The following is a 72,089-nucleotide window of genomic DNA, read 5'->3' on the forward strand; positions in this document are numbered from 1 at the left end:
GTTGCATCCTTGATCTTATCACTCTGACAGTCAAATACTGAATATTCCTTTGTTGATGTCATCCTTGCTTTTGATACATTCGTCAAACCATTTGTAACATTAACTATTTCACAATCAAAGTCAAATACCGAATAGTCCTTTGTTGATCTCATCCCTACTTTTGATATAATCGTAGAACCACTTGTCACAATGGCATTAGAGTGTCCAAAATGATCTTCAAACTCATCTATTCTTGAGAGAACATCACTCATTGATGCACTTTCTATGGATTTCATAACTCCATAGTTGGTGGTGATAGAGTGTCCAGAATGATCTTCAAACTCATCTATTCCTGAGAGAACATCACTCATTGATGCACTTTCTATGGATTTCATAACTCCATAGTCTTGAAACTCCTCTACTCCAAAGAGAACATCACTCATTATACTATCGTGCATGATTTCCATAATTCCATAGTTACTTGGTTTGACTCCAAGAACTTTATCAGTATCCATGAAGCCATCCATGCTTGAAAATATATCACTTTTGACATCTTTGCCCAAGTTCTCAATGTGCATGAACTCATCCACCCCGGATAAGGCATCACTTGTGAAATATTTTTCTTTCTTGGTACCAATGAACTCATCGACTTCTAATAAGACATCAGTGCTATAGTTGAGTGCATTGGAATCATCCATCTCTGAAGGAATAGAGCTTGGTACATTGGCATATTCTTTCAATTCTTTGATGTTGTAGTATACATTATGTTTATCATTAAAAACCACATGCCGAGTCTTTCCAATCTTTAAAAATTGCATGCTCCATCTTAAATCCTTACCTACCTCATAGTAGGGACCATCCAATGACATTGAGTTATCATCCATACCATCATCAGTAACTTTTTGAATTCTCATCTGGGCAAATGTCCAGTGTTCCACTTGTTCAAATCCCAAGACTTGACCTTCTGCTACATTCTTATTTGCAAATGATAACATTTGTAAAATATCTCCCACTCTAAAATCCAAAGATATGCACTTTGTATTCCTGATGACATGTGTTGGATAAATCTCATCTCTATCCCATGTAATAAATGATTTGTTGGAAGTATTATAGGGCATAACATCTCCAAGGATTTCCATATCCCCACACTTATGCTTTAGCTCAACATGTGCACTAAGAATCCTTGATACGATAACTGCCACCTTATCTTCGCCAAGTCTTCTAAAGTGACAAATAGAATTTGGATCACTTTCATGGATTGTAGCAAATGCAACTACTTCTCTTTTGCAACATAGAATCACCTCCATCCCCGGAATAAATTTTGTAGCCATCTCCTTTGTGAGTTTCCTTTGCAAACAAGCTTGCAAACAAGCTGTAACTACCATTATAAAGAACATTAGTCTCTTCTCAATAATCTACTTTATTAATGATTTAAAAAATCTAGATCTTGTTTAAAAATTTAATCAAACCCTAAACCCTAAATCCTAACCCCCAATCCCCAAACCCTAAACCCTAATTCGACCCTTGAAACCATAAACCCTAATTCCTAAACCCTAACCCCTAATTTCTAAACCCTAAATTCTACACCCTAATTCCTAAACCCTTAAAACCTAAGCCCTAGATCCTAAACCCTAATTCCTAAACCTAAATCCTAAACCCCTAAATCCTAATCCGTAAACCCTAGCCCCTAATCCCTAATCCCAAAATCCTAATCCCAAAACTCTAATTTCTAAACCCTAACCCTTAAACCCTAAACCCTAATACCTAAACCTAAACTCGTAAACCCTAATCCCTAAACCCTAACTCATAATCCCTAATCCCTAAACAATAAATATTAATCTTGACTCTCTAAACCCTCAACCCTAACAAAAAAAAACCCTAAACCCTAAACCCTAAACTCTAGCTCCCAAACCCTAAACCCTAAACCCTAACCACAAAACCCTAAACCCTAAACCCTAAATCCTAAACCCTAACACCCAAACCCTAAACCCTAAACCCTACCCCCTAAACCCTAAACCCAAACCACCAAACCCTAAACCCTAACCCCCAAACTCTGAACCCTAAACCCTAACCCTCAAACCCTGAACCCTAAACCCTAACTCCCAAACCTTAAACCCTAAACCCTAAACCCTACCCCCCAAACCCCAAACCCTAACTCACAAACCCTAAACCCTATCTCACAAACCCTAAACCCTAAACCCTAACTCACCAAACCCCAAACCTGAAACCCAAACCACCAAATCCTAAACCTTAAATCCTATGAGTGTTTTCAGTAATATCATTTATTTAAGTAATAGTTTTAATTAGAATTCATAAGTAGTAGTGGAATTGATAGTAGGAATGTGGGAATGGGAGTGGGAGTTGAGAGGGTGGTAGTGGGAGAAAGGGAGAGTGGGAGTGTGGAGAAAGGGAGTGTCGGAGGGTGGTAGTGGGAGAAAGGGAGAGTGGGAGAGGGAGTGGGAATGGGGGCGGTGGGGGTGGGGGTGGGAGGATGGGAGTAGGAGTGGGAGAGGGAGTGGGAATGGGGGAGGTGGGGGTGGGGGTTGGAGAATGGGAGTGGGAGTGGGAGAGGGAGTGGGAATGGGGGAGGTGGGGGTGGGGTGAGGGTGGGAGGATGGGAGTGGGAGTGGGAGGGGTGGGGAGTGGGAGTGGGAGTGGGAGGATGGGAGAGGGAGTGGGAATGGGGGGGGTGGTGGTGGGAGTGGGAGGGGTGGGGTGGGAGGATGGGAGTGGGAATGGGGGAGGTGGGGGTGGAAGTGGGAGGGGTGGGGTGGGAGGATGGGAGAGGGAGTGGGAATGGGGGAGGTGGGGGTGGGAGAATGGGCGTGGGAGTGGGAGAGGGAGTGGGAGGATGGGAGTGGGAGGGGTGGGGTGGGAGGATAGGGGTGGGAGAATGGGAGTGGGAGTGGGAATGGGAGTGGGAATGGGGGGGGGGGAGGGGTGGGGGTGGGAGGATGGGAGTGGGAGTGAGAGGTGGAGGTGGGAGGATGGGAGTGGGTGGGAGAATGGGAGTGGAAGTGGGAGAGGGAGTGGGAATGGGGGAGGTGGGGTGGGAGGATGGGGGTGGGAGTGGGAATGGGGTGGGAGGATGGGAGTGGGTGGGAGAGGGAGAGAAGATAAGGATAATGGAGAGGCCAATGGGAGAGGAGATAATGATATAGAAGGACCAATGAGAGAGAAGCACTTAAAACCCGAGTTTTTCTTATATATACTCTCCTTCTCTCATTGTTTCTCTCATTTCAACAAGGAAGAGCAAGAGGAGAAGCAAAAAGAGGAGGAAGAGCAAAAGCAAGCACAAGCATAGATCTCAGCTTTTTTCCAGGTACTTTTTTTAAAATTTGTATTCTTTGAAATTTTATTATAGAGAGAGAACTTAGAGAGAGAGAAAAGTGAAGGAAAGACTTTTAGAGAGAGATTATAAGAGAGAGAGTCTTGTTGCCTCGGCAGCAAAAGAGAGAGAGAGGGAGAAAGAGAGAGGGAGAGAGAGGAGAGACTTTTAGAGAGAGAGAGAAAGAGAGAGGAGAGACGTCTAGAGAGAGAGAGGGTGACAGGTAAAAGAGAGAGAGAGAGGGGAGGGCTGCACGAGAGGAGAGAGAGAGAGGGGGGCTACGAGAGGAGAGAGAGAGAGAGAGAGAGAGAGGGAGGGAGAGATTCGCGAGATAGAGAGAGGGAGAGAGAGACCGCGCAAGGGAGAGAGATGTGAGAGAGAGATAGAGGGAGAGAGAGCGATAGAGGGTTGCGGGAGATGGGAGAGACAAGAGGGAGAGAGAGGTGAGAGAGAGAAAGGGAGAGAGGGAAAGGAGAGAGAGCGCGAGAGAGGGAGGGGGAGAGAGAGAGAAAGGAGTGCCGAGAGGGAGAGAGAGAGAGAGAAAAGAGAGAGAGAGAGAAAGGAGTGCCGAGAGGGAGAGAGAGAGACCGCGAGAGAGAGAGGGGGGAGGCGCGAGAGAGAGAGGGGGGGAGAGAGAGAGGGGGGGAGGTGCAGCGCGAGGGGGGGAGAGAGAGAGTGGGGAGGGAGAGAGGGGCGCGCTGCCGCGGCAGCACGAGAGAGAAAGGGGGGAGAGAGAGAGTGGGGAGAGAGAGAGAGGGAGGGAGGCGCAGCACGAGGGGGGGAGGGAGAGAGAGGGAGGGAGAGAGGGGCGCACTGCCGCGGCAGCGCGCGAGAGAGTGAGGGGGGAGAGAGAGAGTGGGGAGAGAGAGAGAGGGGGGGAGGCGCAGCACGAGGGGGGGAGAGAGAGTGGGGAGGGAGAGAGGGACGCGCTGTCGCGCTACTGCGACAACGCGAGAGAGAGAGAGAGGGGGGGAGAGAGAGAGTGGGGAGAGAGAGAGAGGGGGGAGGCGCAGCGCGAGGGGGGGGAGGGAGAGAGTGGGAAGGGAAAGAGGGGCGCGCTATGGCGGCAGTGCGCAGAGAGAGAGGGGGGGAGAGAGAGAGTGGGGAGAGAGAGAGGGGGGAGGCGCAGCGTGAGGGGGGGGAGGGAGAGAGGGGCGCATTGCCACAACAGCACGCGAGAGAGAGGGGGGAAGAGAGAGGGGGGGAGGCGCAGCGCGAGGGGGGGAGAGAGAGTGTGGGGAGGGAGAGAGAGAGAGAGAGGGAGGGAGAGGGGCGCGTTGCCGCGGCAGCATGCGAGAGAGAGGGGGGAGAGAGAGAGTGGGGAGAGAGAGAGAGAGGGGGGAGGCGCAGCGCGAGGGAGGGGGAGAGAGAGAGGGGGAGGGAGAGAGGGATGCGCTGCCGCACTGCCACGACAATGCACGAGAGAGAGAGGGGGGGAGAGAGAGAGTGGGGAGAGAGAGAGAGGGGAGGGGAGGCGCAGCGTGAGGGGGGGAGGTAGAGAGTGGGGAGGGAGAGAGCGGCGCACTGCCGCGACAGCGCGCGAGAGAGAGAGGGGGGGAGAGAGAGTGGGGAGGGAGAGAGGGGTGCACTGCCGTGACAGCGCGTGACAGAGAGAGTGGGGGAGGCACAGCGCGAGGGGGGGAGAGAGAGGGGGCAGGGAGAGAGGGGCGCACTGCCGCAATAGCGAGCGAGAGAGAGAGAGGGGGGGGAGAGAGAGTGGGGCGAGAGAGAGAGGGGGAGGCGCAGCGCGAGGGGGGGGAGAGAGAGAGAGAGAGAGAGAGAGAGAGAGAGAGAGAGAGAGAGAGAGAGTGGGAGGAGTGGGAGAGAGAGGAGAGCGAGAGAGAGAGAGTGGGAGGGAGAGAGAGGGGCGTGGGCACCACGAGAGAGGGAGTGGGAGAGAGAGGAGAGAAAGAGTAGGAGAGCGAGAGAGAGTGGGAGGGAGAGAGAGGGGCGCGCTCTCGCGGCAGCGCGAGAGAGAGAGAGAGAGAGAGAGAGAGAGAGAGAGAGAGAGGGGAGTGGGAGAGAGAGTAGAGAAAGATAGAGTGGGAGAGAGTAGGAGAGCGAGAGAGTAGAGAGAGAGGTGCAGCGTGCAAGTGAGAGAGAGAGAGAGAGAGAAAAAGAGAGGGGAGAGAGAGAGAGAGAGAGAGAGAGAGGGGAAATGAAGAGAAGGGGAGAGAGTAAATAAAGATGAGAGGAAACGTAGACTAGAGGGGAGAGGAAATAAAAAGGAGAGGAAAGAGAGAGAGAGAAGAGAAAAAGAGAGGGAGAGGAGAGATGAGAGAGAGAGAGAAGCATACTAGAGTGAGAGAGAGAGAGAGAGAGAGAGAGACAAGAAGAAGAGAGAAGCGTACTAGCGTGAGACAGAGAGAGAAGAAGAAGAGTGGAGATGAGAGAGATTGACGAGAGATGGACGAGAGATGAAAATTTAGAGAGGGAGGGCGCAAGAGAAAGTACGATCAGAGATAGAAAATCTTACCAATGAGGAGGAGAAATGAGTGGGCGACGATCAAGGAGAGATAAAGGAGAGATGTTTTGATGGAAGAATTTGGGAGCTACGATCAATGAGGCATATTAGAGGAGATTGGTGTGTGATTTAGTTGAAACTTAAACAAACAAAACTATAAACCTTGGTGTTTGAAAAGAGAAACGTGTGGAAACTTGAATTTCAAATTTCTCGCCTTTTTTTAAACTATGAATCCTTGTGTTTGAAAAGATAAACGTGTGGAAACTTGAAAATTGTGATAAAAGACAACCTTGTGTTTGAAAAGACAAACATGTGGAAACTTGAAAAGTGTGAAAAGACAAACATGTGCGAAAAGGAAAACTTGTGGAAACTTGAATTTTAAATTTTCCTTTTAAAATGAGTTTTCACTTCCATTTTCAATTTACTAGTTTTTCATAAATTAGAAGAGCAATCAACTCCTCAAAATCAAGAAAATTCTCACGGACGGCAATGGATGTCCGAAATTGTTCGGCATGCTTGCATCCTGAATATGCACAATCATAGAATCTGAAATACTGATAGACAGCCAGTACATAACTTTTCTGACTCTCATGCCAGCCTTTAAATGCTTGCAACTCCTGTTGATTGGGAACATTAGGAATAATTGGTTCTTGTTTAGCTCTAGTAATGAACTCCCAATGCCTTTTCCCTTAAGGAAATTCGTCATTCTAAACTTCCATGCTTGGAAGTTGTTCTTGTCAAGATTTTCAGTGACAATTTGTGAAAGAGCATCAGACGCCATTACAGAACACTACAAAATATTCTATCACTGCAAAAAAACACAACTTCTGCCTCACAAGGGCAAATCTACAAAAATGACGAGAGTGGTATTTGACCACACAGTCACTTCCTAGTGACAATTATGCATCAACAGGCAATAAGAATGATTACGTCACTCCCAATATCTCTGCGCACAGGCATACTATGTAATTTCTACGATAACTTTTCACCGACTTGCGGAATAGTGGTCACACAACAAAAACAGGGCACTTTCTTGAGTGCTTGCGGAAAACTTCCGCCACCAAAAATGGCCTCGAATCTGCCCTCTCGCCACACCGTGAAGGGCGAAGAGCAATCAACTCCTCAAAATCAAGAAAATTCTCACGGATGGCGGCAATGGATGTCCGGAATTGTGCATAATCCTTTCCTAAACCATTCAAGGTCTCAGAAACTAAATCATCATCTTCCACTGGCGACCCAATAGAAGCAAGTGCATCTGCAATCTTATCACCTTCATGTGGTAGTCATTGATGCTCATATTTTCTCTCTACACATTATGCAACTCCTGCTTGAGTTGCATTTTCCTGGCTTTCGTATTTGTGCTATACATTTTTGTCAAAGTATCCCACGCCTCCTTTGGCATGCTTGCATTCTGAATATGCACAATCATAGAATCTGAAATACTGATAGACAGCGAGTACATAACTTTTTTGGCTCTCTCATGCCAGCCTTTAAATGCCTACAACCCCTGTTCATTGGGAACATTAGGAATAACTGGTTCTTGTTCAGCTCCAATAATGAACTCCCAATAGCCTTTTCCCTTTAAAAAATTCGTTATTCTAAACTTCCATCCTTGGAAGTTGTTCTTGTCAAGATTTTTAGTGACAATCTGTGAAAGAGCATCAGACGCCATTACAGAACACTGCAAAATATTATGTCACTGCAAAAAAACACAACTTCTACCTCACAAGGGAAAATCTGCAAAATTGACGAGTGGTATTTGACCACATTGTCACTTCCTAGTGATGACTATGCATCAACAAGAAATAATAATGATTCTGTCACTCCTAATATCTCTGCGCACAGGCATACGATGTAATTTCTGCGATAACTTTTCACCGACCTGCAAAACAGTGGTTGCACAGCAAAAATAGGGCACTTTCCTGAGTGCTTGCGAAAAACTTCCGCCACCAAAACAGGCCCCGAACCAATTTTCACTAGACTAATTATCATCACTTTAATGCCGACTGGCACAAGCTGCTACTCTTGTCGTTGCTGCTCTCCAACAAATCTCTTGCATGCAATTGATCAACGAGCCGACTACAATTTATGGATCCACATCTAGACCAACATGGATGGACATGCAATCATCTGAGGCACGCTATTGCGATCCTTTGAGCACCTACATTAAATACTTTACTACTTATTGTTGCTCGTGCGACCATTCAAGCACCTACATTTCACTTCCAAATTAGTGAAGCAATTCTCTACATTTTAAAATGCCTCGGAGGCCTAGTGAAGTATTTCATCTTGTTTATTAGCACTGCCCCTATAAGGGGTAGGGTATAGCAACGGCTTAGTTGCCCTTTTGAATTGAGGATACTGGCCATGTGGTAACCATGGCCAGCCATGCACTACGCTTCCTTCGTCTTGAGCCTTTTTCACTATGGCGATCGCATCCTCATCCCATAATCTCCTCCCCCATACATCGCCACCCTCGCCCTCCCCTTCCTCGGCCTCCTCTCCACCCTTCCGCCTTCCTCCTCTCCACCCCTCTCATGCTTACAGTAATTGGTCTCAGGCATGAGGACCACCGTACAATGCATGTTCTCTCAAAATTTAGAAAAAGTTCATCTCCCTACATCATGAAAGGACTTTAGTGGATCAACTTGGAAAAGTCACATACAAAAAAGCATTGCTATCACAATTGCAAACATAGCATAAATGGATTTGTACCTCATCATTCAGCTCAACCTTAGGTTAATGGTGGAAGCAACCATAATTTTGATTCTATGTCATTGATACCATTTTGTAGCCTCCTTGTAACACCTACACTATGCACAATCATAAACACCCATTCATAAAGCTACCCTTTATTGACTTCTTGAGATGGTGGGCTGCTGCTTAGCATGCATGGATTGATGGATTGTGATTGCACTCCAGCATAGAGAGATGATTGCGCTCCAGTTGCATAGAGATGATGACTATGATCATTCAAAGATGGCAAAACAGTGCATGAATTTGTGGCTTGGATTGTCGATTTTCATCTCGATCGTTGCTTGCACGGTCAAATGCACTATCAAATTATGGAAAAATACGGCAACATTTGTTTGAATGCTCTTGGGAGCTTATCTTTTCCCCATGATTCAATAAATCGTTGAGCTTATCTTGGAAGTGATAAGATTTTGTAGTTTTGAGTTCATCTTTAGCACATGATATATTGATAATTGAGCTTGTGGGTGGATGAAGACCTCACCCGGAATGTCTTTCTTTTTTTGTTTCTTTTCTAGGTTGACTCAAATTTTTGTCACAATTTCAGAAGACATGGTCATTGATCCATCGATGATTGCATACCCTTCCAAGAGATTTAATTGTAAAATATCTTCCCTAGAGAGATGCTCTCATCACATTAATCGATCCTCAAGGAAAGAAATGGAATTGCAAGTGGATATGTTATAGTAGTAGTGGCGACCGTTTTATACCTTTTGTTAGCTGGGGCTGGGGAATCTTTGCTCGAGAGCAGCAGTTGCACGTGCACTATGTGTGCATCTTTGAGTTGATAGATTCACAAGAATTATATCTCAATGTTCAGATCTTCAGGGCAAGAGAAGTGCGAATTCCTACAAAGTTTGTAGATGCGCATTTTGATCTTCTCAATAAAGCATTTTCTCAAGAGTCATGATACTAGCAATTCAAAGAAATCTTCTCAGAAGATGCAAGAAGGGCCAAGGTACAACGTTTATTACTCCTCCAAAAATTCATATTCTTCCTTACAGCTTCTTCATGTGGCCTTATGTCTTCTTAATGTTGTGCCTTTGACTTAGATAGACACATGATATTTGAGAGGGAAATAAATCGAGAATTCTCACATCGAAATAGTTTCGAATTAGGGCTGAGTGCTGTGATGATGATATCATTGAGAAGCCCTTATGCAATATATATGACGGTCGTATGCATAAAATTGGTAATTTAATAGATTACTTGTAGGTCACTTTAGCTTTTATAAAAGGAGCTTTAATAAAAGAGTTTCCTCGTGGTCATGAATATCTTTATAGAAACATTGATTTAGAAATACATATGTATGAGAGAGAGAGGTTGGGAATACTAGGGGTAGTAAAGGAGCGATCAAATTTGCCGGGCCAACAAATCGTGCCCTCTTGTTTATTTTTCTTTATTAACATTGCCGTGTTAGGGGCAAAGCTCTAGCTACTAGAAAGTTTCTTTTTTAAGACCCTTTGAAACTGGATCAACTAGAGTTCTATTCAGCCACTTGGGGCAGTGCTGCACGCGTGTGCCCCTCGTCTAATTATGAATTTAAATTGACCTAGTATGGAAGCCAAAAAGCAATTGTGAGCACGTGGAGGGACAAACGTGAAGTCCCGTGAATGAAATGGCTGAATCTGCAACGAGAAGGAATTATATAAATCACGTCCGCTCCACTTCATTTCTCATCTTTGCGGTGGGGGCGATGACGCAGTTTGTGAGAATTTACCAAGACGCGTCAATTGCTGGTTGAAAACTATTCCCAACCCCCCTCTTCGCGTCCTTCACGGGGACGTAGAGGATTTCTGGAAGGTCTGCCCTAGGCTCGGACCTTAGAATTCAAAAGGTCAAAGAGGATTGCGCGTGAATGTGTTAAGTCGTTGGGCATATCTCAAGGTGGCCGAACAAAGGGGGAAGAACTGTCCCTCCAGTCAGAGGAGGTCGCGAAGGGAAGAAAAGGGCGGGCTGCAGGGGATAAGGTAATTGACTTTCTTGTGGCTTGCTGGTGCTGCGAGGAAGCCTGGGGATCGAAGTCTCATCCTGCGGAGTCTATCTGAACATTATCTTCAGGTAATCGGTTCTTAATGTTACTCTGTGGGTTCTGTTTGGCATATAATATTGTTGGCATTTTTTTCTGTTTTATCTTATGTGGAAGCTCTTTTACCTATTGATTAGATACTAGCACGTTCTCTTCTGCAAGTCAGAGTCCTGAAATCTCCCTCTTCCACCTCCCGACCGGCCCAAGGCACCTTGCCAACCTGAGACTCACTGTTTTTGCCACAGGAAATTTAAGGCCAAGGAGGGCAAAGATAACTGTTATTTGGCTTGAGGACCGAGTTCAACTTAAGTGATGCCCTGAGTCTATTTCACATTGAGCCCAATTACGACAATTTACACTATTTCAGGCCATATATTGCCAGCCACAATTCGTTGCTCTATCATGGGTATTGGGACGTTATCAAGGTCAGACAGCAGAATGGACCTTCTCATGCTCCATTCCCCCTTACATAGTCCAATCTGCCCTTAATACGACATCCTTAATGTATATTGTAAGCCATTTAGAGGCCATAGAATTACCATTTAACTAGAGATCCAAAATTTCATATGTTTCTTTCTCATAGAGCTGCACGACATGTAGCCTCTAGAATCCATTCCAGGCCTCATTCAGCCATCTAGAGGCCATAAACTTACCCTCAATCAGAGATCCAAAACCCATTATGTTTGTTTCTCTTAGAGCTGCACATGTAGCCGCTAGAATGCATTCCACACCTCATTCAGCCCAGAATGCAATCCGTGGAAACTAAAATATGAAGGATTATGCGTGCACATGCTAAGATTAGCTTGAAAGCATTTGCTTGCACTTTGAGGTTGAGAGCCACAGATTGACTCAAGGCATGCACCAGTCAATGTAACATTGAAGCATCAACATAGCATCATAAAGACCAAAACCAAGTGTCACTTTGAGATTGCTTCTTTCTCTTAGAGCTACACATGTAGCCTCTAGAATCAATTCCAGGCCTCATTCAGGCCAGAATGCTCCAGCTGCAATGTGTGGGGACATAAATATGAGGGATTTTGCGTGTACTGCTAAGATTGAGCTTGAAAGCATTTGTTTGAACGTAGAGGTTAGAGCGACAAATGGACTCAAGGCATGCGCAGGTTGATGTAACATTGTCTGGAAGGGGGAAAAAGAGGATATGATACTGAAAGGTTAAGTGGGGAGATCAAGGTAATCTGCAGCCAGCTATCCTTTCTAAAGAAGCACCACATTTGCTTGCATCTCCATTATGTCCAGAAATTAAATATCTAGTGGTATAGCATCCATCATTGACATTCTATCCTTGCAAATCGATGGTTTCCTGTTGAAATGCTCAGATTGAGTTGTGGGCATTTGAAAGTTGTCGTCTTCTGCTAGGTGATTTCTTCTGGCTGCTGCTGCTCTTCTTCTTCTTTAAAAACTCGGGTCAGATTGACCCTTGATCAGATTACTTGTTTTAACTGACGTGTCACCTTGACCTTGGATAAAAGTAGCCCCACCCCTTGACCCTGAACCAGGGAGTGGGTTTCTGGCTTGCATCGTCTAGGAGCAGATGCAGGCACTACATTAATGGATCCCCTTCGTTTGACTTTGACGACCTCGTGATTGCTGAGGTCTGCTGGAGCTACAGATTGGTGAGGAGGATGGGGAAAAGTGAATTGTGCGAGGAGTGGGGGAAGGCTGAGCAGGTGGGACAGCCAAGCGGCTGAGAGCACGATTCGTGAGGTGGGAAGAGTCGGCTCAGGTGAGGCTGAGGGGGTGGTAAGGTGCCCAAATATTGGATAAGGTGTGAGTGGCTGTGAGGGGGAAGCGTTGTAATGGAGTGTGGTGAGTCGTGGTTGAAAGGACGCGGTGCGAATTGTGAAGGGATGGGAAAATGTGTTGAGGCTGCCTGGTGGATATGGTGAGTGGGAACATGGGGGTGTGTGAGAATTGTGAGGGAATGAAGGTGTGAGAAGGGAGATATGGGAATAAACATGCGCAAGGAAGGAGGGAGAATAAGTAGACATGGGAAGGAGAAGAGGATAGAGGAGGAATATAGGAGTGGGGGGAGGAGCAAGAGAAAGGATAGAGTAGAGGGGGGGGGGGGAGGAGAAAGAGAAGGATGCGCAGGGAGAATGAGAAGCTATGGACAGAGAAAGAGGGAGCAATGGAGGAGGAGAAGAATGAGAGGAGGAACTTGGAAAATATAGGGAAGGGAGAGAGCAGAATGTAGAAAGAAACAGGGACAAGCAAGGAGCAGATGAAGGAGCTGGGAGCAGGCCAAGATAGTGGCTCTGATATCACTGAAGTGAAGGTCGGGAGGCGAGATTAGTAGTTTGAGGAGGCCCACCTGACTGACTGCTGACGAGTCAGGCTCTCTGCCTTTGCCTATAAATAGGCTTTCCAGTGGGCGCCATTCTGCTGGTTCAGCCCATCTTCCCACTACTAGGGCTTATGGCTGGGTGCATACCAGCCCCAGTGCCTGCCATATACCAGGTCCTATTGCCAAGCCTGTGTGCTGGCTTGGGTAGGTCACGTGGCTTCCCTAAAAGAAACATAAGAAGGATGTGTGCATGCTACCCATGTTGCAGCCCCTCTTTCTCCCTCTTCACGTTCCAGTCTTGTGCTGACATGCCAACCTTTCACATGTGCTAACGTGGCAACATAGGTGGGGCATCAACCCTAGTCCAAGACCCACTTTCAACGACACACTATGGTCTAATGCCGACACTATCAAAGAGAAGCTCCATCAAGTCCACATTCTTCTCTGTCAAACAGAACAGTACCCACCGGGATGTGTTGCCAGTGTTTGCACCTGCGAAGCTTGACTCTGCTGATATTTCTGAGTATCAGCGTGGCCCAAGTTGAGTTTGGCTCTTTCAATGCTTGTAAAGCAGAAGATTTTCCCACATCTACATTCCCCAGACCTCCTAATTCTTTTGGCATCGTGCAGAAAATCCAATTTACCTTGGCAACCTTATGGTGGTCTGCACCCCACAGGAAAGATCTGAAAAGTCTATTGATTTGAACCAACTCTTTCCTGTAGTAGCCCAACAGGAGATAAAGTAGATAACCAAAGGATAGATGTAGTGGTTTAATACAAATTTCCTTCTGGCTAGCATCGGTTGGAGACCTTGCCATCTGTTTATCTTGTCTTTGAGTCGATCAATCACCCAATCCCATCTGTCCTTCATTGAGCATCCAAAGCCCATGGGGATGCCCAAGAGTCTGAAGACTTCTCCTTTTTTTATTTCTTTGCAGCCTTTACTGACCAAGAAGTGAGGTGGCGGGCTCCTCGTACCGAAAATGCCAGTTTTTTCATGGTTGATTCTAGACCCTGAGGCTAGACAGAAAACATTGAGGCATTCCAAAGTGTTTCTAACAGAGTGCTCATCATTACTAGGTGTTAGATTGGTGTCATTTGTAAATTTTTAACAAATGATTTGTCTACCCTCTTCTACTTGGATCCCTTTGATGTTACCCGTGACCAGCCCATCATTTACCAACCATGCCAAAGCATCTGCCGCTATAGCAAAGAGGAGCGGAGCTAGAGGGCAACCTTGTCTGATAGATCTCTTTAGAGAGAAGGAAGGAGAGACTTTACCATTGATCTCTATTTTCCCTCTGTCGTGACACAATAGGAGATCTACAACGAGGTAAAGACAGGACTCCCAAGTCCTTTAGTGATGACAGAATAAATTCCCATTCCATCCTATCGTAGGCTTTGTCAAAGTCCACTTTTAGGAAACAGATGTCCTGCTGAGTTTCTTTTGCAAGTTCGAGTCCTTCCCAAAGAGTCAGGATGGCTTCCAGAATATGTTTGCCCTATATGAATCCCTTTTGTTCCTCTCTGATCCACGCTTGCATCTTTGACTGAAGTCTAATGGCTTGTGCTTTAAAAAATTTGTAACTGCAATTAAGCATTGCCAGTGGTCTCTAGTTCTTGAGTTCATCCTTTGGACCCCATTTAGGTATTAATTTTATCATTCCTATGTTGATCCTTGGGTCCAAGAAACCATTTTCTTTAGATTCTTTCCAGAGCATTAGTAGAAAGGGCCCCACAGTATCCCAAAAAGTTTGATAAAACTCTACTGGTAATCCATCCTCACCTGGCGTCTTACCTTTTCCCATTTGGTCAACTGCCCCTTTTAGCTCTTCTAGGGAGAGGTCCCTGTCCAAAAAATTACTATCAAATTTGGAGACTTTTTTTTCCTTGACCTGTCTGCGTAGCTCTTGAGCTCTAACCTTCTCTATTGTGAGGATCTCTGTCTCTCCTAGTAAATTTTGGAAATGGTCATAAACTACTTCTATGTTTTCTTCATGATCTTGAACCAGTCTGCCTTCTACCTGTAATGCAGCTAAGGACTCTTTGGCATGTTTCTTTGTGAGGCTTTTGAACGTATCCTCGTTGAGATCTCCGCTTCTACTTTTAAATTATCCCTGGCTTTTCTAAACAATGTTTGACCCTGCTCAGAGAAGTCTCCCTCCAAAGAGTTGATCTGGTCTTTCAATTTTTGTCGTCTTGCCGCTTGCTTTTTATGCCCTGTGCTTTATTGCCTTCAAAAAGATCTTTGTTCTATTTGTAGCCCTAATCCAGTTTTCTGTTATTTCTGTTGTGTCCCCAAAAGCATTGTTCCAAAATTTTTTACTACCTTCTCCTTAACGTAAGGAAGCTGAAAAAAGAAGGGGTTGGCCTTGAACCAAGATCTAGTTATCTTCCATTCACCTTTATCCATCTCAACCCATATGGGTTTATGGTCTGAGAGTAGAAGCATGGCTAAAGCACTGCTTTTGAAGTAGAGTGTCTCATCCACAACCTTTCTAGAGCAGAAAGTTCTATCGAGGCGAGCTTTCCTGTGTAACACTCGCTTTCCTGTGTAACACTCGCTTTCCTGTGTAACACTCCTATTTGGTTATTTGTCCATGTGAAGGAAGTGTGTTCTGTGATATCAACAAGAGCTACTCGATCTTTAAGTCGGTTCCAAGGTACAAGTTCACACCCTCTGACAACATTGCCTAAACCACTCTATCTGTCTCTCCTACTTTCTACCATGTTAAAATCACCTAGTAGAACGGCATTATCCGGTAGAAGAGCTCTATCCCACAGTAAAGTTTTGTCTCTCGAGGTTAGGAGCGTAGATGGAAAACAGTTGACAGGAGAGATTTGGATGTGTGAAGGCAACACCTACTTCGTAGCCCCTGAAAGTTGTGTTAATGTTACTAACAGCTTGGGCTAAATGATTTACAATACCCAAAGCTGCGCCCCCTCTTCCTTCCTCATGGTTTGTTATGATCCACATTCTCTTGTCGTCTATCTGATTTAGCTGCCACCTTAACTTTGCACTCCTATTTTTGACTTCTTGAAGGGTTGAGAAGTCAGGCTTAAGACTATTAGTTCTCAGCCTTCTTTTTACTACCAGAGGCCTATGATCGTTTGAGAGCCCCTGAACATTTATGCTAAGAAAAGAAAAATTTTCTTATGTTTTGTTCATCATCATTGGGTAGAGTTTTTATTTCTCGATTTCTTGATATTCATTGGGCTGGCTTGAGGTGATAAGACAAATCCCTTTGACATCCTCCTTTTTTCTCTCTCAGCCAAGATCTTCTTTGAGGAGCTTTTTGAGTTCTGGAGTAGGTGTCTTTTTCTTGCTATATTGTTCGTCTCCCTTTAACCACTGTGAATTCTTGCTCATCCTGTGCGTGCTTTGCCTGCTCTAGTTGAGTTTCAAAGTTTTGTGTGTTGGCCACAAACTCCTCATCTCCTAAGCTTTTATTCGTGTTTTCCTCACCGGCCAAAGCTTCTTCTTCCACTATCTGTTTTCTTGAATCTCTCTGTCCTTCTGCTATCTTTTCTTCTTTCTCTTTTTGTTGATGGGTTTCTGCTAGGACCTCCGTTTCTACCTTATCCGATTATTGAGATACCTGATGTGACTCTATTGGTGTCTCCTTTCTGTGATTAGCTCTAGAAGGGCAGTCCTTAATGAAGTGTCCACCTAATCTACATAGAAAACAGGAATTGGGAATATTCTTGTAGAAAACTTTTTGGATTATCCCCATCTAAAACGCGAATAGTGTTTGGAGGCTCTACAATCAAATCCATAAGTACACAACCCTGAGGGTTACCCCTGGGACTAATAAACCTCTCAGTTTCTAGTCCTAGAAACTGTCCTAGAGGGAGACAAAGGGATTCAAGCTGAGGGAAAAGTGATAAAGGGAAATCAGGGAATTCCACCGCTTTTGAGGGCGGTGGTGAGTTTGGACTAAAGTAAGGCTCCCACAGTTGGACTCAGAGCGATTGACTTCGTATCGTCCAAGTGCCTTTCTGTACTACCTCAGTCGCCATTTGTGGCTTTTCGAATAAAAAAACAATGTACCCATTCCTCAAGAATCAGATACGTGTCACGTTTAGACCTTCACGTGTTCAAAAATTTCTTACTCATCCTTCTAGGAACATAGCGGGGGGGTGGGGGCCATGAATATATCCCACTAATGTGCATGAACATAGCCACTTGGTCGCGTTGTTGAGGATACCATTGTGCACTTTTAGAATCGGGAGCTTACCTTTGAGAGTGCTTCCATCTGCTCTAGAGTCTTTCCCAACTGGTCGCCTGCCTCAGCTGCGGTGTTGCTAGGTTCGCTGAAGATACGTCTGGCTTTCGCATGAGCTGCTCTTAAGCTGATTGTTTCGAGGCTTGGGGAGCTTTGAACATGCTTCTTCCACCTCCTTGAAGCGCGCCAACATAGGTGCCTCGTGGCATGTCCTGCATTGGTCTCCCTGTCGGCGTCTTGTTGCATTGTGTTTTGTTGAGTTGGTGCATTGGGCTGACGAGTTTGCTTTGGCGCTGTGAAAGAGACGGCCTTGGTGTTTTCTATTCTGCTTGAATCTTGGCGGAATGAGAGGGAAAGCTGTCAGGTGAGATCCTAAACTCTTTTAGTAATCTTCTCAGTGCCTCAGAGCCTTCAACTCTTTGCATGTCCCCTTCCTCCAAGTGGGGGGTGAAGCCAGGTACGGGGAGTTCGACGTCCAGCGCATCATTCTTGCTTCGTACTATATCCATCATGACAAAATCTAACTTGCTGTTATCTTCATGATAGTGACTCAGAGCCTATAGGTCTTGAGTGCTATTGTGGGTGTCCTTAGCTGAAGGTGATAAAACCCTATCTCCAATGCCACCGCCACCACCACCGCCATCGCTAGAGGAGGCCATCTTTCTCCCAACCTAAAATGCTACTACTTTGTTTCTATTTTGAAGTTTCTTAATTTGTTTTTGAATTAATTCACTAGTTTATTTTTATTTTATTTTATTTACTTATTTAAATTTAATTGCTTGAATTTAAGTAGGTACAAATTTTTATTCATTTTTATGATTTACATTTATTTGCAACTAGTTTCTTATAGATATATGTTGTCTCCATAAAGAGATGTGTTCTTATGTACATATGAGTTTTCATATAGATATATGTTTTTATATAGATGTATGTTGTCTCTACAGACTATTAAATATGTAATCATGAATATACTCTTTTGTACATGACTACATAATAGTATCTTCATACATAAAGATAATCTTCTACGTAAAGAGTATATGAATCTTTAGAGCATACATAAGTGTTAAAGAAACTCTTATACATAAAGACTATACATAATAGTATACTCTTATGTATGCTTTTGAGAGTACATCTATGAGTGTGTGCATGTTAGGGGATAACCCAGCACCAAGTGGAACACACTTTTGTAATCAGCATAAGTAATAATAGTAGTGAGGAAAACAACCATATGGGTAGTAATAACTTTTTAGACTCTTACAAAACATAGTCATGGTAATATGATAAGTGTAACAGCTCTCTCTCTCTTCACTAGTTGAATATTATGAGGAGAAGAGCAAGTTGTATTGTTGGTTATTGGAAGAAGAAAGCTTTTTGCTCCTATCTTTCTCTGTTATGTCACCTTTTGCCTTGAACAATACATTTCTAAGTTAAGACACAGTGCGACTTGTGTTCGATTACCTTTTACTTTCTACATTGTCCCGTTGCCTTGCATAGCCGATACATCTTTCTGTTCTGGTCAATTTAGCCCATAACCCATTTGGTGATCCTGCCTCCGAACGACCTCGAATTACTTTGGTTGTGACAGACCAATCAACTAGCAGTTCAGAACGTGTTCCGACTCTAGTCCGACAAGCAACTACATTGCAGAAATGTTGAGCAAAAACAACGCGTCAAGTTCTTCTAACATACAACAGCACCATCGACCGTGCTCAGATGGAGAAGGCGCAGAAATACGACATCTTTATCTAGATAAGGGTGGCGGAAGGTGATTGGGAGATATAGATGTGGTAACTCCGCCAATGATAGGTCATATCGACTCACCTACAGTCAAAGCTATGGTCATGATCCGATCAAAGGGCAAAGTTCCAGAGGATCCTGAACAGAAATATAACCCCCCAAGCAATTCAAAGCGTCCCATTGATTGGGTACAACATGAGAAAGTGTGACAACAAGAACTTGAACACATCCAAGAGATTAATGCAACCAAAGAAGCCATGCATGGAAAACAAAGGATGACAGATACCTTACCCCTTTAACTCCCAACAATAAGGACATTCCAAGACAAACAAGCCAACAGGCCAGAATGCCAATGTCCAGTCTCACAGGGCGATAATAATAATAACAAATGGGAACCCTATCCGACCAGGACACTAGAAGCGACAAAGCAGGCAACGAACATACCCTCTCAAACCAAGGTTCACCTTAAAGGTACTACGGTTAAACATAACTCCCACAATAACAAAGGTTCGTCTGATGAATTGTTTCAAGCCTTGCTAGAATCCCAACTTAGCATGATGCTAGATCAACTTCTTAGCTTGGTACCAGTAGCATGATGCTAGATCAACTTCTCAACTTGGTACCAGCATTCAGAGATGATTTAATATCTAGGTTGTAGGAAAAAACATTACCTCTCACAATTGATAAGCAGCATGCTAGCTCACTTGAGCAAAAAGATCCAGAGACACATATTTCCATGGTAGAAGAGGTGGATTACAAAGTACCCACTATCCACATGGAGTAAAGAGACAAAAAATCCCCAACGTCCTTTTGGATGGGGGATCAAGTTTCAATATCTTATTTAAATCTTTATACAAAATATTTTATTGTCATGAAATCGTCCCAGTGCCATTTCACGTTAAAATGGCAGATCAACGAAGGATCCAACCTTTGGGAATCGTGAGAAATCAAGAAATCACAGTTCATAGACTAACTTTTCTAGTGAGTTTTGTCATCCTCAGAATGGAAGGAGAAGACGGTGCCTACCCATTAGGGGAGAAATGGGGTCTCAAAAGGGCCTCCAATTAGTGTTTCCTAATTTCAAGGGATTAGAGAGGGATTTGAGGTGTACCAATGAGAGTGCTCCTTTGTGTGGGGCAATGGTATGTTGAGGTGGAGGGATGGCAGGCATGTAGAGATCCCCTATTGGCGATTTCTCTTACATTGGGGACCACCCAAACCATCCTCCCTCCCCCTTAACCTATGCTTGACCACTCTCCCATGTGCACCCACCCTGATCATCCCCAAATCTCATTTATATCTTTGTGGGCCCTTGTGGGTGAATTTCTCTTCTCCTTAGGTGTGTTGCAGGTCTGCCCCCTCTTTCTCTGCTCCTCTGCTCTGGTCCAATTGCCCTCTCCCTCGATTGTGGGACCTTTTGGACGAATTTCTTTTGTCCTCTAGCCTATTGCAGGTCCGATCCCTTTCTTTGCTCCTTTGCTCTGGTCCAACTGCCCTCTCCCTCCATTGTGGGACCTTTTGGACGAATTTCTTTTGTCCTCTAGCCTACTGCAGGTCTGCCCCTTTTCTCTGCTCCTGTGCTCTACTCCAACTTCCCTCTCCCTCCATTGTGGGACCTTTTGGATGAATTTCTTTTGTCCTCTAGCCTACTGCAGGTCTGCCCCCCCTCTCTCTCTTCTCCTTTTCTCTGGTCCAGCTGCTCTCTCCCTCCATTTCTTAAAATTTGGGTTGTAGCATCTCCTATAGCTGGTCTTCTCTCTCCTGCTCTTCTCACTGTTTCTGTGCCTCCTCTTGCTCTATCCCCTCATGCTCTACCTCTGCCTTCTCTTTCCTCTCTTGATCTGCCCTCTCTTGCTTTATGGCCTCTTGCTTAGCTGCCATATCCTACAAGTTCTCTTTCCCTTCTCCGGGCGCTTCTCCTTCTGGTACAGGTGGTCTTTTCCCTCCTACAGGTACTTTTCCTTCTGCTATAGCAACTCTTTGTCCTCCTACAGGAGCTTTTCCCCTCTTTCTTTTCCTTCTCATATAGGATACAAGTGCTCTTTTCTCTCCTACAGCTTGGTCTGGAATACAGTGACGCAAGGTGGTAATGCTGTGAGCTCTAGTGTGTTCTGGAGGCATGGTCAGGAAGAAAGTGACACAAGCTGGCAATATTGTGAGCTCTAGTGTGTTGTAGAGGCATGGTCAGGAACAAAGTGACCAAAGTGGCCAAAGATGGCAATATTGTGAGCTCTAGTGTGTTCTAGAGGCATGGTCAGGAAGAAAGTGATAGAAGTTGACAATATTGTGACCTTTAGTGTGTTCTAGAACATGAAAAATGCATTGGATGACTTGAACTTACAGTTTGACTAACTAGATAGTCACGGAAGGTTTTGCCAAGGGTCCACATAAGCTTCCCAAGAGGAAGGATGTATTTCTTAGACTATGTACCTTCCTTGCCTCTCTTCTTTACAAGATCCTATTTTAACATAGGAGTGGGAAGTAGTGGAATCTTTTATATAACTGACAATGGACTGTCTGTAAGTTATGTGCAGAAATATCTTTTAGTCATGGAAAACAAAAGGTCTAGTCCTTCAACTTTATTTGAAATGGTGGAATAGCAAGCAAGAATCTAGAGAAATGCATGAAAATGTCCATTTTATCCCTCGTGCAACATCAAACAATGTGTTTGACTAGTACAAGCTGTCCATAAATTGTAGGTTGGGCATTTTGGAATTTGCATAGGTTTTCTTCATGACTTGGAGGACATTAAAAGCATTGATGAATTTTATTTTGATGGTTTTATTGTGTGGTTTCGTCTGTAAAGTTTTCAACTAACATGTATAAAGTTTTCATGTCTAAAGTTTATACTTTATACCTATTTGCCTTGCTTGCAGACAATGCCATGATGGTAAGCATCCTATGTATTGATTTATATTTTATGGTCTTTTAATGTAATGTGCTTTGTTAGGTCTGCTAATGTAATGGTTGTTGAATTGATGAAGGAGGCATTTGAGATCACTCATTGGTGCACTATATTAGTGGAGCAGGAGGATACGTTGTGGTCTTTCACATCCAATTTTTAGAATGGCCTACTTAACTACTGAAGTGCATCAAAGTATTGACAGCTTGATCAATGTGATCCACATCACATGGCTTCCCTTATTGCATTGTATCCCATTGGCAATGGTGTAAAAAACTGTGTCTAGCTACTTTGAGAGGAGAGTCTTAATGGTATAAGTATTACAAAAGCCTCTTTTCTCTATGTATTAGGTAGCAAAGAGGAGGTATAGGCTATGAAGAGTCTTTGTATTTGAATGGAGAGATTATAATACAAAAATGTACATTTTATCACATTCTCTTCCTCGCAAGATACCATGTCATAAGCAATAATTTTGATTCAGTTATGGTTGAAATTTTGAATGTGTTGTTAATTCAATATAAGGTAATGTCGCTTTGAATTGTAGAGTATTGAATACATCACCTTCAAGTTTGTTGTGTAGAGAGATGAACCTTTTAGATGCAAACTAGTCCCTTTTCCTTCATTTGTATCCAAAGTAATTACAAATTTATGACCCCCTCAACTTGTGACTGATTTTTGAAGGTCTTCTATATTGAATTTAAACATTCGGGGATATTTTTTCAGTCAAATATCATAGAGCTACTCACGCTCTCGATTTTGAACTAAAAAAATTTGCAATCGGAGTTATAGCGCAGAAGTTATAGCTATTTTACTATTCTCTTCATATTCCATGCAATTAAGTTCTATTACTTGTATATATACTTTTGTAAAATTAATTTACGAAAATATTATGAATATTCCAAGTCAAAATAATACTCTCGACCAAGTTTGGTAATTTTGGTGATCATTTTTGGCAAATGTAGAAATTTGACCACAGGGCAGAAGGCAAAGTTGGTTAGGACATCATGGGGTGTCCAAAAATGCACAAACCCGCCACGGCACGAATTTGGCCATTTGGAGACTGTTGCGGGTTTGTGCATTTTTGGACACCCCATGATGTCCTGACCAATTTTGCCTTCTGCATCGTGGTCAAATTCCTTCTTTATTTGTAAAAAATGGACATCAAAATGGCCGAAGTTGTCAAACTCCTTCATCTACCCCTTCAAAATCTATATTTCTTCATAGGAAATTATGAAGTGTATCAATCATTTACAAGGTGATATAATAGCCAACCTAAAAATTAAAATAAAAGATACGTGGACATAGCCAACCTCCATGACTAAGAAAACATAGAAATTGAAAATTTTAGATTCCTCTTCAAAATATATATTTTCTCATCTAATGCATCAAATTATTTCAAGGTGATTTAGTGATATGAAATCAAATATTTCATTGACATAGCCAACCTAAAAGGTGGCTCCAAAGGAAAGATAAACAAAGAAAATGAAAATTTACAAGGTGATGTAGTGGAAGATCAAAGTGTTGAGAGTTATGGTGCCATGAGCACATGTAGAGCAAAGGTATGAGTAAAGGGCAAGCTGCCACATGGCATGGAGGACATATCCCACATGTGAGCAAGCATATGGATGTAAGTACCCTCACCTATAAAAGGGAGGTTCATTTGAAGTAATATCAATCAAGCACTTTGCACTAACTCAAGATTCTCTTTATGAGTCCAAGCTAATCTATCTTGGAACCTAATTGACTTGAGGTACATGTCATGAGCACTCTCTTCATCATGTTTGCACTTAGGTTGCATCCTCCTTAGATTAGTGTTGTATTAGGATGTTATCTTAGTGACTAGGAGAGCTTGATCCCCCGATTTGACATGGTATTAGAGCTTACGTCTAGTCTCCTAGATTAGGTGTAGGCTTGCCTTAGGAGCACATGTTTTCTCCTAGGTTAGTTTATAGGATTTAGATTGAAAGAATTCCGTCCATGAGAGTTAAACATTTTCGTTCATATATTCTTTCCTTTGTGAGAGATAGATAGGAAAAGAAAAGACATTCTAGTTTGAGGGAAAGCTTGTCACCTTTCATCTCCGTCTCTAAAGAGCTATGACAAGCAAAAAAAGTGCTATCTACAAGCTTTATAAGCTCCCAATCTTGAACCATGATCTACAACGAGCAAGGCGCACCTATCTACAAGAAAGTAAGCAAAGCAAGCGTCAAGCATACAAGAGGCATCACCACAGCAATAGCTTCAACAATGCCTGCAAAAGAAGCCGGCCAGCGGACTCTATAGCTACAATTGCAGCTCTAACGACTAAAGCAACAAGCAACTCCAGCGATCCATGCCAAAGCCTCTCCTGGTAGCCTCCAACACAGCCCAAGCTTCCTCAGTAGCAGCAGGAAGCAAACGAGTGTAGCTCCTACTCCTCCACGCTGAGACCAAGGAAGCTCCAGTCACTCAAACGGCCAACGCGCAACGTGCTTCAAGCTTCTACAGAGGCTTCAACGTGCACACGCTTCAGCAAACGCTACGATTGTAGCAAAGCCTCCTTCAGCGAGACTAGCGCCTCCCAAAGCCTTCTACAAGGCCCTTCTCTGCTAGCCCACAGCTCCAAACGGCTCATAGTCTTTTGCAATGCTATTGCCAGCTAGCCCACCGACAGAGAGACAAACGACAACTAGGGCCCTGCAACCGCGACTCAAAGGCTCTCCAAGGCTTCAGATCTCACAAAGCGCCCGGCTCTACGTCTCTTTCTTCTCCAACTGCTTCCCAATAGCAGCGAGCACAATGGCTAGAGTTGAGGCAGCATCGAGAAGGCTCTCTGCATCGGACTGCTCCAAAGCCTTCACAGCCCGCTTGCGGATGAGAATTCGTCCAGTTGAGCATTGCAACGCACATGCAACAAGAGTGTTGTATAAACGAGGCATTAATCAAGTGATCAGAAGATGCGTATCTACCCATGAACAAGAAGTTGTCGTAACAAAGGCTCATGAGGGGGCAGCAGGGGGTCACTTCTCAGGAGAGATTACAGGAAGAAAAATTATGCAAGTTGGCCTATGGTGGCCAACAATATTCAAAGATGCACATCAATACACCAAGGAATGCTACCATGCCAAAGGGATGGAAGACCCATGGATGTTGATAGGATGCCACACCAACCAATCCTGCCACTCAAACCCTGTCAAAAATCGAGACTCAACTTTATTGGTCCAATCAAACCTCCAGCAAAGTACACAAAAAACTAGTATATATTGCATGAAGTGGGTCGAAGCTATTGCTCTCAAAGATAACAAGGCGAGTAGTGTGGAAAAATTTCTATATTAAAACATTATTACAAGATTTGGAGTTCCAATCAAAATTGTTTGAGATCAGGGCACACATTTCATAAATAAGGTCATCGGAAAGCTTACAAAACTTCACATGATTATTCACAAGAAATCTACAACATACTACCCTAAGGGAAACGGCCAAACAGAGAGTTCTAACAAGATTATGAAGAAGATTCACAGAAGAACCATTTCAGACAATTTGACAAATTGGGACCAAATGCTTGATTCCGTGCCATGGGCCTTCCACACAGCATTCAAAGTCACCACCACTAGGATGAAGCCATTCAGACTAGTCCACATAGCATTCAACGTCACCACTAGGATGAAGCCATTCAGACTAGTCTATGGGATTGAGGCTATTGCGCCAATGGAGTTTATCATTGGGAGCCTCAGAATTGCTATTAAAAATAGATTATCCAGAAGATTCACTACATCACCGCATTAAAACAATTGCTCAAGTTGGATGAGGACAGAATACAGAGATCTGCTATTTTCGAGGCCATTTAGAAAAGAAGACAAGGCTGGGTCAATCGAAATGTTAAGCTTAAAATATTCCAAAAGGATGACTTGGTACTGATGTACAACTGTAAATTGGGACTACGACTAGGGAAGTTCAAACTAAGGTATGACGGTCCTTTTAGAATCACTGAAGTGATGCCTCAAGGTATGTTCCTTCTATCAGACCTACACAATAACCACAGGGCAAACCAGTAAATGGTTTTTGATTGAAACCATACGCTGGACCTGATCCAACCACAACACTTGTCAATATAGTGCAATCTCATAGCTTTGAAATAGTGGAGATCAACATGTTGGAAGTATATTTCTATCCTCGAATCTAGCTCACCTTGCAAAAGCTCAATGGGCTAGTCCGACCAACTGATGTAGTCCGCGGTAGTCTGCGGACTAGTCCGACGAAGTTCCTCCCAAGAACACTAGTAACAATACCTAATCAATCTCAACAATGACACGGCCTATAGTAAAAGTGATTGGTCACCCGAGCACAACATTAGGACCTATTTCGATCGCCCCTTTCAATAGTTCGATCAGCTGATGATGAGTCGACGACCCACGGTGAACACACACTAGGTATTAACATTCTTGCATAACCAATTCTATAGTCAATGCAGATGGAGTATTATAGCACTAGCAGTATCAAGCTCGATAAGACTGAATGAGGGAGATCCTACAACAAATAGAATGAAAGGTCCACCACAGTTTTGATTGCAGCAAAGTTTTACAACGGGGTTCATGTAGATAGACAACTGTCTAACATGGACCCAATTACTCCATGGTCCGACTAGCTACATAACAGCGACCAGTGGTCCGACCACCTTCACCAACCCAAACTCAAGTCCAACCAGCTTCGCCGACTCAAACTGGAGTTTGAGCATCTTTGCCGACCCAAACTCGATTCCAACCATCTTCGCACACTTAAACTCCAGTCTGATCGGTTCCAGGATATTCGAACATGGTCCGACCAACTTCCGACCACCTGATGGGCTAACCTCATCATTCGACTTCCTTCCCACCGCAACCGATGCCCGATCACCTTTTACCACGCTAAAGCTCATCATTACCATTACAAGTGACCTGTTCGACTGTACTCCACAGCTTGCAAGATCTCCTCAATGTCGCTCTACCGTCATTCGCATACACATGCGATGCCTCCTACTAGTGGCCAACAAAAGAATATGCAAGATTACACTAATCATACTGCCAGAGAATAGCCAGTTTCCTTGTGCCAAATTTAGCATCATGCATCAAAGCCGACCCACAACAGGGAGATATCATCTGCTTCCACGCATAGACAATACCTTCGTCCACGGTCCAAGCTCTCACAATCCTACTCCCACAACTCCTCTCCTCACCACCGGGGCAACAATAAAGACAGCAACATGGGATGCAAGGATGCAGCCAAGAAGAGCTCCAAAACCATCCCAACCCGAGCCAATGCATGCAAGCGGAGGTCATAACCATTCCGATTGTTGACAATTCGACGAACAACAAAACAGATGACGATACAACGCTAGTCACCAAGAAGCAATTTGTGCAAAGCCTAGGGAAAACTTCCATGCCATCGTCACTAAAAACGTTCCGCCATCAGCCTCGATCTCAAAAGACACAGTGAATGGCTCACAATTGTTACGTTGATGGACTATGCCACACTCCCTTGGTAGATATGGAGGAGCTATTTTGGCACCCTAGAACAGTATGAAAAATTTCAATGGACAAGTGGGATGCTTGCACTTGGTGTGATGGTGAATCCATGTATCATCTCTCAAGTGGTCTATGAGGAAGATATGGTTGAAAAGGAAGTCAAGGCAGATATGTTACGGGAATTTGGGGAACCCAAATCTACAAAGAAATACTTCTTACTATACAAGGTGGACCTTGTTTGTCGACAACAGTTGGAACAGTATCTTGAGTAGATGCAGCTACTCGTGAAGATGAATACAATGTCCTGGGAGAGCTATGCCATTATCCAAGCCGCAGAGAAGGGTGATCAGATTTCATGGGCCAATGTCCTCTACAAACGATTGATGGCCGAGGTGACCAGGAAGGAGTTATTGACGTCTAACCAATACTCTAAGATCAGGCCATTTATTTAAGCTCTCTTTGAATTTCGTTGGCAGTCTCATTAGTGAGAATCAAGGAAATTCCCAATGCAAAGGTACACTCCAAGAACAAACAGGATATAGACAAAGAGGCCAGGAAGTGGCAAACAATAAAAGACCTCACAGCCGCCACTTATAGCATCGACCAAGCACTTCAAATGGTCTTCAACAGACCTTTAGAAAAGTCCCTATGGGAACTACCTCTTGGAGAAAGAGACCTTTTTACAGAAACGCCAAGCACCAAGAAAGACAAATGGATCAGAGTTAATTTGAAGAAATCTACAACAACCAACCTTCATGACATATTTTCCAATGCCCAGACGCTTGGTGAAACCCCAACAGCCCCAACTCGGCCTTCAGCCTCGGCACCGACAATTGATACTGTCTTACTCAACATAGTATAGCTTGAATATGCAAGGGGAATTGTCCATATATTCCACGAGCAACAGAACAACATCTGGGAAAAATTCCTCATGTAGACACATACCGACAGAGGAGAAAAAACAATTGTTATCTCGCATTGTAGAATTAGAAAAGTAGGGTGACCAGTTGACCAAGCTACAAGAGAAGATAACAACATAAACAAAAGCCCATGAAGAGGCAATGGTAGCCAAGTAGGCCCAAGTGCAGCTATTTAAAAGTCAAGTGACAGTGCAACCAGCGCCTCTCAACAGTCACAAGCTGGCTTGCCGAAATGAAATCCAAGTTTTTTTGCAATTTGAAAGGCTCACAAGTGACTACATGCACATCCAGGTGGAGAACACACTATTGAAGGATAGAGTCAAGGCCTTGGAAGCTGTGGAACAATAGCTTTAAAAAATGATTGAGGAAGATGTAGAGATTAATGGTGTCTTTATGTCACCTTTGGAGCTGAATGATATGAGGATCCAACTGTTGGCGACTTCACAAGAACTATGGGCTACCATCAAGATCAGAATGATGATTATTGATTATTGCTAAGAGGCCCTATGAGGAGTTCTCCTCGGCTGCCTACACCCATGACATCATGGCCTCATAGCTTACTGAACTGATAGAAACAATCTAGCATCTTACTGATCGCCTTACAGACTTAGAGACACTACAACAAATTGATCCTACTGATTCAGACAAGCTAGAAGTGTTCGCTGCTTATGCCACAGCCCAAGAGGACAACATATAGAGAAGAATATACATATTAACATGTCCATTGTAGAAGAGCCACACAGAGAAGATATACTGCACAGCCTAGACACCATGGCAGATATAAGAGATGCTTCACCACTAACTCAAGTAGAAGAGATTCATAATGACACATAGGGTCCTGAAAATAACAAACTTGAGGAGAAAGAATCCTCGAACGGGGGCATGGAAGACACCAATTCAGTGGACCAAAGCATGGAGACTGAACAATAGGGCAGACACTGTGCTGCAAGAGTCCCACATCTAGAGATTCCCATAGTAGAGCCCGCAGACTTGCTGAACATGAAGGAAGACCTTAAAATCATGTGTACCTAGAAAGTTGACTTGAAACATGTCAAATAATATTTCATGTAAAGAAAATATTCTCCGCGGTTCAAGTCAACACTTTTTTGTGTCAAGAAAAGTGGTCCACCGGGAGTGCCAGGTGTTAGGGGATAAACCAAAACCAAGTGGAACACAGTTTTGTAATCAATAGCCATATGAGCAGTTATAACTATTTATACTTTTACAAAACATAGTCATGGTAATACGATAAGTGCAACAACTATCTCTCTGTTCACTAGTTGAATATTATGAGGAGATATAGAGCAAGTTGTACTATTGGTTGTTGGAAAAAGAAATATCTTTTCTCCTATCTTTCTCTTTTATGTCTACTTTTGCCTTGAATGATACATTTTTGAGTTAATACACAGTTTGACTTGTATTTGACTACCTTTTGTTTTCTCCATTGTAATGTTGCCTTGCATAGCTGATACACTTTCTAGTCTGGGTAAGTTTAGCCCATAATAGTGCATTAAAATATATTTATGAGTGAAAATTCTATCCATAATCATGAAGACAGCCTAGTGTATATGACTACATAAAGTATGATTACGACTGCATGTCATATAATACAAAAAATGTAGGCTTTAGTGCATAGTAGTAGTCTACATAGATATTCCTACATTAAAATGCTCTTATATATACTCTTATGTACGCTATTAAGAGTACATTTATTAAGTATACATAAGAAAATATTTATGAGTAGATTATTATATATGTTATCATAAAGAAAGTCTTGTGTATATGACTACAGGTATAGACGAATAATGGATATGACTACATGTATAGAAGAATAATGTATGAGTGCATAGGAGTACACATAATATTGTTTATATATGTATGAGTGCAATTGGAGGTATATGTACATATTTGGGTCTCCATATATGAAACATACGTGAGTCCTCTTTTAAGAGTCTACACACGCGCACACACACACACACACACACACACACACACACACACACACACACACACACACACACACACACACACTTAAACATATATTGCAAAAATATGTAAAGAAAGAATCCTTCCCTTGAGTTCGATGGAGGGTTTTTTGTGCTTTTGGTGGTGAGGAAAAGAAAGTTCGATCCTATAGGAAACATAGAACAACTTTGAGCCTTAAAATTTGTCTAAGATATAACAAGAGAAAAGAGAGGGAATACCAAAGAGTAGATGATTAAGGGTTACCTTTACAGGTCTGCTTGTAGAGGTTTGAGTTCAACAAACCCATGACTTGGAGAGGCAAGGGATCATAGGGCTTCTTGGAGACAACAAGGGAGGTGGGGAGCCAAGTGGAAATCGAGGGGCACAGTGAGGAGGGAAGGAGGGAGTGATTGAAGGAGTGGAAAGAGAATCTGGAGGGAGGGAGGGAAGGAGGGAGGGGCTGCTATGATGGGAATGAGGGGAAGAGATGGGAGGGGGCAAGTGGAAGAGTGGGATGGGGAGGGAGTGGAAGAGTGGGGCGGTGAGGGTAGGGACTCTGGAGTTGAAGAGTGGAGGAGGAGAGAGAGAGAGATGAGGGAGGGGTTGAGAGAGGGGGAGGGTGAGACAAGGTGAGGGGGTGATGAGGAAAACTAGTATATCTATTCCTTTTGAAATGTGAACAAAAACTGTTAAAAGCTCTCAGGTACAAAAGTTTCAAATCATCCTGCTTGCTTTACTACTTGAGCATGTTTCCTTGTTTGATAATTAACAACTGTAAATTTAAATTGCCAAAGTTTACATTTCAAGCTAGAACAATGTGTCAATAATGTTCACAATGCCTCAAATTCAACAAAGGTGAATTATAATCTTTATGCCAATGTAAACTATATAACATTTAAATGAATGGTTTCCAGCATGATAGCTACAAATTCTCACTAACGTGGCATTATTTGGGACTCCGCTTTGACTTACTTTAGACTTTTAAAAAGAAAATTATTTGGAAAGAGTTGCTAGTGGAGATATTTGAGATCTAGAAAATGCTTACAGTTTAAAGTGAAGTCTTGAATTCATGAGTCTCTTTGAAAGAAAATACTAGAAAAGGGTAGAGAATGGTTTTCACATGTGATAATATATACATAAAATCCTCATTTTTGTGCATTGCAAATTTATTAAAAGTGCATATAATAATGTATTATAAATGTATATGATGATCTCAAACTTTATGCTATTGAAAGATATAATAAAAGTCTATCAAGAAAAGATTTATGGGCCATCAAACATGTGCATCGCATTTGCAATTCCTCCACATTGATTATGATACATCCATAGGTCATGATTAATAATCATAGATACTTTCAAATATACTAGTCATGACTTTTTAACCTACATTGTGACATTATGTAGTAAAGAAGAGGTTTGACTACAAATAAGAAATTATTGTATACATTTGGTTTTTCAAAATGATGTAGTCCATATAGGGGTCATTATTTTAAGGATTATCCACAAAAAAACATGCTTTGGGACAAACATGGAAAAAGTCTTACCAAGTTTCATCGTTTGAAATCAAGTATATAAATGCCCACTTTTTCAATCCATTGAAAAATTTTAGTATTGGGATGGGGCATTCCAAATGGAGAAAATTTATCAAGTACATATTTGCAAGAGGTTTTAATAAAACGTTGTTTGTTAAAAAGAATCGGGCACAAAGCTATCTACATGCATGTGGTATTATTTTAAATGGAGCCTTCTTGATGTGTCTGGGGAATTAATCCATACCCATTTATGTACACAACAGTGAAAAGCGTGCTCATGACCTCTAAAAATAAAGTTCATGATGGTGACATAGATGTACTACAAAATGCTTTAAAAGGCTTATTGGCCCATAAAAAATGGCTTTTTCTTTCTTATATTTGGTGGAAAGTACATATGTACTTATTAGACATGCTGCTTTCTTGAGTAGACATGGGATAAACTTTAAAGATCATAATGTTAGGCATTGTACAAGAGGGTTGAGGGTATCAAAGACAATAATATGCTCTAGCATATACTATTGAATAGTTGTTGATACAAGTCTTACAACCATACAAACTCATATGAATGATGTTTGACTCTAAGATTTTCAAAATATATAAATTTTTAATGTAAGGTTTTTAAATCTCGATGATCTATTCTTCATACTATGGCTTTTCTTAGTGGACTTTAATTGAACCCAGTATGTTGGAATGTGTAGTGCCCTGCATCATTGATTATAGATCCATCTCAAATCTCAACAAGTGTGTGTGTGTGTGTGTGCGCATGCGCGTATGCTCTACGCATGAATGGGCACACATGTGCATGCATGCATGAACGCGTGAGTGCGTGCTTGTGTGTGTGTGTGTGTGTGTGTGAGAGAGAGAGAGAGAGAGAGAGAGAGAGAGAGAGAGAGAGACGTAAAATGCTATGGTGGAAGCACTATTACCCCACTAATTGATACATGTGGAGATGTAGCCCTTATGGCTTGCAAGTGCATCATTTAGTCTACATCATTTTACTATAGTCTTAGACATAGGAGCAAAACCCAAAGTAATTGTTTTTTTAGAGTTTAAATTCTAGGTGAGCTTACCATTGCTTTTGAAGAAGCCCCAAGTTTGCATAAAGTGGTTGTATGACACTGAAATTTGTGTAAGAGCACGTGCAATTAGGATCATCATATTAGGCGCATGGCCTAGATGCATTCATAAATTTGATAGTCACTTATGATAGGCTTGACTTACTATTTGTTGTGGTCCACTAATAAAACATTCAGGTGTTGTGATTAGCATTTCTCAATTAACTTTGAATGAGGAGGGTCAATGGATCAATGACCTAAGCTTCCATGACTTGAATGATTGGTAAGCAAGAGTGAGCCTTTAACCACCTTTAACATCTATTGAAAATTATGTATATGTTGATGTGATAAGGGTAACTAGCGACCCATTATGTGGCAATGGTAGAATAAGGGTAATTGGAGGCCCATGATTAAACATGCACTGCAAGTAGTGGCAAATAGTTGTGTGACCGTATAGTGGCTAAATGAGACCTCAATGAGATGGTAAAGACCCAAGGAGGTCATGATATCTAAGGAACGTGTAAGATAGCCTGTGTAAAAGGGTCTTTCCAAATTGATTCTTAGAATACCAATGATTTAAGGTTCTCGAATAGTGCATGCAGTAGCATGCACTTATTAAAACCTTCAAAATATGTGTGTCATTTTGCAATGTTAGGATTGGTGTTCCATCCTTCCAAATTGCCCAATTGACCTAAATTCTTGTTTGGAAACCAATCTAGGCAAAGATCCCGAGGCAAGATTTTCCTCAACAAATGTGCTTTAATTTAGAGTAGAGAACAATAATTTATTGCCCAAAGCTAATTGTCCACAATTTGTTTCCAAGAATTGATGGAAGAGGAAGCATGAAATCTCAAAATGGGTGAAGTTGTATTGGAGAGAAACCTTTAATGTTGTTGGGTTTTGTCACGTGGCCAGCATTTGGAGGAAAGTAATGTGATGGATCCGATTGCCACCATGTGATCTGCAATTGTCATAGCCTAACATGGATGATTCTTGGAAAATTTTCATCGATAGTATTCACATGAAAATATTCACTGGTAGTATTCAATGGAGAGGAAGTAGTGTGATAAATCCAAGTGCACCATGCAACCTGCAACGTTGACATCACCTAACATGGATGATTCTTGGAAAATAGTGACTAGTTGTAGTTAGAGCACTATTAGGAAAATATTTTTGGGTATTTTTAGATTGTTTAGCTCAGTGGAGCCGTAGCCCCCTTATGATGGTGGTCTCGGTGATGTATAAGGGGATTTCCTTGGAGAGGATACTCCCTGGAGAGAAATAGCAAGTAGCTGGGATTCAATTTTCTCAAAGGGAATATCCAACCCTAAGGCATTCTTTTGTGTCTTGGAGGCTGTGGAGGTGCAGTATCCCCCCCCCTAATTTTAGCCCCTAGTATGCACCTACAAAGTTTTTTGGCCCTACTAAGGGTCTATGAAAAGTACTAAGGGTAAGTTTTTCTTTTCTTTTTTTCAAGATCACCTTATTAAAAGTAGGTTAGTGTTTAATTTTCTGTTAGTTGTTAATGGTCATTAAAGGTTGCCTTTCTCCTTAGAATTCCTTTCATTAAAGGAGGTTTGTTGTATTGGAAAATGCTTTGATCTAGCATGTCTAGATCTTTTGTGGGAAAAGAGCGACAAGCTTTGATTTAGTGGGTCTAGATCTTATGGGTCTCAAGGTTCTTCCTCAAATTTCAATTTCAAGGAGAGCCAGCTGGTGAGCATAAAGTGGCTAGAATACCGCGTGAAAAAGAAAATAAGTGTAGGCTGGATTCCACCATCTTCAAGGTATGAATATTCCCACGCTCTATATATAAATCCCATATTCTATCAACCTTACGCTAAACATTGTCCGCCACCCACCTCCTCAGCTAGCTTCCTTTGCTTCCCTTCATGTCACTTGGTCTTGCGCCCCTCCTCTTCCCTTTCCTCGCTTTCCTTGCCGCCCTCCATGGCAATTCTGCCACTCTCTTCACTGACGATTTTTATATCACCCATGGCGCTCCAGACCACGCTAAGACCTTCAACAATGGCCAAGTTATGCAGCTCTCATTGGACCAATCGTCTGGTAATCTTCTAGCCTTCCCATGGTAACGTTTCCAGCCATTTAGAACAGCTTATCATGATAATGTTTCCAGCCTTTCTAAAGAGCTTATCAGGTCTAGTGATTCCTAAAGATAGTAGCGAATTTACCCTTTACCTCTTTGCATGTTTATTTTTTTATGAATGCAGCGTCCGGGTTTGCATCCAAAGTCAGATATCTATTTGGAAACTTTGATATGCAAATCAAACTCGTTGCTGGCAATTCAGCCGGCACCGTCACGGCCTACTATGTAAGTTCTGTATCATTTTGTTCACCGCTTACACGCTTATAGACCTTTCTAAGTTTGTTTTCTTCTCGCATGCTTGCCTTCTGGATCTAAAGCGTTTGCTGACTGGCGCTTGCAGTTCGCTTCTCGGACTTCCAATCACGATGAACTGGATTTTGAATTTCTCGGTAACGTGTCCGGCGAACCTTACATCCTACAAACCAACGTCTTTTCCAATGGGGTGGGTGGTAGGGAGCAACGAACCTACTTGTGGTTCGATCCTACTGCCCACTTTCACATGTACTCTGTGCTTTGGAATCCAGAACAAATCGTGTACGCCTCCGTCCGCTGCACTGCATTTTCAATACAAGTTGCCGTATTCGCCAGCCATTAAGGAAACTCCCTTACACAATCTGACGCACTGAAGTGATGGAATGCAGCTTTTCAGTAGATGGAGTTCCTATCCGACAATTCGCCAATAACGAAGCCGCTGGCGTTCCCTATCTCAACAAGCAGCCCATGAGAATATATTCCAGCATTTGGAACGGAGATAACTGGGCAACTAGAGGTGGACTTGTCAAGATCAATTGGACACAAGCACCTTTCGCTGTATCCTACACCAATTACAAACTGGACGCCTGCACGGAATCTGCAACTCCGAGCTGCTCCTCTGGAAAATGGTGGAACAAAGCAACATACCAAACCTTGGATACAGAGCAGCAAAGCAAACTTAAATGGGTGAAGCAAAATTATATGATTTACAACTACTGCACTGATGTGAAGAGATATGCAGTTGCGCCTACAGAATGCACTCGACAACCTTAATATAAGGTTAGTTCAATTGCCAGCATCCGCAACGATTTTATGCAACACCCCGAAGAGTTCTCGACTAAACTAAAAGACGGCTCTGGAAGGCACATGAGCATAACAAAGGCTGGCTTTCCACTGAGCCACAGATGGCCGTAAAGTCTTAGGACTACTATATCTCAAGTTAGGACGTTTGAGTCATAATGGCCATAAATAACATTCCTAAGGGGCCATAAGTATGAAAATTCAATATAAAGACCATATGAAACTACGGATGGCTTAAATGTGAACGGAACTATTCATATATCAAATTGTCATATCTTAATACATGGTTAAATTATCATAAAATTTCACTTCGCCCTTGGTTGTAATTAGTCATTGTCTATGACGCTTAATGCCTCAATGAAAATAGTTAGGATTAAACACACTTGAGTAGGATCCCAGTGAATGGCCCTCTAATCCTCGGCCCTCGATTGGTTCCATAGCGGACAACTGGAAATGGGAGCGGACAAGTGGGAATGGGGGCTGGGAATACCCCTTCATAAGCTAACTGTGAAGATAATGGACAGACTCCTAACGCATAATGAGGATTGGTTCCAGAAGGCCAATGACAGATGGCTAAGAAGTGATTTGGAGCACACTTGGAGAGGAAGAGTAGAACGGGCCTGGAAAGCTACCCCCTTTAGCAAGGTCAACTTTTTTATGTAGAGAATAGTGGGTGGCCACTTCCCGGTTGGCAGCCATGTCCCTTGGCTATAGGTGGATGATAGATGTTAGATCTGTAGATCCTCCGCTGAAACCATTACGCACCTATTTTGGGGGTGCCTGTGGGTGAGGAATGTGTGGAGCACCGTTCGAACACTCTGTGCTAAGATGCTGGGTTTGGAGTTCATATCCAAGGGAGCTGCTATGTTTGGCGTGGATCTAGGAGCGGATAGAACTAAACTATGGAACATTATCAGATACACGATACTATGTACATAGGATTTGGGTAGCCACATATGAGGCTTCGGTTAGTAGGAATGCTATTTTTTCCCTGTCCAGTAAGCAGGCTATTATGGATGCTACTATCAACACTTATTTCATTAATTTTGGACTCATATGTCTACATTTGGACTATTCCTTAAAATCCTTCCCAAATGAAAAGTTTACTTTATGAAAATGTCATTCAAGAATCAAAAGTTTACTTTCTGGTACTGTCATTTCCACATAATACATTTCAAAATATCTCTCTACAATGTTGCACTAATATTGCAAAAACTACTATTAAATCCTAAATTTGTATTTCTTGTATAAGAATCATATTCTTAAATTAAAAAATCTGAGTTATTAGTTGAAATCCATGAAAAACCATGCTATTGAGGATTCACAAAATTTAAAAAATATCTACACAAGAGACTTGCACGACTCTTTTTACTTTTAATGCAGAAAACTATAACACTCTTGAATATTCAAGAAATTAAAAGGTTTATATAGACATGAGACATGATGGAAGCCTCTTTTGTACTCTAAAAAATACCAATAGCTATGCTTGCAAATTTACATTATCATAAGTTTTACAAGAAATATTGCTCTGGATGAGTCTTTGTACAAAGGATCTGTTGTGGCTTTTTCAATAATTTATTTTTTCCTTTACAGTGAGTTTAGTACAAATGGGCGATCCAAACATTTGCTTGTTTAAATGTCCTTTTCTATCATCACAGAAATGAGCGATCCAAACATTTGATTGTTCAAAATGTCCTTTCTGTCGTCACTTGTCGCTTGGGTGCCATCTTCATTCACTCTCATTTGACCACCACCACCACCTTCACTCTTTCTCAATATTTGAATGGTGTTATCATGGGCATTCTTCATTTGCACTATCTCCTTCGAGGTTTGAGGGTTTGGGTTTCAGAATTGGGGGTTAGGGGTTAGGGTTTAGGGTTTGGAGTCAATTAAAATTTTTAGTTTTTATTATTTTTTATAAAGTCAAATTTAAATTTATTAAGATTTCAACTTCTTATTAATATGAATGTTAAATTCTTATGAGTTGTAAGTAAATTAGTTTTTGTAAATAAAAATTTTATCTTTTTTAAACTCGCAACCAAAAAGAATAATGGAAAATAGATTATTTCTTGCTTTTAACTCGCAACCTAAGCATATTAAAAAGAACAATGGAAAAGAAATTATTTCTTAATTTTCTTCACTTCGATAGTTGGTGTAGTCTAGATTAGAATAGATTAGTTGTCCTTAGAGGAGAGAACTCTAAAAAAACCAATCAAAGCCATGCTCAAAATTTCCCGACTAGTTCCTAATCAGAGTCATAATCAGAGTCAGTCCATTCGTTCACATTCAGTCTCACACTCACAACAACCCTACCATTTAAGCAAGGATCAAGGTTTTAAAACTTTCAAGATGATTGGAAGTTGTATCAGTGGACAGGACAGATTACAGTTGAATCAGTTATGGGATTGGTCAGAGCAGATTATATTTTTACCAGTTGTGGGAGTTGACAGAGCATATTGCACTTATATCAGATAGACTTCAGATTTGTATTCGATTGTACTTTATTTCATTTTACACTATCCACAAGTTCATTGTAAATCCTCATTTTTTTCCACATTTATGCATGTATCTAAGCCTTGTAAAGCCTTTTAGGCTATTTCCAAAGCATGAAATTGACACTTATATGATTGGGAAGAATGAAAACCTGAGGTGTATCAATGGAACTCATTGTACTTTTGATTTATCAAAGTAATTATAGTTTTCATGCAAAAGTATTATATTTTTTGTACCTAAAATTTTTGTATCTTGAGGCTACAGCATTTGTCAATGGTATGACATTGAAATACGAAAGAATTTATGCCCCAAAGAACTTCACAAACTGGACTGTTGTTGACACAACAAAGAAAGCATGGTTCTTGGTACTGAGCAAAGGAAATCTCATTCTAGTGATGACAAAGAGAGAGTTGGAGAAAGATGAGCGGGCATCAGATGTATCTTTCTCAAAGAGCAATTTGATTCAACGGGGCACCTTACTAGGAATAAAAATTGCAAAAGATGCCAATACAATGATGATTTACACAAAGTCAAGAATGAGAAACAGATTGTTTCTTCTTTGAAAGAAAGATGCAATGCACTTTGTGATGCCACCGCCAGAAGCACCTAGATTTCCTGAATTGGTTCCTGCATGGGAGATCCTCCAACATGTGTGAGAGGAATTTCCCATTGAGGAAGTAGAAAAAATGCAATCAAAGATAATCCTTGAATACTTTCAGGGTGTCATTGAACAAGGCTCAACTTCATTGGAGGGACCTAAGGTGCAAGAATCCACACATGAGAAAGGAAGTGATGAGACATGCCATGTAGACCTGGTTCATGGTAATACAAATGAGAGAGGAACTGGACAAAACACATTGTAGCGTTGGATGAGGGTCTTGTACACATGGATGCTTACAAGGGATCTACATATGAGATAGGAATTGAATTGGCTAAGACACGACATGCATCAGATGATACGGAACATGCACATGCATCTCAGATAGGAATTCAACTGGCTGAGACACGACATGCATCAGATGAGACAGAGGACATGCACATGCATCTCTCATTCATGGTATTACTCACTTAGATGGTGTAACTCATGAAGTTGATGGAATAACAAAACAAGTGCATCCCTTGAGTATACTTGAAGTTGAGGCAATAGAAGAAGAAGTAGGGCGATCTAAAGCGGTTCACATAGAGCCCCTAAAAAATAAACCTCGACGTCAAATGCAAAAGGCGAGTACTTCACGAGCTACAGTTCCAAGTCCTATAACTCAAAAAAGAGGTCATTCATTTACAAAGAAAGGGCAAAGAAGAGAAGAGGAAGAACACGAAGACAATGCGAAGCATCTTGAAATGGAGCTAGATTTAGAAGCAGAAATGTTATCAATGAAGAATCTAAATCTTCGCTTGAATGAGGCTGCAGATGAGGATCCAGGATATATATGGGGCCAGAAGACTCAAGTTATACATGCTTCAATGATGGTCAAAGCAAGCGTCTTCACCAACAGCAGGACCTTAGATATTGTCTATGCTGAAAAGATTTTTCAGGCTTTGATTGATGGAAAAAAACCAGTTGTTTCTAATTTGGTACTCCGTCCAAGGGCATTTTGGCCAGTCAAAGGAGATTCTAGTCAATCCATCAATTTCTTTCAGCCTATAGATTTTAAGATGCAATTCACTAAGTTCCTTGGAAAACAAGTTTCCTCACTTCAAGAAGGGCGTAGTTTAGTGAATGATCCAGAATGACATATAAAGGATGCCAAGAGAAATTTCTTAGCTCATTGCACATTTGAGGCAATAGATGGTCAACACTATGCCTATGCTTGTAATGAGCATTCTAGAGAGGCATACAACAAAGGAGAAATTAGTTATCAAACCTTCACGAGTGTGCCTCAATGCCACTGCTATTCTGCATGCATTTGTATCTTCAAGAACGAGAAAAAATATTTGATTGAGTCAGAAAGACTTAATCATGACATTCATGCACTACAAAAGATCACTTCCACTTCAGAAATGTTGCTCAAAGCTAGGACAATATGGAGAGCTTTTCATTCTCCTGTGACCACTCTCAAAAGAACTGCAACTAAAGTGGAAGTGGAAGTGGATAATCTTGTTGACTTCTACACAGGCTTGTGTGCCATTGTACCAAGGGGAAAGCAGGAAAGAACAGAGGTGATTACAAGCTTTAAGACAGTAAGGGACAGGTATCAAGACTACACAAGCATACTTTTTCGTAGTGATGAAGTTTTTAATCAGATAAAAGACGTGTGTCTTGCATGTGAGAAGGGAGATGTCACATATGAGACTCCATCATCATTGATTAAAGACAAGGCAAAGAAGATTGAGAAAAAAGAGATGACGGCTCGGATGTGGAGGCCTCTAAGAAACTTGCCAGACAAATACACAAGTCTTGCTGCAAAGAAATTAATGTCCAAAGAATGGTTTTTTGGCAAAAAGGATAAAGATCATTGCATGGAAGATTGCATCATCCAACAGGTCAAGCATGATGCAGTAAAGAGTGCAATTGAATATTTGCTGGTAGAAAAAAATATTCCAATTAGCCAATGTAAAATTGATCATAGCATTGTGAGGCAGATGGCATCAGCTTTACTGTCGGCTAAACAGAAGGCTTGGGTGCATAAATGGGTGAAGGTAGAAGATGATGGATCTGAAATTACTCCTTCTATGGCAAGTGAAATTCCGGAAAATGTGTATGCATATGCACAAAAATTCATCAATAAGCACACTCTCAGAAAAGCAAAAACTTTGAACAAGGGCTTTTTTTTCATACATGAGATCATTTCAGAGTCTGGAAAGAGTATTGAGTACTTGAATGATTTCTTGTCCGACGACACTGCTTGGGGGAGGCCTCAGCTTTTCTTTGTCTATGAAATATCACCGGATGACATTCGTCAACTCCTTGATAGAATATTACATACCACCATTGGTAGAGTGGGACTATGTAACATAGTCATATTTGCTGATAAAGATGACAAGGAAAAAATGTCTGCTACCCTAGAAAAATAATATGGCAATGAGCTTAAGATTTACAATGGTATATACTCAAGAAAGAGGGACAAGAGAGAATGTGGTCCAAACTTTTTCTTGACTTTATGCTTTTGTATTTCCATTGGATCAAATGAACTGATATTCTTTTCTTTTTATTGCAGTATGGTTTTAGAATAACTTCCCCTATATATACAGAGATGGGTATTTATGGTCGATCCTCTTGTTTCTATCTTTACTACATATCATGAGGAGTGAGTATCAATCCCTACTTAGGTTATCTCTTACATTCTGGAGGATTATGTCAAATAATAATTATTCTTAATTGGATAATGCAGCTCACATTGGAGCTTGGTGACTGTGGACATCTTAGCCAAGCAATGTTTCTTTGTCAATTCAATAGCATCTATCCATGGCAATGTGTCAGAGTAAGTATAACCTACCTGTGTCACAATTACGTCAATGAGATGCATCCTATGCAATGCGCACATTCATTTATGTTATCTATTTTGATGTGTAGATCAGCTCGGAAGTTGGTAGGTGCTATAGATGCACTTAAGGAAATGGAAGGTGACTTAGAAGATCAAATAGAGTATGTAACATGCCCTGCAGTGAAGCAGAATGATGGCCACAGTTGTGGGTGGAGAGTCGGATATAACTGCTTTTTGCTCCTTGCTAAAATATTTAATTTGAGCGGCAGTGAAACCTCATTGTCGACATATACAGACTTGCATCTACATGCATTTATGTCATCTATCATTAAGGCATTTATTGATAACATGGTGGAGCATCCAGAGAAAACATTGGTTGCTACGCCCATAAGTTGTCCTAATGTAACCACTGTATTGGACGAAATGGGGAGCTCTTCTGAGGTCAGGGTTATCATTAGCAAGCCACCTCATGTCTTGACATTTGGTAGCGAGAAAGTTACAATCCTCTCTGAACCTTTGAAAGAGGCTAATGACAAAGTCATGATGGCCATCCTCATGTTTGATATGAACATCTATTTCTTGGCTTGATATTTCAATCATTTGATTCAATCTGCTTCTAACATTTGTTTATTTATTATTGTAGCACGGTTATATCTCACTTTCCTAGATCAGTACTAAATCACGTGTGTATGCTCGATTCTCTCCTTTCAGCTGTACTTAGTGATACCAAGAAGAAGGTAGATGATGTTTGTTCAATGCTACAACCTTTAGACTTGAATGGCATGCTAGTCATCTTTATGCCATATTATGAGAAGTAAGTATCATCTCAATCTTTCTTTTACTCTTTTATTTGTAATATTGTGTCAATTAATACTTAATATTGTGATAAATCTCATCGCTCTTTATTGGTGATGTAGCTCACATTGGAGCCTGATAGTATGGGATCTTGATGACAACCATTGTTGGTTTGTCAATTCATTTATAGGCTTTCACAGGGTGCTCAAGTAAGTGTTCTTTTATCATATCATTATGAACATGCATCTTACTACTTACTACACAAATTCACTTTGTCATATGTGATGATGGACAGGTCTGCAAACAAGTTAGTATCTACGATTATGAAAATCAGGGAGCATCAAGACCAATCAAATTTCCAGACACACCTCACAGTGGAGCAAAAAGACAAGTTTAGTAGTGGGTGGAGAGTTGCCTACAGCTTCATGTTGTTCCTCAATGAAAATTTTGAACATGTCTCAATAGAAGCATTTACAAAGATCGAGCTACAAGATCTTATGGCTAAGACTGTTCACTACATAGCTGCTACCATTGGGAAACAACATGATGGACTCAATGAAGAACCTGAGGGAGCCAAAGAAAAACAAGAGACAATTTACTCTCCTTTTGCATCACAGCCTCAAGCAGAAGCATTACAGTTTCCACTTGAATTAGAGACCCAAGGCATTCTTCCTACACAAGAAGTAGAGACTCAATGTGCATCTACAACATCACATCTTGCAAAGGAGGAAGAGATTGAGTCTATCCCGATTGCACCAGAAGTAGAAACTCAATGTACACCATCCACACAAGAAGTAGAGACTCAATGTACTCTTAGAGCATCATAGCCTCAAGAGGACTCATCAGACTCTATTCAGTTGGAAAGCATGTAGAAAGAAACATGAGTCCTTGAATATTTTTATCTTGTTTGTGTTGACTAATGATAGTGTTTTTTAAACTTATGTTCAATGTTACAATACATTAGGATATTTATTCAATTTGTATTATTATTGTATTAGCAATTCTAAAAAAATAAATTGTATTAGCAATTCTAATATGATCTGCTCATCCCTACCAAGCTTATTAAAGCTCTTCCCTCTTTTAGAATGAGATTAATAAGTCTTCCTTAATCTGGCTAGGGAGTTGCTATTGTTGTAAGCTTTCTTTTCTGCTATACTAATAGAAAATAAGGACGAACTAGAATTTATAAAAATCACTAAGCATTTAAAATGTCCTCCCTAGGGGTTTTGCCATTTTCCATGACTGTTATATCCTGACAGTCATCACTCCATATTAGAATGGGGGATTCCTCATTGATTCTCTTTCTTCTTATAGGTTTGAAGGTTTCCTTGGTGGGCATGCCTTTTTTCCTTGTGCCCTAGATGCTTAAAAGTTTGAAACCATTTATCTTGATATGATCTTGCCTTTTGAACTTTATTTTTGCCAAGTTAAGTTCCTCATGTGCCCGAGTGTCACCTTGTTTTGCTGAATTTTCCAAGCTTTCAATAGTGGCTACAATATGCTCCATCCTTTTTGCTCTGATTTTAGCCCTATCTCTTTTGTAATTTTTGGTAGAATGTGAGTGCTTTCTACTATTAACTACTAGCCATTAGAGGCAATTTTAGGAGTGCAAAGGTTTCTATCCAAATTTTAGTATTTTTCTCTTGAACACTTAGCCAAAATACGCTAGGGTCTACTTTAACCAAGAGGGCACTCTCTTTTCTTAACCAAAGTCATGGACCACATAGAGGGGATTATGGTATAACAATGTGAGGGAAGAAGAAATTTGAGAGGTCATCCTACTAGATCTACTTAGAATGACTTCATAGAGGTAAGCCTATCTAATCTTGCCTTACTTTTGTGATCTTTTACCTATCCAAGTGAGTCTTCTTAACTCAACCAATTGAAGTGTGTCCTTCAGCTTTCTCATGCATGTGATTTAGTCTCGTTCATCATTGTTCCCTTACCTAGCCATCTATGTTTTTTATCTCAACCAGAGTAGAATCTCATAGTACAAAGGTACTTCCATTTATCATTGTCAAAGGATCCAAGTATTTGTCATGCATTGCATACTAGTAGGGGCATACACTAGAATAATTGTGCATTGTAGACCTTTCATGACACACAATAAAGAAATCCACCTTTTATTTCTATCTCTCATCTCTTTAATTACACCCTCTGTAAATTGTGAAAGCACTCTTATGGAATGACCACCCCTGACTTGTTCATGCTTAGTATAGAATCATAGTCTCCCTTTGTCTATGGACTTTAATCTAGCTTTTAAAGTATGGTTTGTGACCTTGGACTTTTGGATTGCTAGAAAGGTTGGATAGACTAATTTAGTGCGCTTAACTCTTTGGGAAGAAACTTCCCACTGGAGGGTCTTATAAGCCCACACACATTGTGTGATAAAAGAGATCGATTTATTTACCATTCCTTATTTTCTCCTTCTTTTGCCCTAGGGTTTGGGCTCTTGTGAGATGCCTATTTTACCTGGGAAATCCTACTCTTGCTTTGCATAATAGCTAAACGCCTTACCTTGAACAACATAATATTTCTCTCTTGCCAAAGGATTTGGGAGCTCTTCCTTATATTCATTGTCCTCATTTCTAAGAGTGACCATTGCATCCACATTATTTATTTCAAAATACTTTGGGAAAACATAATATCCCTTACCTAGGAATGTAGCATTTGTCATAGGGAGACCCTTTTGAACCTAGTTATTCCTCACCCAAGCTTCAAGGACAACAGCTAAAGGATGAGAAAAAATAACTGATGCATGGGAATGCAACCATTCAATAGAATCACTCTGATGTTCTTCGTCTTATATCTATAGTGGCTGATATGTACCTAAACCAATAGTCATTGTCTTTCCTAGAGGTTGGCTACTCTTATTAACCTCATGTTAGCAAGGGACTTAGTGAACTATGTCAACTATGTGTGTAGAGTGGTGGAGAACCTCCACTTGTACTTACATGTGCCTAAGAATATTCTGTCAAGAATCTATCTTACTAATCCTATATGCAAGTCTTACATATGCACATGCTAGATGCAATTCCGATATGCACATCCTACATGCGATTCTTATCAATGTTGAGTGTCGCATTCGACCCAATGAAGATCCATACACATGGCTTGGCATACATAGCTCTCACTCAAATTGCTTTGTCTTCCTTTGTGCTCCATTGGAGAAGATTGACATCAAGGTTAACAAAAGCGTTGTTACAGAGATGTGGCGACAATAAACATCAGCAAACTAGGGGTGTCTCCAAAAGAATGTCCTATGACACAATAACTCCCACATCATTATCGAATCCATAAACATTGTCTCCTTCAACACACATCATGAAGACATAGAAGCAGACAACAACCTCAGGGCCATCAACATTCTCTATCTACAAGAAACCAAGAAGAAAATGACAACTCCAATTGCATTGCATGGCTTACATGTGCTATCATGATGTGACCATTGTTGACTCTCTCTCTCTTGTACAAGGGAACGTAGCATCTTTTGTTGAGCACATGTGTAGCAAAAAATGAAGGGAGCTAATTAGTGCAACTTCAAAGAATGAAACACATGACAAAATGCAAATTCTGGCCACATATAAAATCACCCAAGGCAAGCACCACAAGCTTTATAATAGCCTTGCATGAACTCGTCCTAAGCTTCGCCATCACCAAACCAATTTTCAATAGACTAATTATCATCACTTTAATGCCGACTGGCCATGACCAGCACAAGCTGCTACTCTTGTCATTGCCGCTCTCCAACAAATCTCTTGCATGCAATTGATCAACGAGCTGACTACAATTTATCGATCCACATCTAGACCAACATGGATGGACATGCAATCATCTGAGGCATGCTAGTGCGATCATTCGAGCACCTACATTTTAGTTCACTAATTGTTGCTCGTGCGACCATTCAAGCACCTACATTTCACTTCCAAATTAGTGAAGTAATTCTCTACATTTTAAAATGCCTCGGAGGCCTAGTGAAGTATTTCACCTTGTTTATTAGCACTGCCCCTATAAGGGGTAGGCTATAGCAATGGCTTAGTTGCCCTTTTGAATTCGGGATGCTGGCCATGTGGTAACCATGGCCAGCCATGCACTGTGCTTCCTTCGTCTTGAGCCTTTTTCACTATGGCAATCGCATCCTCATCCCATAATCTCCTCCCCCATACATCGCCCCCCTCGCCCTCCCCTTCCTCGGCCTCCTCTCCACCCTTCTGCCTTCCTCTTTTGGCTCTACCTGCTCCCATCCAAACCCTTCTCATGCTTACGATAGTTGGTCTCAGGCATGAGGACCACCGTACAATGCATGTTCTCTCAAAATTTAGAAAAAGGTAATCTCCCTACATCATGAAAGGACTTTAGTGGATCAACTTGGAAAAGTCACATACAAAAAAGCATTACTATCACAATTGCAAACATAGCATAAATGGATTTGTACCTCATCATTCAACTCAACCTTAGGTTAATGGTGGAAGCAACCATAATTTTGATTCTATGTCATTGATACCATTTTGTAGCCTCCTTGTAACACCTACACTATGCACAATCATAAACACCCATTCATAAAGCTACCCTTTATTGACTTCTTGAGATGGGCTGCTGCTTAGCATGCATGGATTGATGGATTGTGATTGCACTCCAGCATAGAGAGATGATTGCGCTCCAGTTGCATAGAGATGATGACTATGATCATTCAAAGATGGCAAAACAGTGCATGAATTTGTGGCTTGGATTGTCGATTTTCATCTCGATCGTTGCTTGCACGGTCAAGCACACTCTCAAATTATGGAAAAATACGGCAACATTTGTTTGAATGCTCTTGGGAGCTTATCTTTTCCCCATGATTCAATAAATCATTGAGCTTATCTTGGAAGTGATAAGATTTTGTAGTTTTGAGCTCATCTTTAGCACATGATATATTGATAATCGAGCTTGTGGGTGGATGAAGACCTAACCCGGAATCTCTTTCTTTTTTTGTTTCTTTTCTAGGCTGACTCAAATTTTTGTCACAATTTCAGAAGACATGGTCATTGATCCATTGATTATTGCATACCCTTCCAAGAGATTTAATCGTAAAATATCTTCCCTAGACAGATGCTCTCATCACATTAATCGATCCTCAAGGAAAGAAATGGAATTGCAAGTGGATATTTATAGTAGCAGTGGCGACCGTTTTATACCTTTTGTTAGTTGGGGCTGGGGAATCTTTGCTCAAGAGTAGTAGTTGCACGTGCACTATGTGTGCATCTTTGAGTTGACAGATTCACAAGAATTATACCTCAATGTTCAGATCTTCAGGGAAAGAGAAGTGTGAATTCCTACAAAGTTTGTAGATGCACATTCTGATCTTCTCAATAAAGCATTTTCTCAAGAGTCATGATGCTAGCAATTCAAAGAAATCTTCTCAGAAGATGCAAGAAGGGCCAAGGTACAACGTTTATTACTCCTCCAAAAATTCATATTCTTCCTTACGCTTCTTCATGTGGCCTTATGTCTTCTTAATGTTGTGCCTTTGACTTAGATAGACACATGATATTTGAGAGGGAAATAAATCGAGAATTCTCACATCGAAATAGTTTCCAATTGGGGCTGAGTGCTGTGATGATGATATCATTGAGAAGCCCTTATGCAATATATATGACGGTCGTATGCATAAAATTGGTAATTTAATAGATTACTTGTAGGTCAATTTAGCTTTTATAAAAGGAGCTTTAATAAAAGAGTTTCCTCGTGGTCATGAATATCTTTATAGAAAAATACATATGTATGAGAGAGAGAGGTTGGGAAGACTCGGGGTAGTAAAGGAGCGATCAAATTTGCCCGGCAAACAAATCGTGCCCTCTTGTTTATTTTTCCTTATTAGCATTGTCGTGTTAGGGGCAAAGCTCTAGCTACTAGAAAGTTTCTTTTTTAAGACCCTTTGAAAGTGGATCAGTGCTGCACGCGTGTGCCCCTCGTCTAATTATGAATTCAAATTGACCTAGTATGGAAGCCAAAAAGCAATTGTGAGCACGTGGAGGGACAAACGTGAAGTCCCGTCAATGAAATGGCTGAATCTGCAACGAGAAGGAATTATATAACTCATCTTTGCACTGGGGGTGATGATGCAGTTTGTTAGAATTTACCAAGACGTGTCAATTGCTGGTTGAAAACTATTTCCAACCCCCCTCTTCGCGTCCTTCATGGGGACGTAGAGGACTTTTGGAAGGTCCACCCTAGGCTCGGACCTTAGAATTCAAAAGGTCAAAGAGGATTGCGCGTGAATGTGTTAAGTCGTTTGGCATATCTCAAGGTGGCCGAACAAAGGGGGAAGAACTGTCCCTCTAGTCAGAGGAGGTCGAGAAGGGAAGAAAAGGGCGGGCTACAGGGGATAAGGTAATTGACTTTCTTGTGGCTTGCTGGTGCTGTGAGGAAGCCTGGGGATCGAAGTCTCATCCTTGAACATTATCTTCAGGTAATCGGTTCTTAATGTTACTCTGTGGGTTCTATTTGGCATATAATGTTGTTGGCATTTTTTTCTGTTTTATCTTATGTGGAAGCTCTTTTATTGATTAAATACTAGCACGTTCTCTTCTGCAAGTCAGAGTCCTGAAATCTCCCTCTTCCACCTCCCGACTGGCCCAAGGCACCTTGCCAACCTGAGTCTCACTGTTTTTGCCACTGGAAATTTAAGGCCAAGGAGGGCAAAGATAACTGTTATCTGGCTTGAGGATCGAGTTCAACTTAAGTGATGCCCTGAGTCTATTTCACATTGAGCCCAATTACGATAATTTACACTATTTCAGGCCATATATTGCCAGCCACAATTCGTTGCTCTATCATGGGTATTGGGACGTTATCAAGGTTAGACAGCAGAATGGACCTTCTCATGCTCCATTCCCCCTTACATGGTCCAATCTACCCTTAATACGACATCCTTAATGTATATTGTAAAAGCCATTTAGAGGCCATAGAATTACCATTTAACTAGAGATCCAAAATTTCATATGTTTCTTTCTCATAGAGCTGCACGACATGTAGCCTCTAGAATCCATTTCACGCCTCATTCAACCATCTAGAGGCCATAAACTTACCCTAAATCAGAGATCCAAAACCCATTATGTTTGTTTCTCTTAGAGTTGCACATGTAGCCGCTAGAATGCATTCCACACCTCATTCAGCCCAAAATGCAATCCATGGTAACTAAAATATGAGGGATTATGCATGCACATGCTAAGATTAGCTTGAAAGCATTTGCTTGAACTTTGAGGTTGAGTGCCACAGATTGACTCAAGGCATGCACCAGTCAATGTAACACTGAAGCATCAACATAGCATCATAAAGACCAAAACCAATTGTCACTTTGAGATTGCTTCTTTCTCTTAGAGCTACACATGTAGCCTCTAGAATCAATTCCAGGCCTCATTCAGGCCAGAATGCTCCAACTGCAATGTGTGGGGACATAAATATGAGGGATTTTGCATGTACTTCTAAGATTGAGCTTGAAAGCATTTGTTTGAACATAGAGGTTAGAGTGACAAATGGACTCAAGGCATGCGTAGGTTGATGTAACATTGTCTAGAAGGGGGAAAAAGAGGATATGATACTGAAAGGTTAAGTGGGGAGAGAGAGCGAGAGAGAGAGGGATGTTGAGGCTTAAAGGGGAGCAGTAGTGAGCTGGAGTAAATTAGGGAATTGAGGTGTCACATCAACTCTGAGTATAATGGAGTGGCATTGAGTCTTTTATGGACCTCCTCTTTAGTATTCTATTTAGCCCTCTCCTATTGCTAATTTTACTAAGTTAGCATAGATGTCCCCTTCCTCAAATAATTTATGCAGGCTTTCCATAAAGGAATGTCCAATCGTACCGCAAATGCCAATTTTTTCATGCTTGATTCTAGACCCTGAGGCTAGATAGAAAACATTGAGGCATTCCAAAGTGTTTCTAACAGAGTGCTCATCATTACTAGGTGTTAGATTGGTGTCGTCTGTAAATTTTTGACAAATGATTTGTCTACCCTCTTCTACTTGGATCCCTTTGATGTTACTCGTGACCAGCCCATCATTTACCAACCATGCCAAAGCATCTTTCGCTATAGCAAAGAGGAGCGGAGCTAGAGGGCAACCTTGTCTGATAGATCTCTTTAGAGAGAAGGAAGGAGAGACTTTACCATTGATCTCTATTTTCCCTCTATCGTGACACAGTAGGAGATCTACAAACGAGGTAAAGACATGACTCCCAAGTCCTTTAGTGACGACAGAATAAATTCCCATTCCATCCTATCGTAGGCTTTGTCAAAGTCCACTTTTAGGAAACAGATGTCCTGCTGAGTTTCTTTTGCAAGTTCGAGTCCTTCCCAAAGAGTCAGGATGGCTTCCAGAATATGTTTGCCCTATATGAATCCCTTTCAAAGTTCCTCTCTGATCCACGCTTGCATCTTTGACCGAAGTCTAATGGCTTGTGCTTTAAATAATTTGTAACTACAATAAAGCATTGCCATTGGTCTCTAGTTCTTGAGTTCATCCTTTGGACCCCATTTAGGTATTAACTTTATCATTCCTATGTTGATCCTTGGGTCCAAGAAACCATTTTCTTTAGATTCTTTCCTGAGCATTACTAGAAAGGGCCCCACAGTATCCCAAAAAGTTTGATAAAACTCTACTGGTAATCCATCCTCACTTGGCATCTTACCTTTTCCCATTTGGTCAACTGCCCCTTTTAACTCTTCTAGGGAGAGGTCCCTATCCAAAAAATTACTATCAAATTTGGAGACTTTTTTTTCCTTGACCCGTCTGCATAGCTCTTGAGCTCTAACCTTCTCTATTGTGAGGATCTATGTCTCTCCTAGTAAATTTTGGAAATGGGCATAAACTACTTCTATGTTTTCTTCATGATCTTGAACCAATCTGCCTTCTACCTGTAATGCAGCTAAGGACTCTTTGGCATGTTTCTTTGTGAGGCTTTTGAACGTATCCTCATTAGCCTGCTTGGCTGAGATCTCCGCTTCTACTTTTAAATTATCCCTAGCTTTTCGAAACAATGTTTGACCCTGCTCAGAGAAGTCTCCCTCCAAAGAGTTGATCTGGTCTTTCAATTTTTGTCGTCTTGCCGCTTGCTTTTTATGCCCTGTGCTTTATTGCCTTCAAAAAGATCTTTGTTCTATTTGTAGCCCTAATCCAGTTTTCTGTTATTTCTGTTGTGTCCCCAAAAGCATTGTTCCAAATTTTTTTACTACCTTCTCCTTAACGTAAGGAAGCTGAAAAAAGAAGGGGTTGGCCTTGAACTAAGACCTAGTTATCTTCCATTCACCTTTATCCAGCTCAACCCATATGGGTTTATGGTATGAGAGCAGAAGCATGGCTAAAGCACTGCTTTTGAAGTAGAGTGTCTCATGCACAACCTTTCTAGAGTAGAAAGCTCTATCGAGGCGAGCTTTCCTGTGTAACACTCCTATTTAGTTATTTGTCCATGTGAAGGAAGTGTGTTCTGTGATATCAATAAGAGCTACTCAATCTTTAAGTCGGTTCCAAGCTACAAGTTCACACTCTCTGACAACATTGCCTAAACCACTCTATCTGTCTCTCCTACTTTCTACCATGTTAAAATCACCTAGTAGAATGGCATTATCCGGTAGAAGAGCTCTATCCCACAGTAAAGTTTTGTCTCTCAAGGAGTTAGGAGCGTAGATGGAAAATAGTTGACAGGAGAGATTTGGATGCATGAAGTCAACACCTACTCCGTAGCCCCTGGAAGTTGCGTTAATGTTACTAACAGCTTGGGCTAAATGATTTACAATACCCAAAGCTGCGCCCCCTCTTCCTTCCTCGTGGTTTGTTATGATCCACATTCTCTTGTCGTCTATCTGATTTAGCTGCCACCTTAACTTTGCACTCCTATTTTTGACTTCTTGAAGGGTTGAGAAGTCGGGCGTAAGACTATTAGTTCTCAGCCATCTTTTTACTACCAGAGGCCTAAGATCGTTGGAGAGCCCCTGAACATTTATGCTAAGAAAAAAAATTTTTCTTATGTTTTGTTCATCATCATTGGGTGGAGTTTTTATTTCTCGATTTCTTGATATTCATTGGGCTGGCTTGAGGTGATAAGACAAATCCCTTGGACATCCTCCTTTTTTCTCTCTCAGCCAAGATCTTCTTTGAGTAGCTTTCTGAGTCTGGAGTAGGTGTCATTTTTCTTGTTGTATTGTTCGTCTCCCTTTAACCACTGTGAATTCTTGCTCATCCTGTGCGTGCTCCGGCTGCTCTAGTTGAGTTTCAAAGTTCTGTGTGTTGGCCACAAACTAATCTCCTAAGCTTTTATCCATGTTTTCCTCACTAGCCAAAGCTTCTTCTTCCACTATCTGTTTTCTTGAATCTCTCTGTCCTTCTGCTGTCTTTTCTTCTTTCTCTTTTTGTTGACGGGTTTCTGCTAGGACCTCCGTTTCTACCTTATTTGATTATTGAGATACCTGATATGACTCTATTGGTGTCTCCTTTCTGCGATTAGCTCTAGAAGGGCAGTCCTTAATGAAGTGTCCACCTAATCTACACAGAAAACAGGAATTGGGAATATTCTTGTAGAAAACTTTTTGGATTATCCCCATCTAAAACGCGAATAGTGTTTGGAGGCTCTACAATCAAATCCATAAGTACACAACCCTGAGGGTTACCCCTGGGACTAATAAACCTCTCAGTTCCTAGTCCTAGAAACTATCCTAGAGGGAGACAGAGGGATTCAAGCTGAGGGAAAAGTGATAAAGGGAAATCAAGGAATTCCATCACTTTTGAGGGCGGCGGTGAGTCTAGACTAAAGTAAGGCTCCCACCGTTGGACTCAGAGCGATTGACTTCGTATTGTCCAAGTGCCTTTCTGTACTACCTCAGTCGCCATTTGTGGCTTTTCGAATAAAAGAACAATGTACCCATTCCTCAAGAATCAGATACTTGTCACGTTTAGACCTTCACGTGTCCAAAAGTTTCTTACTCATCCTTCTAGGAATATAGCGGGGGGGTGGGGGCCATGAATATATCCCACTAATGTGCATGAACATAGCCACTTGGTCCCATTGTTGAGGATACCATTGTGCACTTTTAGAATCGGGAGCTTACCTTTGAGAACGCTTCCATCTACTCTAGAGTCTTTCCCAACTGGTCGCATGCCTGAGCTGCGGTGTTGCTGGGTTCGCTGAAGATATGTCTCGCTTTCGTGTGAGCTGCTCTTAATCTGATTGTTTAGAGGCTTGGGAAGCTTTGAACATGCTTCTTCCACCTCCTTGAAGTGCGCCAACATAGGTGCCTCGTGGCATGTCCTGCATTGGTCTCCCTGTCGGCGTCCTGCTGCATTGTGTTTTGTTGAGCTAGTGCATTGGGATGACGAGTTTGCTTGGGCACTGTGAAAGAGACGGCCTTGGTGTTTTCTATTCTGCTTGAATCTTGGCGGAATGAGAGGGGAAGCTATCAGGTGAGATCCTGAACTCTTTTAGTAATCTTCTCAGTGCCTCAGAGCCTTCAACTCTTTGCATGTCCCGTTCCTCCAAGTGGGGGGTGAAGCCAGGTACGGGGAGTTCGACGTCCAGCGCATCATTCTTGCTTCGTACTATATCCATCATTACAAAATCTAACTTGCCGTTATCTTCATGATAGTGACTCAGAGCCTATAGGTCTCGAGGGCTATTGTGGGTGTCCTTAGCTGAAGGTGATAAAACCCTATCTCTAATGCCACCGCCACCAACACCGCCATCGCTAGAGGAGGCCATCTTTCTCCCAACCTAAAATGCTACTACTTTGTTTCTATTTTGAAGTTTCTTAATTTGTTTTTGAATTAATTCACTAGTTTATTTTTATTTTATTTTATTTACTTATTTAAATTTAATTGCTTGAATTTAAGTAGGTACAAATTTTTATTCATTTTTATGATTTACATTTATTTGCAACTAGTTTCTTATAGATATATGTTGTCTCCATAAAGAGATTTGTTCTGATGTACATATGAGTTTTCATATAGATATATGTTTTTATATAGATGTATGTTGTCTCTACAGACTATTAAATATGTAATCATGAATATACTCTTTTGTACATGACTACATAATAGTATCTTCATACATAAAGATAATCTTCTACGTAAAGAGTATATGAATCTTTAGAGCATACATAAGTGTTAAAGAAGCTCTTATACATAAAGACTATACATAATAGTATACTCTTATGTATGCTTTTGAGAGTACATCTATGAGTGTGTGCATGTTAGGGGATAACCCAGCACCAAGTGGAACACACTTTTGTAATAAGCATAAGTAATAATAGTAGTGAGTAAAACAACCATATGGGTAGTAATAACTTTTTAGACTATTACAAAACATAGTCATGGTAATATGATAAGTGTAACAGCTCTCTGTCTCTTCACTAGTTGAATATTATGAGGAGAAGAGCAAGTTGTATTGTTGGTTGTTGGAAGAAGAAAGCTTTTTGTTCCTATCTTTCTCTGTTATGTCTACTTTTGCCTTGAACGATACATTTCTAAGTTAAGACACAGTTCGACTTGTGTTCGATTACCTTTTACTTTCTACATTGTCACGTTGCCTTGCATAGCTGATACATCTTTGTGTTCTGGTCAATTTATCCCATAACACATTGGGTGATCTTGCCTCTGAACGACCTCGAATTACTTTGGCTATGACAGACCAATCGACTAGCAATTCAGAACGTGTTCCGACTCTAGTCTGACAAGCAACTACATTGCAGAACTCTTGAGCAAAAACAACGCGCAAAGTTCTTCTAACATACAACAGCACCATCGACCGTGCTCAGATGGAGAAGGCGCAGAAATACGACATCTTTATCTAGACAAGGGTGGCGGAAGGTGATCGGAAGATATAGATGTGGTAACTCCGCCAATGACAGGTCATATCGACCCACCTACAGTCACAAAGCTATGGTCATGATCCGACCAAAGGGCAAAGTTCCAGAGGATCCTGAATAGAAATATACCTCCCCAAGCAATTCAAAGCGCCCCATTGATTGGGTACAACATGAGAAAGTGTGACAATAAGAACTTGAACACATCCAAGAGATTAATGCAACCAAAGAAGCCATGCATGGAAAACAAAGGATGACAGATACCTTACCCCTTTAACTCCCAACAATAAGGGCATTCCAAGACAAACAAGCCAACAGGCCAGAATGCCGATGTCCAGTCTCACAGGGCGATAATAATAATAACAAATGGGAACCCTATCCAACCAGGACACCAGAAGCGACAAAGCAGGCAACGAACATAACCTCTCAAACCAAGGTACACCTTAAAGGTACTACGGTTAAACATAACTCCCACAATAACAAAGGTTCGTCTGATGAATTGTTTTAAGCCTTGCTAGAATCCCAACTTAGCATGATGCTAGATCAACTTCTTAGCTTGGTACCAGTAGCATGATGCTAGATCAACTTCTCAACTTGGTACTAGCATTCAGAGATGATTTAATATCTAGGTTGTAGGAAAAAACATTACCTCTCACAATTGATAAGCAGCATGCTAGCTCACTTGAGCAAAAAGATTCAGAGACACATATTTCCATGGTAGAAGAGGTGGATTACAAAGTACCCACTATCCACATGGAGTAAAGAGACAAAAAATCCCCAACATCCTTTTGGATGGGGGATCAGGTTTCAATATCTTATTTGAATCTTTATACAAAATATTTTATTGTCATGAAATCGTCCCAGTACCATTTCACGTTAAAATGGTAGATCAACGAAGGATCCAACCTTTGGGAATCGTGAGAAATCAAGAAATCACAGTTCATGGACTAACTTTTCTAGTGAGTTTTGTCATCCTCAAAATGGAAGGAGAAGACGGTGCCTACCCATTAGGGGAGAAATGGGATCTCAAAAGGGCCTCCAATTAGTGTTTCCTAATTTCAAGGGATTAGAGAGGGATTTGAGGTGTACCAATGAGAGTGCTCCTTTGTGTGGGGCAATGGTATGTTGAGGTGGAGGGATGGCAGGCATATATAGATCCCCTATTGGCGATTCCTCTTACATTGGGGACCACCCAAACCATCCTCCCCCCCCCTTAACCCATGCTTGACCAGCCTCCCATGTGCACCCACCCCAGATCATCCCCAAATCTCATTTATATCTTTGTGGGGGGGAAAATCTTTGGCGAGCTTTTTAATGTGAGCTTTTTTACCATTTCCTTTTTTTTTGTGAGCTTTTTTTAGAAATCCATATGTGTTTTTGTTATAAGAAAGATGGGGAGGTTAGAAAGAGGGGAAGAGGATATAGGATATGTTCATTTTCATAGCATGTGGGAGGGGTGGAAGAGTGTATACTATGCACAAGGGGGGGCGGATGTGAGTGGCAGTAGGAGGCAAAAAATTATGGAAGATATGTCCATATTTAAAGTAGAAGGGAGGAACTATGGGAGATATGTTCATTTTAAAAGTGTATAATTTGAAACTTTTGACCTCATATTTGGATTCCTCGTTGAATTCCGGTCATTTTGAGTACCAACATGACCATATTCCGATAAAAATTGAAAAAATGGTGTTTTTGTCATTTTGGCCTGTTTTGGGCCTATTTTGAGTCTGCGCTAGCGCAGACTCAAAATAGGCCCAAAACAGGCCAAAATGACAAAGCTAGCGCAGACTCAAAATAGGCCCAAAACAGGCCAAAACTGAATTCATGACAAAAATACCATTTTTAAAATTTTTATCAGAATATGGTCATGTTGGTACTCAAAATGACCGGAATTCGACGAGGAATCCAAATATGAGGTCAAACTTGTCAAATTATACACTTTGAAAATGAACAAATTTCCCACATGCTCTCCCTTCCCCTTTGCATTTAGTAGATGAACATAACTTTCACATTCCTCATCCTCTCTCTCCTCCTTGCACTCCTCTTTGCATACCTTATAAGTTCCCCCTCTACATTCTCCACTATGATAACGAATATATGTTCCAACTCCCCTCCCCTCCCTTCTCCATGCCACCTTACCCATGCGCCCGTCCCTCCCCCTTTCCTTTATCTCCCCTCCCCCCCCTCTCTCCTCTGAATTGCAACCACAACCCAAACTTTCAACCCACCCCACTCCATGAACCCCCCCCCCTCTCTCTCTCTCAGGTGAATGAAAAGCTCGCAATATTCATGAAAATTGAAAAAAAGCTCATGATAAAAAGCTCACCAAAAAATCACACCCCTTTGTGGGCCCTTGTGGGTGAATTTCTCTTCTCCTTAGGTGTGTTGCAGGTCTGCCCCCTCTTTCTCTACTCCTCTGCTCTGGTCCAATTGCCCTCTCCCTCCATTGTGGGACCTTTTGGACGAATTTCTTTTGTCCGCTAGCCTACTGCAGGTCCGATCCCTTTCTCTGCTCCTCTGCTCTGGTCCAACTGCCCTCTCCCTCCATTGTGGGACCTTTTGGATGAATTTCTTTTGTCCTCTAGCCTACTGCAGGTCTGCCCCTTTTCTCTGCTCCTCTGCTCTACTCCAACTTTCCTCTCCCTCCATTGTGGGCCCTTTTGGATGAATTTCTTTTGTCCGTCTAGCCTACTGCAGGCTTTCCCCCTTTCTCTCTTCTCCTTTTCTTTGGTCCAGCTGCTCTCTCCCTCCATTTCTTAAAATTTGGGTTGCAGCATCTCCTACAGTTGGTCTTCTCTCTCCTGCTCTTCTCACTATTTCTGTGCCTCCTCTTGCTCTATCCCCTCATGCTCTACCTCCGCCTTCTCTTTCCTCTCTTGATCTGCCCTCTCTTGCTTTATGGCCTCTTGCTTAGCTGCCATATCCTACAAGTTCTCTTTCCCTTCTGTGGGCACTTCTCCTTCTGGTACAGGTGGTCTTTTCCCTCCTACAGGCACTTTTCCTTCTGCTATAGCAACTCTTTGTCCTCCTACAGGAACTTTTCCCCTCTTTCTTTTCCTTCTCATATAGGATACAATTGCTCTTTCCTCTCCTACAGCTATTGTTTTCCCAACATGCATGGTATGGAACATAGTGACACAAGGTGGTAATGCTATGAGCTCTAGTGTGTTCTAGAGGCATGGTCAGGAAGAAAGTGACACAAGCTGGCAATATTGTGAGCTCTAGTGTGTTGTAGACACATGGTCAGGAACAAAGTGACCAAAGTGGCCAAAGATGGCAATATTGTGAGCTCTAGTGTGTTCTAGAGGCATGGTCAGGAAGAAAGTGATAGAAGTTGACAATATTGTGACCTCTAGTGTGTTCTAGAACATGAAAAATGCATTCGATGTCTTGAACTTACAGTTTGACTAACTAGATAGTCACGGAAGGTTTTGCCAAGGGTCCACATAAGCTTCCCAAGAGAAAGGATGTATTTCTTAGACTATGTACCTTCCTTGCCTATCTTCTTTACAAGATCCTATTTTAACATAGGAGTGGGAAGTAGTGGAATCTTTTATATAAATGACAATGGACTGTCTGTAAGTTATGTGCAGGAATATCTTTTAGTCATGGAAAACAAAAGGTCTAGTCCTTCAACTTTACTTGAAATGGTGAAATAGGAGGCAAGAATCTAGAGAAATGCATGAAAATGTCCATCTTATCCCTCGTGCAACATCAAACAATGTTTGACTAGTACAAGCTATCCATAAATTGTAGGTTGGGCATTTTGGAATTTGCATAGGTTTTCTTCATGACTTGGAGGACATTAAAAGCATTGATGAATTTTATTTTGATGGTTTTATTGTGTGGTTTCGTGTCTAAAGTTTTCAAGTAACATGTATAAAGTTTTCATGTCTAAAGTTTACAGTTTATACCTATTTGCCTTGCTTGCAGACAATGCCATGATGGTAAGCATCCTATGTATTGATTTATATTTTATGGTCTTTTAATGTAATGTGCTTTGTTAGGTCTGCTAATGTAATGGTTGTTGAATTGATGAAGGAGGCATTTGAGATCACTCATTGGTGCACTATATTAGTGGAGTAGGAGGATACGTTGTGGTCTTCCACATCCAATTTTTAGAATGGCCTACTTAACTACTGAAGTGCATCAAAGTATTGACAGCTTGATCAATGTGATCCACATCACATGGCTTCCCCTATTGCATTGTATCCCATTGGCAATGGTGTAAAAAACTTTGTATCTGGCTACCCTGAGAGGAGAGTCTTAATGGTATTAGTATTACAAAAGCCTCTTTTTTCTATGTATTAGAGGTAGCAAAGAGGAGGTATAGGCTATGAAGAGTCTTTGTATTTGAATGGAGAGATTATAATACAAAAATGTACATTTTATCACATTCTCTTCCTCACAAGATACCATGTCATAAGCAATAATTTTGATTCAGTTATGGCTGAAATTTTGAATGTGTTGTTAATTCAATATAAGGTAATGTCGCTTTGAATTGTAGAGTATTGAATACACCACCTTCAAGTTTTTTGTGTAGAGAGATGAACCTTTTAGATGCAAACTTGTCCCTTTTCCTTCATTTGTATCCAAAGTAATTACAAATTTATGACCCCCTCAACTTGTGACTGATTTTTGAAGGTCTTCTATATTGAATTTGAACATTCGGAGATAATTTTTCAATGAAATATCATAGAGCTACTCACGCTCTTGATTTTGACCTAAAAAACTTTGCAATCGGAGTTATAGCGCAAAAGTTATAGCCATTTTACTATTCTCTTCATATTCCATGCAATTAAGTTCTATTACTTGTATATATACTTTTGTAAAATTAATTTACGAAAATATTATGAATATTCCAAGTCAAAATAATACTCTCGACCAAGTTTGGTAATTTTGGTGACCATTTTTGGCAAATGTAGAAATTTGACCATAGGGCAGAAGGGAAAGTTGGTTAGGACATCATGGGGTGTCCAAAAATGCACAAACCCGCCATGGCACAAATTTGACCATTTGGAGACTGTTGCGGGTTTGTGCATTTTTGGACACCCCATGATGTCCTAACGAATTTTGCCTTCTGCACCGTGGTCAAATTCCTCCTTTATTTGCAAAAAATGGACATCAAAATGGCCGAAGTTGTCAAACTCCTTCATCTACCCCTTCAAAATCTATATTTCTTCATAGGAAATCATGAAGTGCATCAATCCTTTACAAGGTGATATAATAGCCAACCTAAAAATTAAAATAAAAGATACGTGGACATAGCCAACCTCCATGACTAAGAAAACATAGAAATTGAAAATTTTAGATTCCTCTTCAAAATATATATTTTCTCATGTAATGCATCAAATTATTTCAAGGTGATTTAGTGATATGAAATCAAATATTTCATTGACATAGCCAACCTAAAAGGAGGCTCCAAAGGAAAGATAAACAAAGAAAATGAAAATTTACAAGGTGATGTAGTGAAAGATCAAAGTGTTGAGAGTTGTGGTGCCATGAGCACATGTAGAGCAAAGGTATGAGTAAAGGGCAAGCTGCCACATGGCATGGAGGACATATCCCACATGTGAGCAAGCATATGGATGTAAGTACCCTCACCTATAAAAGGGAGGTTCATTTGAAGTAATATCAATCAAGCACTTTGCACTATCTCAAGATTCTCTTTATGAGTCCAAGCTAATCTATCTTGGAGAGCTTGATCCCCCGATTTGACATGGTATCAGAGCTTAGGTCTAGTCTCCTAGATTAGGTGTAGGCTTGCCTTAGGAGCACATGTTTTCTCCTAGGTTAGATTTTAGGATTTAGATTGAAAGAATTCCATGCATGAGAGTTAAAAATTTTCGTTCATATACTCTTTCCTTTGTGAGAGATAGATAGGGAAAGAATAGACATTCTAGTTTGAGGGAAATCTTGTCACCTTTCATCTCCATCCCTAAAGAGCTATGACACAGCAAAGAAAGTGCTATCTACAAGCTTTACAAGCTCCCAATCTTGAACCATTACCTACAACAAGCAAGGCGCACCTATCTACAAGAAAGCAAGCAAAGCAAGCGCCAAGAATACAAGAGGCATCGCCACAGTAATAGCTTCAACAATGCCTACAAAAGAAGCCGGCCAGTGGACTCTATAGCTGCAATTGCAGCTCTAACGACTAAAGCAACAAGCAACTCCAGGGATCCATGCCAAAGCCTCTCTTGGTAGCCTCCAACATAGCCCAAGCTTCCTCAGTAGCAATAGTGAAGCAAACGAGTGTAGCTCCTACTCCTCCACATTGAGACCAAGGAAGCTCTAGTCACTCAAACGGCCAACGCGCAAAGTGCTTCAACCTTCTGCAGAGGCTTCAACGTGCACACACTTCAGCAGATGCTACGACTGTAGCAAAGCCTCCTTCAGTGAGACTAGCACCTCCCAAAGCCTTCTACGAAGCCCTTATCTACTAGCCCACAGCTCCAAACAGCTCATAGTCTTTTGCAACGCCATTGCCAGCCAGCCCACCGATAGAGAGACGAACGACAACTAGGGCCCTGCAACCACAGCTCAAAGGCTCTCCAAGGCTTCAGATCTCACAAAGTGCCCGGCTCTACGTCTCTTTCTCCTCCAACTTCTTCCCAATAGCAACGAGCACAACGGCTAGAGTGAAGGTAGCATCGGGAAGGCTCTCTGCATCGGATTGCTCCAAAGCCTTCACAGCCCGCTTGCAGATGAATTCATCCAATTGAGCATTGCAACGCACACGCAACAAGAGTATTGTATAAATGAGGCATTAATCAAGTGATCAGAAGATGCATACCTACCCATGAACAAGAAGTTGTCCTAACAGAGGCTCATGAGGGGGCAGCAGGGGGTCACTTCTCAGGAGAGATTACAAGAAGAAAAATTATGCAAGTTGGCCTATGGTGGCCAACAATATTCAAAGATGCACATCAATACACCAAGGAATGCTACCATGCCAAAGGGATGGAAAACCCATGGATGTTGATAGGATGCCACACCAACCAATCCTGCCACTCAAACCCTGTCAAAAATCAGGACTCAACTTTATTGGTCCAATCAAACCTCCAGCAAAGTACACAAAATCCCAGTATATATTGCATGAAGTGGGTCGAAGCTATTGCTCTCAAAGATAACAAGGCGAGTAGTGTGGAAAAATTTCTATATTAAAACATTATTACAAGATTTGGAGTTCCAATCAAAATTGTTTGAGATCAGGGCACACATTTCATAAACAAGGTCATCGGAAAGCTTACAAAACTTCACATGATTATTCACAAGAAATCTACAACATACTACCCTAAGGGAAACGGCCAAACAGAGAGTTCTAACAAGATTATGAAGAAGATTCATAGAAGAACCATTTCAGACAATCTGACAAATTGGGACCAAATGCTTGATTCCGTGCCATGGGCCTTCCACACAACATTCAAAGTCACCACCACTAGGATGAAGCCATTCAGACTAGTCCACATAGCATTCAAAGTCACCACTAGGATGAAGCCATTCAGACTAGTCTATGGGACTGAGGCTATTGCACCAATGGAGTTTATCATTGGGAGCCTCAGAATTGCTCTTAAAAATAGATTATCCAGAAGATTCACTACATCACCGCATTAAACAATTGCTCAAGTTGGATGAGGACAAAATACAGAGATCTGCTATTTTCGAGGCCATCCAGAAAAGAAGACAAGGCTGGGTCGATCGAAATGTTAAGTTTAAAATATTCCAAAAGGATGACTTGGTACTGATGTACAACTCTAAATTGGGACTATGACTAGGGAAGTTCAAACTAAGGTATGACGGTCCTTTTAGAATCACTGAAGTGATGCCTCAAGGTGTGTTCCTTTTATCAGACCTACACAATAACCATGGGCAAACCAGTAAATGGTTTTTGATTGAAACCATACGCTGGACTTGATCCAACCACAACGCCTGTCAATATAGTACAATCTCATAGCTTTGAAATAGTGGAGATCAACATGTTGGAAGCATATTTCCATCCTCAAATCTAGCTCACATTGCAAAAGCTCAATGGGCTAGTTCGACCAACTGATGTAGTCCGTGGTAAATCCGCGGACCACTAGTCCGATGAAGTTCCTCCCAAGAGCACTAGTAACAATACCTAATCAATCTCAACAACGGCACGGCCTATAGTAAAAGTGATTGGTCACCCAAGCACATCATTAGGACCTATTTCGATCGCCCCTTTCAACAGTTCGATCAGCTGATGATGAGTCGATGACCCACGGTGAACACACACCAGTTATTAATATTCTTGCATGACCAATTCTATAGTCAATGCAGATGGAGTATTATAGCACTAGCAGTATCAAACTCGAGAAGACTGAATGAGGGAGATCTTACAACAAATAGAATGAAAGGTCCACCACAGTTCTGATTGCAACAAAGTTTTACAACAGGGTTCATGTAGATAGACAACTGTCTAACATGGACCCAATTACTCCATGGTCCGACTAGCTACATAACAACGACCAGTGGTTCGACCACCTTCACCAACCCAAACTCAAGTCCAACAAGCTTCGCCGACTCAAACTAGAGTTTGACCATCTTTGCCGACCCAAACTCGATTCCAACCACCTTCACACACTTAAACTCCAGTCTAAGCTCTCTAAATCTCCTCATAATATTCAACTAGTGAACAGAGAGATAGTTGTTGCACTTATCATATTACCATGACTATGTTTTGTAAAAGTATAAATAGTTATAACTGCCCATACGACTGTTTTCCCCACTACTACTATTACTTATGTTGATTACAAAAGTGTGTTCCACTTGGTTTTGGTTTATCCCCTAACACCTGGCACTCCCGGTGGACCACTTTTCTTGACACAAAAAAGTGTTGACTTGAACCGCGGAGAATATTTTCTTTACATGAAATATTATTTGACATGTTTCAAGTCAACTTTCTAGGTACACATGATTTTAAGGTCTTCCCTCATGTTCATCAAGTCTGCGGGCTCTACTATGGGAATCTCTGGATGTGGGACTGTTGCAGCACAGTGTCTGCCCTATTGTTCAGTCTCCATGCTTTGGTCCACTGAATTGGTGTCTTCCATGCCCCCGTTCGAGGATTATTTCTCCTCAAGTTTGTTATTTTCAGGACCCTACGTGTCATTATGAATCTCTTCCCCTTGAGTTAGTGGTGAAGCATCTCTTATATCTGCCATGTGTCTAGGCTGTGCAGTATATCTTCTCTGTGTGGCTCTTCTACAATGGACATTCTACAATGGACATGTTAATATGTATATTCTTCTCTGTGTTGTCCTCTTGGGCTGTGGCATAAGCAGCTAACACTTCTAGCTTGTCTGAATCAGTAGGATCAATTTGTTGTAGTGTCTCTAAGTCTGTAAGGTGATCAATAAGATGCTAGATTGTTTCTATCAGTTCAGTAAGCTATGAGGCCATGATGTCATGGGTGTAGGCAGCCGAGGAGAACTCCTCATAAGGCCTCTTAGCAATAATCATCATTCTAATCTTGATGGTAGCCCACAGTTCTTGTGAAGTTGCCAACAGTTGGATCCTCATATCATTCAGCTCCAAAGGTGACATGAAGACACCATTAATCTCTACATCTTCCTCAGTCATTTTTTAAAGTTGTTATTCCACAACTTCCAAGGCCTTGACTCTGTCCTTTAGTAGTGTGTTCTCCACCTGGATGTGCATGTAGTCACTTGTGAGCCTTTCAAATTGTAAAAAAACTTGGATTTCATTTCGGCAAGCCAGCTTGTGACTGTTGGGAGGCGCTCTGGTTGTAGTGTCACTTGACTTTTAAATAGCTGCACTTGGGCCTACTTGACTACCATTGCCTCTTCATGGGCTTTTGTTTATGTTGTTATCTTCTCTTGTAGCTTGGTCAGCTGATCACCCTACTTTTCTAATTCTATAATGCAAGATAACAATTGTTGTTTCTCTTCTCTGTCGGTATGTGTCTATTGCTAGTGGAATATATGGACAATTCCCCTTGCATATTCAAGCTATACTATGTTGAGTAAGACAGATTTGATTGTCAGTCTCGAGGCTGAAGGCCGAGTTGGGGCTGTTGGGGTTTCACCAAGCGTCTGGGCATTGGAAAATATGTCATGAAGGTTGGTTGTTGTAGATTTCTTCAAATTAACTCTGATCCATTTGTCTTTCTTGGTCCTTGGTGTTCTATAAAAAGGTCTCTTTCTCCAAGAGGTAGTTCCCATAAGGACTTTTCTAAAAGTCTGTTGAAGACCATTTGATGTGCTTGGTCGATGCTATAATTGACAGTTGTGAGGTCTTTTATTATCTGCCATTTCCTAGCCTCTTTGTCTATATCCTGTTTGTTCTTGGAGCGTACCTTTGCATTGGGAATTTCCTTGATTCGCACTAATGAGACTGCCGACGGAATTCAAAGAGAGCTGAAATAAATGGCCTGATCTTAGAGTATTGGTTAGACGTAGATAACTCCTTCCTGGTCACCTCGGCCATCACTCATTTGTAGAGGACATTGGCCCATGAAATCTGATCACCCTTCTTTGCCGCTTGGATAATGGCATAGCTCTCCCAAGACATTGTATTCATCTTCACGAGTAGCTACATCTGCTCAAGATACTGTTCCAACTGTTGTCGACAAACAGGGTCCTCCACCTTGTACAGTAAGAAGTATTTCTTTGTAGATTTGGGTTCCCCAAATTCTCATAACATATCTGCCTTGACTTCCTTTTCTACCATATCTTCCTCATAGACCACTTGAGAGATGATACATGGATTCATCATCACACCAAGTGCAAGCATCCCACTTGTCCGTTGAAATTTTTCATACTGTTCTAGGGTGCCAGAATAGCTCCTTCATATCTACCAAGGGAGTGTGGCATAGTCCATCAACCTAACAATTGTGAGCCATTCGCTGTGTCTTTTGAGATCGAGGCTGATGGCGGAACGTTTTTAGTGACGATGGCATGGAAGTTTTCCCTAGGCTTTGCACAAATTGCTTCTTGGTGACTAGCGTTGTATCATCATCTATTTTGTTGTCCGTCAAATTGTCAACAATCGGAATGGTTGTGACCTCCGCTTGCGTGCATTGGCTCGGGTTGGATGGTTTTGGAGCTCTTCTTGGCTGCATGCTTGCCTCCCATGTTGCTGTCTTTATTGTTGCTGGTGGTGAGGAGAGGAGTTGTGGGAGTAGGATTATGAGAGCTTGGATCGTGGACGAAGGTTTTGTCGTATTGGTTGTTGGAAAAAGAAATATTTTTTCTCCTATCTTTCTCTTTTATGTCTACTTTTGCCTTGAATGATACATTTTTGAGTTAGTACACAGTTTGACTTGTATTTGACTACCTTTTGTTTTCTCCATTGTAATGTTGCCTTGCATAGCTGATACATCTTTCTAGTCTGGGTAAGTTTAGCCCATAATAGTGTATTAAAATATATTTATGAGTGAAAATTCCTCGGGGGGGTCACTCATCATATGTAACCCTATCACGTGAGTTCAACAGAAGGATTTTTTTTATTTCTAAAATTTACAGAAATAAATATACATAAGGGACTATTTAAAATAGTTTTGGAAAAAATTTACAGATTTGTATAGAAAAGGGGTACATTTTATTTATGAAATTTTTTACAGATAAGGGACTTTAAATATAGACCTTGAACGCACGTGATATAGAGGGTTTATACATAGTGACCCCCCCGAGGAAAATTCTATCCATAATCATGAAGACAGTCTAGTGTATATGACTACATAAAGTATGATTACAACTGCATGTCATATAATACAAAAAATGTAGGCTTTAGTGCATAGTAGTAGTCTACATAGATATTCATACATTAAAATGCTCTTATATATACTCTTATGTACGCTATTAAGAGTACATTTATTAAGTATACATAAGAAAATATTTATGAGTAGATTATTATATATGTTTTCATGAAGAAAGTCTTGTGTATATGACTACAGGTATAGACGAATAATGGATATGACTACATGTATAGAAGAATAATGTATGAGTGCATAGGAGTACACATAATACTCTTTATATATGTATGAGTGCAATTGGAGGTATACGTACATATTTGGGTCTCCATATATGAAACATATGTGAGTCCTCTTTTAAGAGTCTACGCGCACACACACACACACACACAAACATATATTGCAAAAATATGTAAAGAAAGAATCCTTCCCTTGAGTTAGATGGAGGGTTTTTCGTGCTTTTGGTGGTGAGGAAAAGAAAGTCCAATCCTATAGGAAACATAGAACAACTTTGAGCCTTAAAATTTGTCTAAGATATAACAAGAGAAAAGAGAGGGAATACCAAAGAGTAGATGATTAAGGGTTACCTTTACAGGTCTGCTTGTAGAGGTTTGAGTTCAACAAGTCCATGACTTGGAGAGGCAAGGGATCATAGGGCTTCTTGGAGACAACAAGGGAGGTGGGGAGCCAAGTGGAAATCAAGGGGCACAGTGAGGAGGGAAGGAGGGAGTGATTCAAGGAGTGGAAAGAGAAATTGGAGGGAGGGAGGGAAGGAGGGAGGGGCTGCTATGACGGGAATGAGGGGAAGAGATGGGAGGGGGCAAGTGGAAGAGTGGGATGGGGAGGGAGTGGAAGAGTGGGACAGTAAGGGTAGGGAGCAAGGATGTTTTTATCGAAGCTATGCTTATATATTAATATCAAATCTTGGCGAAAGTTTTCAAGATCGTTTTTTTAGTTTCACAATATTAGTAGGATGTAGTACTTTTTTATATATATTCTTTGGAATTTTGAAGGGAAAAATGAAATCTTGGTGAAAGTTTAATTTTTTTTACATAAGAGTTTCAAATTCAGGCGAATGTTTCAAACATTTATTTTTATTAGGGCATACAAACTTTCAATTCCAATATAAAAGTTTAGCTTCTTAACGAAACTAACTTGAAAAAATCATCCTTAGTAGGGAGTTGAAGAGTGGAGGAGGCAAAGTTTGTGATGAGATTTGTGAGGATGCAAGAGAGTGGCCTAGGGATTTTGGGAAAGAGGTCAATAGAATAATGGGGAGCTTGGAGAATCTATGAGCTTCTAGAATGTGTACTTTTTTTAAAATAAGGTTTTTTTCCAAACCATTTTTAGTAAGATTTTGAGCTAACCATTTTTTCCAAAATTTATATGACGTTCTCGTCTTCTTATCTTCAATCTTTATGATTTCATGTCTTAGTCATGTAAAATCATGAAAATGTATTTCAAGGATAATTTCATTCAATAGGAACCAAGAATTAAGTTCATAAACCTCCTTTTGTAGAAGATAATGCATAAGTGGTTACCAGTGAGGGGAAAAATGCAAAGGTGGTCAAAGGCTAGTCCTCTATGCCCTCTGTGTGGGGTGGAAGAGCCTTACAAGAAATTTTGCATATTATTTGGTCTTGTGATGTGTCACAAAGTGTTTGAGGGGTAGTAAACATTGAGTGTTTGAGGGGTAGTAAACATTGTATTCATTAATTATGGACTATTTTTTTCTATTTGAACTTTGTTAAAAAATTCTTCCCAAATGAAAAGTTTACTTTGTGTAATTATCCTTCCCAAATCAAAAGTGTATTTTATGGCGTATCCTTTCCACACAAAAAGTTTATTTACTCACACAATCATTTTGCACTACTAATGAAAAAACTAGGAAACATAATTCACACCTTACTCTAGCATAAATTTTACTTTTAAAGAATATTCCTTTGAACTTAACTTTTTTTAAACTTATCAACAATTTAAATTAATAAAGATAATTTAAATGCATTAAATTTGTGTGTGTGTGTGTGTGTGTGTGTGTTGTTAAGGTGACATCAATTTACCATTATAAGATTCCTCTAAAATCTCCAAGACATCATAACGATGTTAATAAATAGCTTTTAGAGTTTCAAAACTCTAAAATATGGTAGATATGGCATCACAAGGGCGTTGTACACACATGTATGATGGCATGAACATACTCGTGGCTCATCAATTGGAAGGCCATTGGTAGTATGATGGCTTTGCACTTGCACGTATGGCATAGACATGTCCACTAGCATATTGGTAGATATGGGTGCTCTGCACTTGTGCGTATGGCATAGACATGTCCACTAGCATATTAGTCCATTCATGTTGTCGTGAGATTCACACAATGGCTATTGAAGGAGGGGAGGGTGAACAAATATGGAGAGAGGAAGAGAAGGGTAGAGATGAGAAGAGTAGAGATGAGGAGGGAGGGAACAGCTAGAGAGCACACCACAAATGACTAACTATACACTAGGTTGAGTTGAAAATAATGAATATATACGAATCCCTTTAGGGTTGGGGTTAGGGTTAGGTTTTCCAACCCTTGTTGCCTTTTAGCACTCTTTTGGTTAGTGCTATGGAGGTGTTATGCACATGAATGGAGGTGTTGTGCCTTTTAGCACTCTTTTGGTTAGTGTAATGATACATGATATTGAGATGAATCCTTAACACATTTCCTCAACATAAACATCATGAAGTAAGCCTTCCCTTATGGAGGTGTTATACACATGTGATAATACATGATATTGAGATATCCCTCAAGATAAACATCATGAAGTAAGCCTTCCCTCAAGATGATGATTATGGGGAATGGAAGGACTCAACATCATGAAGTAGGCTTTCCCTCTAAAACTCAATACCAAGACAAAAGTGCATATATCCAAGATCTTTCATATCAAACTCTTTCAGATAAGTCTTGTTTCAGCTTGATAATGAAGCTATCATTGCTTCCTCTCACAATCAGATCATTTACATACAAAAGTGCAAAAGTGATGTCTTCCCCTTGAACTTTGTAGTAAAGAGTATGATCTGCATATGACTTCATGTATCACATATTAGCAAAATACATGTCAATCATGCTATACCAACTTCAGGTCTCTTGCTTTAAGCTGTAGTGAATTTTCTTAAGATGGCAAGCATGATTCTCTTTCCCTAGTTTAACATATACTGCTAGTTGCTATATGTGGACTTCCTTGCCTAGGTAACCATTGAGAAAAGAAATTTTGACATCTAGCTGGTACACATTTCATATGTTGAGTGTCACTAATGATGTCAAAAATCTTATGAAATTCATATTTGCTACTAGAGCATAAGTCTCATCATAAACTTGAACATTTTAGTGTGCAAATTCTTTTGCAACTAGTCTGGCCTTATATCTTTAAATGCTTCCATCTGGATTGTAATTCACTTTGTAAACCCATTTGTTTGGAATGGCCTTCTTTCCTAGTGGAAGGTCACATAAATCCCAAGTGTTGTTTATGAGGTGTTTTTGTACAAAGCTTCCATCTCTTCATTCATAGCAATTTGCCATTCCAGCTTGTCAACTACATCTTCAAAGCACACTGGCTTTTATATGCCCATGATGATAGTCATAAGAGCATAATTGGTTATTTCAATCTAAAGTTCTTTGTCTTTCTTAGCATATGTGAATCTTTCTGGTCGTCTGCTTTCTCTGGTAGACTTTCTAAGTTGCTACTCTTCTTGTGGATTCTCTAGCAATTCTTGCTCCTCTTCATCAACCATTACTGAAGGTGACTGAGTAATCGGTGCGACCATCTCATGTGTATTTGATGTTTTCCATTATGATTCTTTATCAAAGATTACATCTCTAGAGATTATGACCTTGCGGTTTATGGGACCATAGAACTTGCTCTTTGCTTTCTTCACTATAGCCAACCATGATGCATTTGTGTGACTTAACATCCAACTTTCTATGATGATCCTAATGTATGTGGGTATATGATATGAAACCAAATATGCGAAGATTTCCAATTCATGGCTTGTATCAGTGAATGCATCATAAGGTGTCATACCCCAAATCAGTTTGGTAAGAAGCCAATTAAGCAAGTAGTTTATAGTGAAAATTTCTTCTATCCAATATTGATTTGGAAGATTCTTCTTAGTGAGCATTGCTCTATCATTGTCCACTAATTTAATCCCATTGTTCCTTTTAGCTATTGTATTCTACCGAGGAGTATCTACATATGTATTATTACTATAGAAGTTTATGAAATTTGTTGAAGACATGTATTCACCTCCTCTGTCTTATCTCTTGACTTTGATCTTTTTGCTTCTTCTAGTTCTCAACCATGGATTTCAATTTTTGAAATCTAGAAAATACTACATATTTCTCTTTCAAAAACTAGACCCAATAATATCTATTGTAGTTTTGTTGATGATGAAAATCAAGTAGTACAGTGAACTATTGATGTTGTAGTAACCCCATACATATATATGTAGTATCAAATCAAGAATACCTCTTGCTCAAGGGGTGATTTTGCCAAAATTTGTTCTCTTTTGTTTGAGGAAGCAATATGCTTTGCAAACTTTTCCTAGATTCTAAAGTTTTAGAATGTAAAGTGCCATATTTTAATTTCTTAGTGACATCAAGCTTTCAAAATACACATCTCCATATCTCTTATGCAGAATTGTAGAAAGTGGTAGTGGTTGTTGTGGCATGCAAGTCTGATATTGATGCTAGAATTGTGACGAAGCATTTAATATCCCTATTTGTGCATTCTTCTCCATCAAAGATGACTTGATAGTTGATTTTTGGCATTTGCCCAATTGACAAGAGGTCCTTGTTGAGGTTTGGAACATAGCGTACATCTTTTGTCAATCCTTTCATACTCATGAAATTTTCCATCTTTCTCTCTTTCTTCCTCTCACCCGCCCCCTCTCTCTCCCCCTTACCTTGGATCTCTCACTCCCTTCCTCTCACCCACCCCCTC

General features: G+C 41.1%; 1 protein-coding gene and 2 non-coding genes across 3 annotated transcripts; all 3 read left to right on the forward strand.

Moving 5' to 3' along the window:
• Nucleotides 1-10,200: 10,200 nt before the first annotated feature.
• LOC147884936 (U4 spliceosomal RNA) lies at nt 10,201-10,338 on the forward strand. The gene has a single exon (XR_015543601.1). It is a non-coding gene; the product is annotated as a U4 spliceosomal RNA (small nuclear RNA).
• A 16,371-nt stretch (nt 10,339-26,709) lies between these two features.
• On the forward strand, nt 26,710-35,806 carry LOC147884937 (xyloglucan endotransglucosylase protein 1-like). The gene is made up of 5 exons (XM_087397673.1): nt 26,710-26,721; nt 34,548-34,740; nt 34,905-35,005; nt 35,121-35,314; nt 35,422-35,806. The coding sequence occupies exons 2-5, from the start codon at nt 34,566-34,568 to the stop codon at nt 35,804-35,806; spliced, it is 855 nt and encodes a 284-aa protein (XP_087253799.1). The 5' UTR covers nt 26,710-26,721; nt 34,548-34,565.
• Nucleotides 35,807-48,626: 12,820 nt separating this feature from the next.
• LOC147884938 (U4 spliceosomal RNA) lies at nt 48,627-48,770 on the forward strand. The gene has a single exon (XR_015543602.1). It is a non-coding gene; the product is annotated as a U4 spliceosomal RNA (small nuclear RNA).
• The last annotated feature ends 23,319 nt before the right edge of the window (nt 48,771-72,089 follow it).

This window comes from Dipteris shenzhenensis, chromosome 26, assembly GCF_047967505.1.
Source record: "Dipteris shenzhenensis isolate YYH24624 ecotype China chromosome 26, Dip_SZ_1.0, whole genome shotgun sequence".
In the NCBI taxonomy this organism is placed as follows: Eukaryota; Viridiplantae; Streptophyta; class Polypodiopsida; order Gleicheniales; family Dipteridaceae; genus Dipteris; species Dipteris shenzhenensis.

Excerpts from the sequence above, each read along its gene's own strand:
- LOC147884937 (XM_087397673.1), top strand. The coding sequence starts at position 34,566 with ATGTCACTTGGTCTTGCGCCCCTCCTCTTCCCTTTCCTCGCTTTCCTT. Across the intron at positions 34,741-34,904 it reads CTCATTGGACCAATCGTCTG|CGTCCGGGTTTGCATCCAAA; the intron begins GTAATCTTCTAG and ends TTATGAATGCAG. Across the intron at positions 35,315-35,421 it reads TGGAATCCAGAACAAATCGT|CTTTTCAGTAGATGGAGTTC; the intron begins GTACGCCTCCGT and ends GATGGAATGCAG.